This window comes from Acomys minous, assembly GCF_964271855.1.
Source record: "Acomys minous genome assembly, chromosome: 12".
NCBI lineage: Eukaryota > Metazoa > Chordata > Mammalia > Rodentia > Muridae > Acomys > Acomys minous.
In genome coordinates this window covers 64568723-64640811 of record NC_140493.1, presented here as the reverse complement: position 1 = coordinate 64640811, position 72089 = coordinate 64568723, and the positions used below count along the sequence as shown (strand labels likewise).

The 72089-nt window shown below is 43.2% G+C and overlaps 1 pseudogene across 1 annotated transcript; it reads left to right on the top strand.

Annotated features, from left to right (window-relative positions):
- The first annotated feature begins 25822 nt into the window (after positions 1–25822).
- On the top strand, positions 25823–39234 carry LOC311579649 (replication factor C subunit 3-like; annotated as a pseudogene). Its single transcript, XR_014783683.1, has 9 exons — positions 25823–26033; positions 27113–27250; positions 29683–29749; positions 31044–31141; positions 33254–33435; positions 34048–34184; positions 34262–34360; positions 37334–37403; positions 38953–39234. The product of XR_014783683.1 is annotated as a replication factor C subunit 3-like (transcript).
- Positions 39235–72089: the final 32855 nt, after the last annotated feature.

The window sequence follows — 72089 nt, the reverse complement described above, 5'->3', positions numbered from 1 at the left end:
CCAACGCCTTTTAGGTGGTATTAATTGGCTACGACCCTATCTAAAACTTACTACAGGGGATTTAAAACCGCTTTTTGACATTTTACGTGGAGACTCTAACCCCACCTCTCAACGAGCTCTTACCCCAGAGGCTGAGGCTGCCCTAGCTCATGTTGAATCTGCCATTAACAACCAAAATATCTCCTTTTTTGACCCTACTAAACCCTTACAATTCATTGTCCTTCCCACCCCTTTTACGCCCACGGGGGTGTTTTGGCAGGGTGCCCCCCTTTACTGGGTACACCTCCCTTCGGAATCGTCTAAGGTTCTTGCCACCTACCCATCTCTGGTGGCCCAGCTCATAAAGGATGGCCGCTTACAATCGAGAAAAACCTTTGGAAAAGACCCTGACATTTTGATCCTCCCCTATACCCCAGCTCAGATTAATTGGCTATTTATCAATTCTGATATTTGGGCCATTAATTGCATAGATTTTCAAGGCAAAATCGATAACCATTATCCCCCCGATAGGTTGCTTCAATTCCTTTACAAAATGCCTATTATTTTCCCTAAAAGGACGAAATTGTCCCCTATCTCCCAGGCTAGTTTAGTTTTTACGGATGGATCTTCTAATGGTATAGCAGCTTATTCCATTGATGGAGTAACCACTCGTGTGTCTTCCCCTTTTCTTTCGGCACAGCTAGTTGAGTTATATGCTATAATACAGGTATTTACAGCCCTCCCAGACCATTCCTTTAACCTATATACCGACAGCGCCTACATTGCCTGTTCGGTCCCCTTGCTAGAAACAGTGCCTCACATAAAACCTACCACTAATGCTGCCCCATTATTTGCGGCATTACAAAGCCTTATCCATCGGCGCACCAAACCCTTTTTTGTTGGACATATTAGGGCTCATTCTGGACTCCCTGGACCTCTTGCCGAGGGAAACCGGTTAGTCGATGCCGCCACCCAGATGGTCGGGTCTATTCAGGTTCAAGATTATCCCTCTGATCTAATTTCCCAAGCCCAACAGGCCCACGAGCTCCACCATCTTAATGCCCACACCCTTAGGTTGCGGTTCAAAATTACCAGAGAACAGGCTAGACAGATAGTTCGTAATTGTAAGAGTTGTTTGACCTTTCTCCCCGAAGCCCACTTCGGGGTCAACCCTCGAGGACTGGTCCCAGGCGAATTGTGGCAAATGGACGTTACCCATGTTGCCTCTTTTGGAAAACAAAAATATGTCCATGTTACCATTGATACGTATAGTGGCTTTCTTTACGCCTCCCTTCAAACAGGAGAGGCCACTAAAAATGTCATCAACCATGTACTAACTTGCCTCTCCGTCATGGGACAGCCCAGAACTATCAAAACAGACAATGGACCTGGATATACCAGCGCCAGTTTTAAACAATTTTGTGCCCAATTAAACATCAAACATATTACTGGCATTCCCTACAACCCGCAGGGACAGGGAATTGTCGAGCGAGCTCACCAAACGCTTAAAAATATGCTGCTGAAATTACAAGGTACAGGGGGAACACTCTTCCCCACATTGGGCAATAACAAAACCCTTCTGTGCCATGCACTTTTTGTCTTAAATTTCCTTACCCTAGACAAAAATCACAGATCAGCAGCGGATCGCTTATGGCACGCTACAACCTCTCAGACTTATGCTCAAGCCTTATGGAAAGATCCATTTACCTCCCGGTGGCAAGGTCCTGACCCTATCCTTATTTGGGGAAAGGGACATGCCTGTGTCTATGACTCAAAGGAAGGGAACGCCCGTTGGCTGCCTGAGCGCCTAATTAAACAGATCGATTCACCCAGGGAAGAACGCCCTGAGGAAAGGCTTTAATTGTGCCTTGTTACAGAAATATGACTTCACTTAGTCTCTTCCTGCTCCTGGTCTGCCTCGGACGCACAGCCTCGGCTGCCTCATATCAGATGTACAACTATACCTGGGTAATTATGAATGGGGCAGGGGACATTGTTAACTCCTCTTCCTCTATCACTCATCAAACACCGTGGCCTACTTTGGAAGTGGACTTATGTATGCTGGCCTTGGGAGCCAGCGAGGCCTGGGGAACACCCTCCTATTATATGCCCCAAGATAAGCCACTGGATCTTCGGCCTGAGGGTGTCCAAGCAGGATGTGATGGACAAGTGCCCAGGTACTTTTTGGGAGAAAAACCCATTTATGTGTGTCCCGGGGGACACAGAGATCGCTCCCTGGGTCACAAATGCGGCTTCTCTAGTGACTTTTACTGTGCCGCTTGGGGATGTGAGACTACGGGAGATACCTATTGGAAACCTTCATCTTCTTGGGATTATATAACTGTTAAAAGAAAGGATCTCCCAGAGACAGTTGACCCCTCTGGCACACGTGACTGTAGTAATTGGTGCAACCCCCTTGTGATTACCTTCACTGACAAAGGAAAGAAAGCCACATGGGAGAATCGAGGCCTAGAGTGGGGACTTAGGTTATATACAGTTGGATATGATCCTGGCCTTACTTTTAAAATTAAACTACTCAAGACCATTCCCAATTCAAAACCGGTGGCCATTGGCCCAAATCAGGTCCTACAGAACCTGCGGTCTGATCCACGCCACCCAACAGCCACTGGTACACCCCATACCACCCTGTTTCAACCCACCGTACCTCCTGGCCCCTCACCTTCTGTTAATATTATCCTGACCATGGTTAATGAATCCTGGTCTGCCCTGCACGCTGTTCGTCCCAACCTTGCAGAGGATTGTTGGTCATGTTATCATGCTTCCCCACCCTTTTATGAGGGTGTTGCTATCCTTAACAATCTTACTGCTACTAACGACTCCTCCCTGGTTCGCTGGAACCCAGAGGCCAGGGAAGGCATGACCCTGGCCCAAGTCTCAGGCCTGGGGCTCTGCATCAGGGGACCCAGGATGCGTTTACCCTCCGTTATTTCTCCTCTGTGTAATCAGACCCTTGAGGTCAGTGGTGGCTCCACCTACCTGGTAGCCCCAAATGATACATATTTGGCATGTTCCACTGGCCTAACCCCGTTTATCGTGGTACAGCCTTTCCTACAACAATATGATTACTGTGTGCTTGTTCAGCTACTTCCTCGATTAACAGTTTATTCTACAGATGAATTTCTCAACTTCTGGACTCCTCCGCGTACACCATCCAGAGTCAAACGCGAGCCCATTACAGCCGCAACCATCGTGGTTCTACTGGGGCTCGGGGCTGTCGGAGCCGGGACGGGCATTTCATCTTTAGTGATCTCCAATCAAAACTATCACCAGCTTAGTGCAGCCATAGATAAGGATATTGCTGAAATACAGGTTGCTATGGCAGCTTTAAAGGATTCGCTTTCCTCCCTTGCAGAAGTGGTACTGCAGAATAGGAGAGGGCTAGATTTGCTGTTTTTACAACGAGGGGGATTATGTGCAGCACTCAAAGAAGAATGCTGTTTCTATACCGATAAAACTGGGATCATAGAAGATAGCATGAGGAAGGTCAGAGAAAGTCTAGAAAATCGCAAGCGGGAGCGAGATAGAGCTGAATCCTGGTATAAAAACTGGTTTTCTGCTTCCCCTCTTCTGACTACCCTCCTCCCTTCGTTGCTGGGACCTCTTATAGGGTTCTTGTTACTAATATCTTTTGGACCGTGGGCTTTCAGAAAGATTACTGACTTTGTCAAACGCCAAGTAGACTCTGCCATACAGGGACCCACCCATGTGGAAGTTCATTACCACAGGCTCGAACCACCTGACCCCGAGGCAGAAGACTGTGCCGTCCTTGATAATGCGGCTAAAAGTGGCCTCGACTTCAACAAGCTGAGACCTAAGGGCTTGAGTCGATTGTTCGCTTGAGAGGGTGCGAGGCTAAGCACTGCAGGGAACCATGCCAGACACCTCGGTAGGTTCCTGAGGGGCACGCCTGACTGCATATAGGCTGACGCGCATAAAGGATGTTACTATCCTTTTCCTGTCCTCCGCTAACGCGTCTGGGAGGTTGGGGACATGTGTGACCTGAAAAAATGGCCATGCAGTGACCTCTTAACGCAACGCCCATCTTCAGGAGGGTCAGGCCTCTACTCCCCCCCCCCTCTCTCTCTCTCTCTCTGCTTCTATTTAATAAAGAAGGGGCATATGTCCGGAGCCAGCCCAGGGTCATTCAAGGCTAAAAGAATCTACTGGCTGAGTCAAAATTCTGATGCCCCATTCCAAAGCTAAACTTCCTCATTTCAGCCTCTGCATAACTTCCTTATTTCAGCCTCTGCATAACTTCCTCATTTCAGCCTCTGCATAACCTCCTCCTTTCGACCTCTGCAGATGTTGTTTAGCCGGGACTTTCCAAGAGATAGTTAGCTAAAGTAAGATAGGAATTGTTTCAAGATGAATCACAGGATGTTCCCCTGCTGAGATCACCTGGAGACATTCTCAGACCCCCTACTGCCTGGCTCCTGCTTCCACCCCATATAAGCTTTTGCTTTTGATTCAATAAAGAAGACCTTGATAGGAGTTCTACTTGGTCTCGGTCTCCTTCTTTCTCGTCCCATCTTTTCAGGTATGGCTCCCCTCGCGACCCCGTAATTACTGGTCCCGCTGGTCGGGACATTAGTCCATTGATGTCAGGTGCTGATCTGAAAGTTGTTTGCTTTGAGAGAATTAGCATCTTAGTGTTGAATTTATAAAATAATACTCAAAGGATCCTTTGATGGGAAAGCAGACATGTCACTGAGCACATTGTCTTATCTTACAAAATTTATCTTTCTGTTTGATTAAACTATAAAAATCAAGCATTTGTCTTCACATTTTCTAATCTTGCTTCATATAGTTACATGGAAAGACATTGTCTTCTTGTCTGAAAACCAAACAAGACTTTTACTGCAATTCAAATTTACATGTGTGATGGATTTTAAGGAGAGCAGCCAAGTGAGGAACAAAACTATAGTATGAAGTAACGAAATATTCTTATTCATTCTCTAAAGCTTCTCTGTTGACCAATTCACCATCATAGAACTCAAAATGAATTAATTATTTTAATCTCACTTAACGTTTATGCTGGAGGAAAACAAGCCCCAAACAGAGTTTGGTTTTAGAGAAAAAAAACAGTAAGATACAAGATTGGTCTTTAGATTAAATGAATTTTAGCCTTTTTCAGGCACCATAGTCCCAGCTTGTCTTCCTCAGGAGATCTTTATGTGACAGTCTCCTTCAACCAACATCCAGTTGGGTATTTGATAAATGACAGATTTAGCTCTGACACCATGAATTACTAATGCTGAACAATTTTCCATTTCTCCACTTATTTAGCTGCTGCCTTGTGTATCTGACCTGTTTAAGAGTGGGCACATGCAGATGATCCAAGGTGGCAGTGTTGAACACAGCACTGTAGGGTGGAGACTAGGGACCTGGCTGGGAGCTACAGACCAAAAGACCTGGAGACCTTAGGTGAGAGGGGTCAGCACAGTGGGTCTGGCCTCAGGCCATCCAACTGGCCCATGGAGGATGGGTGCTGAGTCCCCAGTCTGGACCCACACCTGCCTATGAACTGCAGCCATGCTCTATATCACAGATTCAGTATCTGAGACTGAACTGTGGGTAGTGAAGCATGGGAGTCCACATCTTCTGGCCTAGGGAGAACCCAGGAGAACGGGTGGATCTGACCTCAGATCACCTCCAGTCCACAGAAAGCCCAGGGGCCGTTGACCACATGGGCATGATATCCAAAGCCCAGTGCAGCCTATTGTGCCATACCTGTTCTTGTTGGACCCTAGAGTCTACTCGGGTGGGGGGTCGTCGTGAGAGACCACTGGAGGACCACAGTGTTGATGCAAAAGCACAAGGTTTATTGCTGACGCGCGTCAGGGGACCTCAGCACTCACTTGGGAGGGAAGCACCATGAGTCACTGTTACAGGCTAAAACTGCAAAGGTTAGGAGGGGCTGTGTGCCCTATGTTAGGATTGGCTCTGGTGGTCGCTACGGGTGCTTGTCTAAATGTTACTGGCTATTGCAGGGGTCATTGATCTTGGGGGCCATTCTTGGCAGGGAGGGGTGTTGGGGAATTTCCAGAGAATTTCCAGATGGTATTTTTCTGAGAATTGTTTATCTTAGTTGAAATTGTTTATCTTGGTTGGCCACCTTGATCTCAGAAACTGAAACTGGCCTTCAATTCTTTCTGGGTCACTTTCCCAAGCTTGTCTGGGTCACGTTCCCAGGCTGTAAGACCCCCAGCACCGTGGTCTTAACGTGGAGACCCCCACCAAGAACCAGCGAGACCAAGGTTTCGGTTGCAACACGCAAGAGGCTTTATTGCAGGGGGTCGGGTACCCGGGCGTCTCAGTCTCTGGAGAGGCTGGCGCGCCGAGCGAGTCTTTCGGGGGCTTTTTATAGGGATTTTAGCGGGAAATGCGGGTACAGAAGCGAGAAGCATAGTTACAGGGCTCTGATTGGTAAATTTAAATGAGGCAAGGTTATGGCCCGGTCATCAGATGGGCTCTAGGAACAGGGGAGTTTACCCGTTCTCTGGGCCAGGTGGCCGACCATAAATATCTTGTTTGACAAGGACAACTGTTTCTGTTATCTCAGCATGCTTTTATCTTTCTCCTCTGGGCCCCAGGCCTCATCTTATCCCGGGAACCTATTATTCTAGTCTTGCCTTGCAAGATAGCGTTACTGCTGCTATGCTTGCTATGGCGGGTGCACAGGGGAGGGGGGTCTTACAGGCTTAGACTGAGAGAGAGAGCCTTACAATCCCCCCTTGAGTTTTTTAACTGGCCTTAATCTTAAGGCGTGTCCCCATTTCTGAGGGCTTGGTACTGTTGAGTTAGGATCAGGGCCTGAGTTATATTGAGACGATCTCGAATAAAGGCAAGAAGCCGGTTAAGGATACAGGGTCCAAAAGTTAAAAGTAAGAAAAGGATCAGACATTGTCCTTTTTGTTTTATTTAACTTTTCCGGTGTTTAATCCTTGGATCCAGCTGTGGTGGGTATTAGCACGTCAAAGCGGATGCTGGTCACTAGGGTCCGGCTGCATCGTTTCTGACGGGGAGACCAATCTGCATCTTGGAATGTAGGTGGAGCATGGCGGCGGCGGCAGCTGGGGGGCAGGTCGGTCTGCCTGAGCGCAGCAGCAGCAGCAGCAACAGCTCAGCACGCCAGCTCAAAACTAGCTCAGCAAATGAATAGGCCCCCTAAAGGACATCTTTCTGAGCCCCCCCACCCCCTCCCCCGGCCACAAGACTGGCTGCAGGGAGCAGGGAGGAACAGAGCTGGAATTTAACCAGAAGGAAGGTCACAGGGGGCCTCGTTAAATGCTTGGGACCAAGGGGCCGGTGGCGGGGAGCATCAGTGGGGCCTTTACGGGGTAGCTCTGAGTCACTCCATTTCCCTATTCCCTGGCACCTTGTATTTAAAGCAAGCTGCTCAAATTTACCCATGGGGCAGCTTTGAGAGCCAGAAAATGAAAACAAACATATACAAATATGTAAAATTATATTTTAAAAATTATATAAATGAGAGTCGATGTCAAGGACCGTTGGATATCCTGTGCAAGCCTTATCAGAGTCAGTAACAGGCTTTAATTTGCCTCTGGCACGCATTTTTATCTTTGTTAGACCCATAGACCTAATAATAGCAGGCTTGAATTACATATCTAAAAGATACTGCAAACCTTCTGAGGTTGTTGGCACATTAGAAGGAAATTAGAGATTTACAAGTCCTGATCGTGTTTCTGATACAGCGAAGCCAAGGAAAGAGGCACTGAGGCTGTATTGATTGTTGTGCCCAGCAGGGCTTTGGTTCTTGAGAGTCTAAAAAAATGGCACTTACACTCATTACTGCTTCTTTTCTGTTTGATCCATATTCTTACCCATCTAAGCTATCAACTTAGAGAATACACGTTTATGCCAAAGAATGCCATACTATGCTACCCACAAACCTCACTAATATGACTTACTTTAAAAGTTGGCTGCCTGAAAACTATGGCGTCTTGTTACAAATACATATGTACTAATTTCTTGACTTTAAAAAAGAAAAGTTCCACTAAAAAAATAATCATGAGCCATTATTTTATATACCTTTTAAAAATTATTTATTTATTGAATATATATGAGTGCTTCTGCTTTCATGCACAACAGAAGAGGGAATCAGATCCCATTACAGATAGTTTGAGCCACCATGTGGTTGTTAGGACTTGAACTCAGGACCTGGGGAAGAGCAACCAGTGCTCTTAACCACTGAGCCTCTTTTTAGTCACCATTTATTTCATATCTACTATGTATTTATTCATTACATGTGTGTGTGGTACGCCTGTGTGTGGTGTGGAGTGTGTGTGTGTGTGGCATATGTATGTGATGTATGTGTGTGTGATATGTGCCTATAGTGTGGTATGGTACTCTGTGTGTGTGTGTGTGTGTGTGTGTGTGTGTGTGTGTGTGTATTATATGTGGTATGCATGTGTGTGGTATGGTGTGGTGCCTTATGTATGTGGTATATATAAGTGAGTGCGGTGTGTTTGTATGGTATGCATGTTTGTGTGTTGTATGTGTTTATGTCCATGCACATGCATGCAGAGGCCAGGGACTACAATTAGCTATTATTCTCAGTCCTTTTGTGAGACCAGGTCTCTCTCTGAGCCTCCATGGTCAACACGCCCCCAGGATTGTCCCATTTCTATTTTACCAGTCCTAGGATTATAGGTCTGTGCCACCTAGACTGGCCTATTATGTGGAGGCTGGGGATATAAACTCAAATCCTCATGCCCGTGCATTTTACCCACTGAGCCATATCACCAGCCCTACGAACCTCTTTTTTAATGCAAATATGTTTAGAACTAATGAACAAATTTGATGCCATCTCTAAAAGACAAGCTGGAACATCCTTAAAAATTCTGTCTGATTCTCCTGTTTTCATTTCTAAAAAAGACACTATGTAACACGCACTCTTGCTTTTAGTCTCTATGGCTATCCACCATGTCTTCCAGAACGTTTGAAAGAGTAGTTGCTGGTAATTTCCACTAAAAATAGATTCTACCATATAACAGGCGTATTGCAGTTAACTGTCGGCAAATATTTCATGTCATCCTTACCGGCACTGCAGCTACGCTACCGTGTCTTTAGAGATAGGAGAGGGGTTGCAATTAGATGGGGAGCATCACAGGCTTTCACACCCAGTCTTGTGGACTGTGTACAGCTTACCTTTGTTCATTCAAATATTGATTTCTTTACTCTACTCTCTGGATCAATCTGGACATTGCATTGTGTTGTTTATTCTAAGTATTTCTTTTGGGATGAAGGAGCCTCAGTTGAGAAAATGCTTCCACCAGATTGGCCTGTGGGGGTGTCTTCCAGTCAACTAATCATTAATCTTGGTTATTGGTTCATGTGGGAGGGTACAGCCTATTGTAGGTGGTTTCACCCATGGGTAGGTGGCTCTGGAGTGTGTAAGAAAGCAGGCTGAATAAGCCACATGGGAGCAAGCCAGTAGGCAGGGTTCCTCTATGGCCTCTGCTTCAGCTCTTGTCCTGAGTCTCCTTAGTGGTGGACTGCAGCTGTAAGATGAAATAGAATCTCTCCTCAACAAGTTGCTTTTGGTCATTTTAATCACAGCAACAGTGAGCAAACTAGGACTGTGTTGTCTATGATTGAGCTATATAGAAAGTTAACATTCATGTTGTTGCTAAGGTCAGAACTTCTCATTAGCTGTTGGGGAAGGTAGTTGTACACTAGTAAGAACTAGCTTGGGCCCTGCTTTGTGGTAGTTACTACATCAGCACTCACACTGGACGTTCTGCCCAGAGCTGATCATCTGATAGGAAGACAGACAGTAGTGCAGGATGGAGCTGGTGTGGTACACATGGAGAACAGAAGATGCTAATCTTCATGCAAGACATATGGCCTGTCACTCATCACCTACTGAGGGGAAAGTGTGGCTAGAAGGTAGGTGTTGAGAAAGGTAGCAATTTCTGTGCTTATCCACTTTATAGTTCAGTAGACTGAGTAACAACATGCACATGGTTTATAAAAGAACTACCAACTTTATTTTCAACATGTTTTCCTCACTTAGTATCTTAGCAATATTCCACCTGACAGAAGTGAGAAGCAGCCATGGGAAATATGTGGAGAGAAGTGCCCAAGGAAATTTCCCAACTGTTAAAATCTTTGTTTAGCTGCAGCAGGCATCTGACTGGCCCTGATTTATTCCAGGTTTCCAGCATTCATTTGCATTGCTGTCTTACCTCACTTTCCTGAACTAAAATAACTCCAGTGATTTTTGTTACAGAACAGCAGGGAATATGCTCCATTTGTGTAACTATTGCCAGCCGCAGGACAGTGACATGGTGCTAAAAAGTCTCTGTAAATAGTTTATTTAGTAGAATTGAGCAAGGAAAGGAAAACAGCTGGAATAGAATGTGGGCTTTGTGACAGACCATGCTGGATGCGATCCTTTTATGTCTTCTCAGAGACCTCTCATCTCATTCCCACACACTGAAGGGCCAATTTACATAATGTTTTGTGTTGCTTCTTCCTTCCTTCCTTCCTTTCTTTCTTTCTTTCTTTCTTTCTTTCTTTCCTTCTTTCTTTTTTAAGGCATGGCTCAGTCACTATGTAGCCCAGCTGGACTCATATTTGTGAACCTCCTATCTGCCTCAGCCTCCCAAATGCTGGGATTGTAGATGTTCACACCAACATCTTAGTGACGCCTTGTGTTGGCAGCCCACAACACAAGGAAGCCAAACATAAGGCATGGGACCTAGTGGGAGGAAGTCCGTACTCTTGAAAGAGATATTTGGACCTTGTCCCCATCTTTTTGCTTCCTGTCTGCCCCATGAAGTGAGAAGTTTCTTTAACTATATTCTCCTTCTTCTTCCAAGACTTTCATTCAGAAGAGATGAGGCCAACCAACCCTGAGCTGTGTCCTCCAAAGCTAGGTGCCAAAACAAACCCCATTTCTTTGTATGTTGTTTAATCCAGGTACTTGTTACAGTGATGGAAAGGTGACTAAAACAATGGCATTGCTTAATGCCCTTAGAGGTCCCAGAACTAAGGCAATCCTGTGATGATTCACCTGAGATCCAAATTCCTGAAGCATGAAATAGAACAGATCAGTCCCACCACATCTTACATTCTTACATTCAAGCATCTCTCCTTTCTCATACTCTCACTTTGCCTGTATTATGTGATGTCTTTGCCTAGATCAAAATTATACTTCTTATTGTCCTTCTCTTCTCTTTCCTTCTATTTCCCTCTTTTCAGTTCCCTGTTAAGCCTTCCCATTGTGTCTTGGAACAGCTGATGTAGGAAGCCAAACCTTTGGCATCCTTACCTAATGTAACACTATTTTTCTGGCTTCTGATCCTTCCAACAGAGCTTAAGACATCATTATACAATTTAGAGCATTAAGCTTCTTTCTCAACTCATCCTACAGATTTATGCTTGTCTTGGTGTGGAGCTATGGGGTACTCAAATCTTCCTGAAAGTGTACCAGCCTGTGGGACAAATCAAACAGGGCTCCCTGGAAGAGGGAGTGAGAATTGAAAGTGGGGGCCAGAGACACAAGAAAAATTGAGTCAAGTCTGGAGATTTCTGATCCAGACTCACTTTAATGCAGATGAGTAGACTTTATATAGCAAGGTCACCAGAAGCTCTATTGTAATCTCACGTCTCCTAGCTCCCAGGGAAGAATACAATCCTCTGAATAGCTCTGTGTAAGAACTTCCTTAGTCCTCTGGGTAGTTCCCTGTAAGAACTTCCTTAATCCTCTGGGTAGTTTCCTGTAAGACCTTCACTATTTCTTTCAAAGGTAAACAATCCAAAGATAGCCTAAAACAAAAGACCTCCTTCAGTAAAGGTCAACAACTTGAAGGTCATAGCATTTCATCTAAGCACAGGATTTCTAACATATCTGAATTTAGCATGGCTCCCCACAAGAAAAAAAAAAGCCTTGATGCTATAGCTCCTGGGAGTATAGACATGGGAGTGTCTAGCTCAGCTGTAGAGATGGATCTCATTTAAGTTTATACTTATCCAAGGGCAATTATATCTAATGTCAACCAATCACGACAGGGCATCATGATCTGGTCATTTGAGTCAAATATGAAACAGCTTTGAAAATAACTCCATTACATGGGTCCCACTTAGAGTACCTCTTAGTATTTTTCAGGAAGGCATAACAAAATAGTTTAGACTGACTGGGCAATGTATAAACAACAACAATTTGTTCCTAACTACTCTGGAGGCTAAGAAATGCAAGATCACGGAGTCAAGAGATTTGCTCTTTAGTGAAGGTTCATTCCTCTTAGTAGATAATGCAGTCTGTGTATCATTGCAAGGCAAGGGCACAACTAAGGTTCTCTAGAGTATGACTGTAAAAGCACTAATCCATTCAGAAGGCATAGAACCCTCATGGCATCACTGACTGGGTTAAATTTCAACACAATGCACATGAGCACCACTTCCTGCTCTCATGTTGCAGTTTGTCCTGGTTTTGTCCATTTTTTCAGATTCATTCCTACTCTGACAAGTGAATTAAGACTGCCAAGTGACAGTGAATCTTGACTCTCCCTTGGCCCAGCCTAACTTCCTTCTTTTAAGTCTACCTCTGATTAGGGGTCCTGATGTTAGAGAGTTAACATCTGGTGACACTGTGTTAGAGGCTGCTTTCTGGAAAACACCAACTCCAACAAGGAGCATGTTCTCTGTTCTCATGCTGCAGAAAGGCGCATATGCCTCACTTCCTGTCCTTACACTGCAGTTTCTTTTGTTTTCCTTTTTCATTTTAGCAACACTGACTACTTTGGGCATAGGGATCTCTATCTCCTGTCTAACCTTCCAAAGCCCCACTCTGAAGAGACACCATGACCATGGCAACTCTTAGAAAGGAAAACATTTACTTGGGGCTGGCTCACAGTCTCAGAGGTTTAGTCCATTACTGTCATTTATTTATTTTTATTGTTACTTATTCAAGCCACTACACTTATATTGACAGTATAGATTTTGGACTCAAGGAAAACAGATGACTTACTTTAAGTCACTAAAAATGCCTAACCCAAAGCCAGCTGCTGTCTGTCTTTGGCTATATTAATATTCTAAGAAGCTCCTTTATAAATCCTTGCCACTCAGATTGTAGGGAACTGTTTGAGCTTTAGGGACCATTTTTTTTAGTACCAAGAAATTCTGCTTTCTAGTTATGTTTTCCTCTTATAATGGTCACAAAGTACCAGGCAATATTTATGTTGCCCTGCATGAAAAGAAATAGATTTTTTTTCAGTCTGCTATTTTTTTCATATGAAATTGGGGAGCTACTAATTATCATCTATATGTTAATGAAATACCTGCTGTGTATTAATACAAATAATTTTCCAGAAGCAAACAAAAAGAATAAGACATGGACTTTGTATAAAATGGGTTTTAATAGGAAGAGCCATTTCTCTTCTTTGCATTTTCATGTTATTTTCTTGGTTGGAGGGGGGTCTGCCTTCTGGGACATAAATTATTCCATATACTGGGTGCAACTGTTTGTTTGTTTTCATGTTCAGATGTCTTGGATATGCTTGGATGTCCTTGAGTAGTAGAGTCTTAGTGCATGCTTGATGATTATGTAATTTCTTCATTACAAGCACATATTGACTAAACATTGTGGGATGGATATTTGACCATTGGAGTTTGGTATACTATGTCATTATCCTAATGTTTTCATGAATGTCATGCCTTTGCTGTCCAAAGATTTATATTCCAGGATGGGTCTCCAGAACAGGACACAGGGGCTTTTTTGGGTCTTGGTATTTGGCTATTCATTGCTCCACTTCAAGAAGTTCATAGAGACTGCTCCAGCATTTTGGGGCTCTGGGTTCTGGCTGCAGTTCCAGATTCTGGCAGCAACTTTGGTGGAATTGCTTGCTGGTCTACTGAAATCCTGCCAACTATACCAGGGGAATCATTTCCAGGAACTGAATCCAGCAAGGTCTACTTCTCATGTTCCCATAAACCTCCTTTCTCTCCTATCTAGGGTAGGTGGGTTGGAAGGGAGGTATAAACATTAAAGAACCCCAAATAAAGTAGGCTTGGAAAAGTTGGATCCTACACCATCTCCAGTTAAATGTTTCATGGTGTCTCTTCACAGCAATAAAACCCTAACTAAGATTGCCACCATGTGGGTGCTGGAACCAAATCCAGGTCCCCTGCTACAGCAGCCAGTGAAGGTTGAGATCATTTGATTGTCATCAATACAAAAATTTTCTTCCTTTTAAGTACCATAGGATTATAGCAGCAGATGAGCAACTGAAAGGCTATAGCTATAGCTTAATGTGGTAACAGAGTTTTTCTGATTTTTAGGTGTGTGTGTGTGTTGTATAAGAAAATGCATTTATCTGTATTTCTACATTTGAAGATTAATCCATTTTAAAATTAATAACAGATGTTCAGAATGATACTCAAAGATAAAACAGAGAGCATCAGGCCAGTTATTCATTTACCTGCTGTCTGGACATCAATCCTCAAGTGGAAAGAAAGTTCTGGAAATAACAGATCCAGGAATATACTCAACTTGATATATTTTAATAATGAGCAATATTAAAGCTAATAGCTACCATACTATGGAGCATAATCAATTTTATTATACATAATGTGATATATAAGAGTTAGAGAAGGAACCTAATAGGATGTATTGATTTCTCTTCTGTTCCATGTGTCACTTCTTTTATGTTTCTGATCATTTTCTTTCAAGATATTCAACTAAGCTCCTTATCCCTCTATATTCCTATTTTAGAATGACTAGAAATCATTGACCCACAGAAGAAAATTTGAATTGCCATATCTTTTACTATTAAGGTTTTGAATTTATCATCAACAATTTATTTTGAAAGTGAAGTTATGTTAATTTACAAGTTTGAAGATACTTCTATTCTTAAACATTTTATTAACATCAATAAGCATCTCAAATTTTGTTAGTTATCATAAAAAATATTCTCATAACTAGGAAATAGTTTTGATGGTATATTATTAGTCTGCTCCCATGTCTTTTAAATAGATGTATAAGATAAAGAAAGATTACCTACTGGTAACTTGTGTTTCTATTTTGAGCAGGGCTTATTATCACGTTATTATCCAAGTACTCAGAGATGGTTAGCTCAAGGCCAACCATCAGCTAATACTAAAGCATGTCTCAAACCAAAACTGAACACAAGCTCAAAATTGAAATAAACAGTTTATTAAAGGAGCATTGAAAACAATAGCCAGCTAAAAGCAATGCTGGCCTGGTACTGATGTCATTACATCTGTCTCTCAAATCCTAGCCATCTTTAAGTAGGATAGGCAATCTGATAGAAAATTGACCCCAAGGTATATAGCATGGTTGGAAAGCACAGGCCTTTTTCTCTTTTATAGTCAAGCTGAGGGACTCTGGCTCACACAAATGGCTTTTCTATACAGATGTGAGTCAGTCATGGGCTCCTTTCCATCTTTTCAACAGAAGGCTTTCATGGTCACAGTGCTTGTCTCTGATGGGGCTCATTACATGACACTCCCTCTCCCTCCAACATAGCAACCTGAACACATAAGCTGACCTTCATGTGAAGCATATTACAAACCCTCATTGGGGAGATGCCCCTCCCACACCCAAAGGAAGGGAGTATCCTGGCTTCTGAGAGTTTGAACACCAGCTATGGCAATCTTCCTTCAGGCAATGATTCTCACTTCATCCTCTATTATCAAACTATAAAAACGAGCATTAAAATATCTAACCTTAATTTTTTCATTTCTCTCTCTCTCTCTCTCTCTCTCTCTCTCTCTCTCTCTCTCTCTCTCTCTCTCTCTCCCTCTGTTTTCCTCTGCCAAGCTGTCTTTCCTGATGTAGTTTATAGGGCTGTAGTTAATGTTCCTATGATGAACAGAAGTAAAGATTTAATTCCCCCTCTCTTCTTCATCTAATAGAGAAAGAAAACTTACAGAGTATGGCCTATGGCAAGTTTGTATGAGCCTGGATTTGTTGGGGGATGGTCTAATGTATTTTGATGGTAATTACTTCTTGCTGTCTCTGTGATCCACCTTTTGATTAATAAAAGGCCATCCCACCTGGGCAGAGAAGAGGAGATAGAGGTGTGGCTAAGATTCCAGAGGGAGAGAGAGGAATCCTGGGAAAAAAAGAGAAGGAAGCCGAGGAGAGAGACACAGAGAGAGGAAAAAGGAAGCCATGGGTTAGATGGAGGAGAAGCACATGGCTGGCATGGATAGAGAATCTGGCCCAGATGAAGAACATGAACAAGTATTTGGGATTACGGATGGGAGGTAGCTTGATAGAAATTATTGGAAGCAGATGGCATGGGATTGAGGCAGGGATCCCATGCCAGCCCCCTTATGGGAAGTAGTTTAGAGGGTTAATGTCTGCCCTGCTTCAGGTTAAAGACTATTTTAAATATTTAAATATTTTAAAATATAACCAGTGTCAGTGTCTTAATTGATTGATAGCCAGGCCTACTGATAATACAGATCATTTAAGAATAATATGGATTGACAGGGGTTTGCTTCATGTCTGGTTGGCTAGACTTAGTGACAGAGTCATGTCTAAAAATGAAAACTGGTAGAAAACTAACATAGTTTTAGATGTTAGAACAAAAGGAAGTAGGCTTGGAGAACAGAGAGATAGCTTGTGCCACACCTGATATCTGTATAAACTTTGTGATCTTTGCAAAGATGTTAAATGATTTAGTAGTGGTAAGGCACAGATATCAGGTTTATCATCAGAAAATGTAAGTTGGTGTTCATTGTATTTAGTTACTTTAAAAAAAATCCCTTAATGGTCCATGTACAGATGTTCAGTCTGCAGGTGTGCAGTGCCCACAGAGGCCTGAAGAGGGCATCAGATACCCTGGAACTGGAACTGGTCATAAGCTGCCATGTGGGTTCTGAGAATGAACCCAGGTCCTTTGAAAGAGGAGCTGGTCTCTTACCCTCCATTCTTTTATGTATTTATGTATTTATTTATTTAACCAATTTACAGCTGGATCCCAGCCCTCTCCCTCCTCTCCTCCCAGTTCCACGCTCACACTCCCTTCTCCTCCCCCTTTCCTTTCTTCTCAGAGAAGGGGAGGCCCCCAGGGGTATCAACTCACCCTGGCAACCAGTGCTCTGGACCACAGAGCCATCTTTCCAGTTTCAGATGATGCTTGTTTTAATATACGAGAACTAGAATCCAAGAATAAGAACATAAGAAAAACCTTAGTAGGCCATTAATACACAACACTTACTACTGTAGGGAAGTAAATCTGTCTTCTTCCAAATCCATCATCCACCCGTATCCATCCTAGAGTTGTGTATTTGTTCTTAAACAAATCACATATTTTAACACAACCATCCCAGTGTACCACAAACAGCCCTTTGTTATGAAACCCACCTAATTCTTCATCATTCTGTGTCTCTCTCACCCCTTACTGTGTGCCTATTTGGACAGATGTTAACAGCTGCCTGTTGGATATCTAAGCTCTCATTTTTTTTCTTATTCTTAGAACTCTATTTTTTTTTTGGTACAACCACCTGCTGAGCCATCTATCTCTCCAGCCCTCATTAAATAGTGTTAAATGAATGGAGGCATTGGGAACTGTTGAATCATCATGACTTCTCATTTTTATTTCCTAAAACAAATACAAAAGGACCCTCAAAATATTGCCCATGTTCCTTGCATATCTCTTATTACCAGGTCTCATAAATTAGAGGATTCTGAGGATGATTGTAAGATAAAACCACAGGACACCCAATTAAAATTTAATTTCATGTAAAACAAATTTCAACTGAAAAATATTTTGCCTGGGACGCACTAAAATATTATCTGAAATTAAAATGAATGGGGCACTGTGTTTTGGACCTACGAAATCGAGTAAACCTTGATGAGCTCCCCCGCCTTCGTTCTCTCCATATTCTTTCAACCTTTTAGAACACAGCACTAAAGCACAGACGCTAGGATAGACCACGACCTATCTGTTCTTACTGAAGCTGTCTGTCATGCTACTGGCCACCACTGACAAAGCATAGCTCATTGTGGCATCTATCTCACTCTCCTCATTTCCAAAAGTCTTTCCATGATCACAACCCCAGTGTCTATAAACGTGGCCCTTCAATGCCTTTGTTTCTAATTTCCTTTGCTTTCTCACTTCAGAAGTTGTTTCCTCATTGCAGTCCAACAATAGAGTATTGTCCGGAGCCAGCCCAGGGTCATTCAAGGCTAAAAGAATCTACTGGCTGAGGCAAAATTCTGATGCCCCATTCCAAAGCATAACTTCCTTATTTCAGCCTCTGCATAACTTCCTTATTTCAGCCTCTGCATAACTTCCTTATTTCAGCCTCTGCATAACTTCCTTATTTCAGCCTCTGCATAACTTCCTCATTTCAGCCTCTGCATAACCTCCTCCTTCCGACCTCTGCATAACCTCCTCCTTTCGACCTCTGCAGATGTTGTTTAGCCGGGTTGGCTCGGGACTTTCCAAGAGATAGTTAGCTAAAATAAGATAGGAATTGTTTCAAGATGAACCACAGGATGTTCCCCTGCTGAGATCACCTGGAGGCATTCTCAGACCCCTCCCCTACTGCTTGGCTCCTGCTTCCACCCCATATAAGCTTTTGCTTTTGATTCAATAAACAGACCTTGATAGGAGTTCTACTTGGTCTCGTCTCCTTCTTTCTCGTCCCATCTTTTCAGGTATGGCTCCCCTCGCGACCCCGTAATTACTGGTCCTGCTGGACGGGAAAGTGGCGCCCAACGTGGGGCCGAGGTACGAGCCCTCTACCACGACAGAGACCCTTCGTGGGAAATAATTCAGAAACACCACGGTCAAGTATCTCGCCGAGGTCAAAAGTACCTCCGATCGTCTCGGGTGCGGGCCTGCTGCTCACAGGACCTCTCCGCACTTAGGTAAGTGTTCATCTCTGTCAATAAGATGGGTTAAAGTCTCTCAAAGGAGGCGTAATTTATTCGCCACCTTAAAATTTTTCTCAGGGAAAGAGGAGTTAGAGTTAAAAAAGCCCTTGTAAGCATTAGCTATTCTTACAGAGATTCAAACAGTCCTCAGGACACAGGGAACTCGGGTATTGCTTTATAATCGTCATGTCAAATTTTATGTCTATGTCTGTAAATTTGTTTAATTTTTTAAAATACTGTTTCATTTTTCTATGTCTTGAAAGAGGGCTAAGCTTTACTCGCTGGCCAATTTTCTAAAACAGTGCAGCACAACATGGCACACACAGCCTATGAGACAGTAAGAGTATTGCCTCTGAGGCAGGAGCAGGCCTGCCCTATCCAGGGCCTGAACCCAGGCACAGTGGCTGCCTGTGGGGCTTGCCTCTTACAGAACAGGCATGGCTGCAAACATGTGACAAGTTGAAAAAGCACAATCTAAGAAATAGAGTTTATTGCCTAAAACTTAGAATTTCCTTGCTTAATTTTTTTGCTTGTAAGTGACTAACAGTTTTTCAAATTGGTCTAGCAAATAGAGTTAATTCCAAATTCCTTAGCTACAAGGTGTTTATAATTTTCTTGTTTATTTGCTTAATGTTTACTTGAAATATTTCTAAAAAATTTTAGGTGCTCAAATAAGAGATATAAACTAGTTTCGTCCTTGGAAACAAACATTTACAGCTGAGAGTTTCCAGCTTAGATCCAACTGACTAAACAAGTCCAGGGGTACTATTTCCTTGGGCCAGATAATTTTACAGACACTGCTCCTAGTTATCTGTGGGCTTGACTCCTACAGAGCAGAGATGGCTACAGACACGTGGCTATTTGGAGAGGCGGAACTAGGAGGCTGATAGAGTTCTAAACTAGGCTAGGTAATGTAGTTAACTACCTAGGACTTAGAATTTTCTTGTTTTCCTGATTAATTTTTGTTTAAGATGTTTAAAAATTTTTTTAATAAATTAGAATAAAATAATTAAACAAGTCATGGTGGCACATGCCTTTAATCCCAGCACTCGGGAGACAGAGACAAGCAGATCTCTGTGACAGGGCATGGTGGTGCACACCTTTAATCCTAACACTTCGAGATTAACAGAGACAGAACTCTTAAATTCCAACCTGATCTCCACAGAGCGTGATCTGCTGATAAGCTAATTTTCTTACAAAGATGTAAGTTTTTAAACTTATATTAGACTTAAGGATTGTTTTTTCACTGTATCCCCTGCACCCCAGGCAGATAAGATCTCTTGGAGAAGTGATGCCCCTGTCTGGGTAGACCAGTGGCCTCTGACACCCCCTAAATTACAGGCTGCCCTAGCTCGCGTTGAGTCTGCCATTAACAACCAAACTATCTCCTTTTTTGACCCTACTAAACTCTTACAATTCATTGTCCTTCCCACCCCTTTTATGCCCATGGGGGTGTTTTGGCAGGGCGCCCCCCTTTACTGGGTACACCTCCCTTCGGAATCGTCTAAGGTTCTTGCCACCTACCCATCTCTGGTGGCCCAACTCATAAAGGCCGCTTACAATCGAGAAAAACCTTTGGAAAAGACCCCGACATTTTGATCCTCCCCTATACCCCAGCTCAGATTAATTGGCTATTTATCAATTCTGATATCTGGGCCATTAATTGCATAGATTTTCAAGGCAAAATCGATAACCATTATCCCCCCGATAGGTTGCTTCAATTCCTTTACAAAATGCCTATTATTTTCCCTAAAAGGACGAAATTGTCCCCTATCTCCCAGGCTAGTTTAGTTTTTACGGATGGATCTTCTAATGGTATAGCAGCTTATTCCATTGATGGAGTAGCCACTCGTGTGTCTTCCCCTTTTCTTTCGGCACAGCTAGTTGAGTTATATGCTATAATACAGGTATTTACAGCCCTCCCAGACCATTCCTTTAACCTATATACCGACAGCGCCTACATTGCCTGTTCGGTCCCCTTGCTAGAAACAGTGCCTCACATAAAACCTACCACTAATGCTGCCCCATTATTTGCGGCATTACAAAGCCTTATCCATCGGCGCACCAAACCCTTTTTTGTTGGACATATTAGGGCTCATTCTGGACTCCCTGGACCTCTTGCCGAGGGAAACCGGTTAGTCGATGCCGCCACCCAGATGGTCGGGTCTATTCAGGTTCAAGATTATCCCTCTGATCTAATTTCCCAAGCCCAACAGGCCCACGAGCTCCACCATCTTAATGCCCACACCCTTAGGTTGCGGTTCAAATTTACCAGAGAACAGGCTAGACAGATAGTTCGTAATTGTAAGAGTTGTTTGACTTTTCTCCCCGAAGCCCACTTCGGGGTCAACCCTCGAGGACTGGTCCCAGGTGAATTGTGGCAAATGGACGTTACCCATGTTGCCTCTTTTGGAAAACAAAAATATGTCCATGTTACCATTGATACATATGGTGGCTTTCTTTACGCCTCCCTTCAAACAGGAGAGGCCACTAAAAATGTCATCAACCATGTACTGATTTGCCTCTCCGTCATGGGACAGCCCAGAACTATCAAAACAGACAATGGACCTGGATATACCAGCGCCAGTTTTAAACAATTTTGTGCCCAATTAAACATCAAACATATTACTGGCATTCCCTACAACCCACAGGGACAGGGAATTGTCGAGCGAGCTCACCAAACGCTTAAAAATATGCTGCTGAAATTACAAGGTACAGGGGGAACACTCTTCCCCACATTGGGCAATAACAAAACCCTTCTGTGCCATGCACTTTTTGTCTTAAATTTCCTTACCCTAGACAAAAATCACAGATCAGCAGCGGATCGCTTATGGCACGCTACAACCTCTCAGACTTATGCTCAAGCCTTATGGAAAGATCCATTTACCTCCCGGTGGCAAGGTCCTGACCCTATCCTTATTTGGGGAAAGGGACATGCCTGTGTCTATGACTCAAAGGAAGGGAATGCACATTGGCTGCCTGAGCGCCTAATTAAACAGATCGATTCACCCAGGGAAGAACGCCCTGAGGAAAGGCTTTAATTGTGCCTTGTTACAGAAATATGACTTCACTTAGTCTCTTCCTGCTCCTGGTCTGCCTCGGACGCACAGCCTCGGCTGCCTCATATCAGATGTACAACTATACCTGGGTAATTATGAATGGGGCAGGGGACATTGTTAACTCCTCTTCCTCTATCACTCATCAAACACCGTGGCCTACTTTGGAAGTGGACTTATGTATGCTGGCCTTGGGAGCCAGCGAGGCCTGGGGAACCACCTCCTATTATATGCCCCAAGATAAGCCACTGGATCTTCGGCCTGAGGGTGTCCAAGCAGGATGTGATGGACAAGTGCCCAGGTACTTTTTGGGAGAAAAACCCATTTATGTGTGTCCCGGGGGACACAGAGATCGCTCCCTTGGTCACAAATGCGGCTTCTCTAGTGACTTTTACTGTGCCGCTTGGGGATGTGAGACTACGGGAGATACCTATTGGAAACCTTCATCTTCTTGGGATTATATAACTGTTAAAAGAAAGGATCTCCCAGAGACAGTTGACCCCTCTGGCACACGTGACTGTAGTAATTGGTGCAACCCCCTTGTGATTACCTTCACTGACAAAGGAAAGAAAGCCACATGGGAGAATCGAGGCCTAGAGTGGGGACTTAGGTTATATACAATTGGATATGATCCTGGCCTTACTTTTAAAATTAAACTACTCAAGACCATTCCCAACTCAAAACTGGTGGCCATTGGCCCAAATCAGGTCTTACAGAACCTGTGGTCTGATTCACGCCACCCAACAGCCACTGGTACACCCCATACCACCCTGTTTCAACCCACCGTACCTCCCGGCCCCTCACCTTCTGTTAATATTATCCTGACCATGGTTAATGAATCCTGGTCTGCCCTGCACGCTGTTCGTCCCGACCTTGCAGATGATTGTTGGTTATGTTGTCATGCTTCCCCACCCTTTTATGAGGGTGTTGCTATCCTTGACAATCTTACTGCTACTAACGACTCCTCCCTGGTTCGCTGGAACCCAGAGGCCAGGGAAGGCATGACCCTGGCCCAAGTCTCAGGCCTGGGGCTCTGCATCAGGGGACCCAGGATGCGTTTACCCTCCGTTATTTCTCCTCTGTGTAATCAGACCCTTGAGGTCAGTGGTGGCTCCACCTACCTGGTAGCCCCAAATGATACATATTTGGCATGTTCCACTGGCCTAACCCCATTTATCGTGGTACAGCCTTTCCTACAACAATATGATTACTGTGTGCTTGTTCAGCTACTTCCTCGATTAACAGTTTATTCTACAGATGAATTTCTCAACTTCTGGACTCCTCCGGGTACACCATCCAGAGTCAAACGCGAGCCCATTACAGCCGCAACCATCGCGGTTCTACTGGAGCTCGGGGCTGTCGGAGCCAGGACGGGCATTTCATCTTTAGTGATCTCCAATCAAAACTATCACCAACTTAGTGCAGCCATAGATAAGGATATTGCTGAAATACAGGTTGCTATGGCAGCTTTAAAAGATTCGCTTTCCTCCCTTGCAGAAGTGGTACTGCAGAATAGGAAAGGGCTAGATTTGTTGTTTTTACAACAAGGGGGATTATGTGCAGCACTCAAAGAAGAATGCTGTTTCTATACCGATAAAACTGGGATCGTAGAAGATAGCATGAGGAAGGTCAGAGAAAGTCTAGAAAATTGCAAGCGGGAGCGAGATAGAGCTGAATCCTGGTATAAAAATTGGTTTTCTGCTTCCCCTCTTCTGACTACCCTCCTTCCTTCGTTGCTGGGACCTCTTATAGGGTTCTTGTTACTAATATCTTTTGGACCGTGGGCTTTCAGAAAGATTACTGACTTTGTCAAACGCCAAATAGACTCTGCCATACAGGGACCCACCCATGTGGAAGTTCATTACCACAGGCTCGAACCACCTGACCCCGAGGCAGAAGACTGTGCAGTCCTTGATAATGCGGCTAAAAGTGGCCTCGACTTCAACAAGCTGAGACCTAAAGGCTTGAGTCGATTGTTCACTTGAGAGGGTGCGAGGCTAAGCACTGCAGGGAACCATGCCAGACACCTCGGTAGGTTCCTGAGGAGCACGCCTGACTGCATACAGGCTGACACGCATAAAGGATGTTACTATCCTTTTCCTGTCCTCCGCAAACGCGTCTGGGAGGTTGGGGACATGTGTGACCTGAAAAAATGGCCATGCAGTGACCTCTTAACGCAACGCCCATCTTCAGGAGGGTCAGGCCTCTACTCCCCCCCCCCCCCCGTCTCTCTGCTTCTATTTAATAAAGAAGGGGCAGAGTATGAGGAAGGTTTTCTTGGGCAGCTAGAAACGTGTCCCTGAATACAGGACAGGGCTGTGGGAAGGAGCTGCTTAGAAAGTACATTAGTTTCTCACCATTGTAAATGCAGATGTCCCCAGATTTGTTTCAGAAGTTTCTTGAACTCAGGAACTAGATCTTATAGTTCTGGTGTTATTGATTTCTCTCAGTGATATTTTATCTACCCAATAGCTCGCTGAACATGATGGTTCACAGGTGAAGACAATCAATTCTTGTATAGCACATTGATAGAAGGCTACTAAATATATCTGGAAATCAATTCCACTTATGAAAGGATTTCTAATCTTAAGACAGGAGTCTGAGTAAGGACGCAAAACAAAAGCACATGTTGAATAAGAAATCAGGGGGGCAGGAAAGATGGCTCAGTGGTTAAGAGCCTTTGCAGTTATTAAAGACAGCTTGCATCCACTCCCTAGCAATTCTTAACCAACTGTAATCCCTATTCTAGGGCATCCAGTGTCCTCTTCTATCTTCCATGGACCATGCTCGAACATTTATATCTTAAACAAATGCAACCAGCATTACAACTAGAAAAGCACATTTTGAGAGGTGCAGCTGAGGGGCATTGTGATGGTGTGGCCTTGAGATGCAGAATATTTTCTCAAGTGTTTCACACGTTTCCTTTTGAGCAAAAGGCTTTCAGATGTTCTCTATAGAAAATAGCATGCTAATCCTGTGTCTTCTCCCCTACTGCTCTTCTGTAGTCTTTCTTGCTTCCTTTTATTTATTTTGTTTTCAATCCATTACGAACTTTGTGTAGTGGAGATAAAAAGTAAAATAAAATGAAGTTTAAAACTGTTCTTCCCTCCACTATTTTTTTTCTATAAATTCTACTGAGTGCCTGCAATCGATTTACAGTGAGAAGAACACAGGTCTAGAGGTAGTGGCTCAGTGGTTAAAAGTTTTCGCAGCTCCTCTAGAGGAGTTCAGTTCCCAGCACTGACATGGCAGCTCACACCTGTCTGTAACCCTCATTGCATGGGAATCTGGTATCTTCTGACCTCTGAGGGCACCAAGAACTGACACAAATAATCATTGACATTTATTTATTTACTTATGTACATATTCATTCATTGATTCATTTATTTAAAAAAAAAAAAAAACAGCTCTACAGCCGGGCGCGGTGGCGCACGGCTTTAATCCCAGCACTCGGGAAGCAGAGGCAGGCAGATCACTGTGAGTTCGAGCTCCTGGTCTACAAAGCGAGTCCAGGACAGCCAAGAATACATAGAGAGACCCTGTCTCGAAAAACCAAAACCAAAACCAAACCAAACCAAAACAAAACAAAAACCAACCAACCAAACAAAAAAACCCCAGCTCTGCAAATACAGATGAATTTCTGTAGCACAAATTTGGATGAAGTTATAAATGGAGGAAAGAAATAGAGGAAACTTCCCTCTTCTAAGCACTCAGATTGGACGCCCTGCGTCTTTAACTCCGTCTGATATTTTCTAAAACGTCATAGAGCGTGAGGATAAAGAGACAGGACTGCAGCAAGAACTCAGCGACTGCTGGTATCATAGTAGCAGGAACTACGCACTACGCGGGCGGAGGGGGGGGAGGGGGGACCATTTTAGGTCCCATTAGGAATCCGTAAAGTCCCTGTCCGGAAGTCGAGCGCTGCCGGACGTGACGTTTTACGGGTTGGCGCCCGCGGGAAAACTGGTCGCTGGCTAAGGCGGTCTCACCGTTGGGACTCGGAAGCGGCCATGAGCCTCTGGGTGGATAAATACCGGCCGAGCTCCCTCACCCGGCTGGACTGTCACAAGGAGCAGGCGGCACAGCTGCGCAACCTGGTGAGCAGAGCGGGAGGGAGGCGGCCGCCACGCTCAGCAGCTTCCCGCAAAGCAAAGGGGAAGGGAGTGAGACGGGGGCCCCCCAGTGCTGGTGAGGGAGTCCCCAGAGTGCAGAGTGTGTGTTGCGGGGTCCCCGTAAGCCTGGCGTGGCTACCTGAGAGAGGGCGTTATAATGGCGCCCACTGAGCTGGCGTGGGCTGTAGGAGTCGGCGCAGGGGCGGGCGAGTGTGTTACAGCCGGGGGCCGTGATGGAGGGACTGTGCTCTGGGACTCTGTTGCTAGTAACTAAACTCTTCATAATCATAGTGAAGTGCTTTCCAAAGAGGAGAAATTTGAACAAATGCCTCTATCCTCTCAATATATGAGTTTTTTTTTTTTTTAAGAATCGAGAGTGAAGTGGAGGATATGTTTTTGTTTTTAATCCATGCAAATAATTTAAAGTAGAGCATTATACTTCGTTTATATGCATACCAGTTTTTCTTACAGTAACGTTAATTTTCCTAGCGGCAGGATGGATGCATCTTTTACTGGATTTCTGTGGCTACTCGTACAGAGTTGGGGCTATATTTTTAGAGCAGGCTTTAAAATACTATTCCTACCTGTTAGTAAGCCTGCTTTTAAACACTGTCTTCTTAACAGATCAAGCCCCCGTGCCTATATTGCTCTTTAGTTTGATAGCACTCTCTTACTGCTGCCGTTTCCATAGCTTTGCATTCCTGGCCTTAGGTGAAGTTCTCTTGTGCTTCCCAAGTGGCCTTGCAAGGAAATTGGTGCACCTGCTTCTTAGGAAGAGGACCATTTTGGGGGACCCGGGTAGGAGGAGCATCTATTGCAGTTACAGAGATTGATAGGGAGTTCCTATGTTTAAGCATATAGTGTTGGGCCTTGCATGCTCTGTGTTGTGCATGTAAGTTGGGTTAAATTAATGCCCAGAAAATAGTAAACATTCCAGAGTTTGGCAAATTTTCTATTGGAGTTGGATGGTAAACAAAATGCTTTGGTACTTTAAAAGTAATTTGTTTAACCCTGTGTCACCTCAGTTTGACTAGGGTAAAATGAGTTGTTCTTTTTTTTCTTAGGTGCAGTGTGGAGACTTTCCTCACCTCTTAGTCTATGGACCATCAGGTGCTGGAAAAAAGATGAGAATTATGTGTATTCTACGAGAACTGTATGGTGTTGGGGTGGAAAAATTGAGAATTGAGCATCAAAGTATCACAGTAAGCATCTCATGTCGAGGCTTGGCAGATGTTTCTGGCAGGGATTTTCAGTCCTGGTCATGTACATACCTCACCCCCACCAAGGCTGCCTAGTGTGTGACTTAAGAATGTGTGTGTGTGTGTGTGTGTGTGTGTGTGTGTGTGTGTGTGTGTATGCGTGAGTGTGTGGGGGTATGCACACTCGAGAGCTCATGAACACTCGCATACCATGTGTGTATGTGATGAGTAGGATAACGGCTGTGAATTCTCTCTTTTCCATTTTGTTTAAGACAGTTTCTTTGCCATCTCCTGCAGCAGGGTGGCTGACCCAGAATCTCCTGTCTCTGCCTCCCACCTCCCTGTGAAGGTACCCTGGGATTTTCACTAGCGCTTATAGCTTTTATGTAGCGTCTGGGGATTTGAACTCAAGTCATCATGCATGCATAGCAGGTGCATTCTACTCAGACACACACACACACACATACACACACACACACACACACACACACACACACACACACACACACACCCGCCGTCCCTGACATGCCCTTCTCTTAAGTGCTCCTCAGCTCAGCAAAATTGGCAGTTCATTACAAATAGTAGTTTGTAACTTGCCTTGATTATACTTGTTTATCTTTTACTTTGGTAAGTTGTATTTGTTTTGAAGTTACTAAGAGAATATGCCACACCTTTTTAAAGTCCTCCCGGCCTCTAATAGAGTGTCTTATGGTATTGTGTATTGAAAAAGGAAAAGTGCTTAGTGTGAATGGAATGCTCTTAATAGAATCTTCAAGAGGGTAATGTTGAGTTATCTCAGAGAAACCTTGTCTTACAAGACAAAAGAAATGAGCAAATAGAAACACGAAGTATCTTCTCATTTGGGAGACTTATTATTTAAAAGTTATTTTCCCTCATATTACAATATAAATTTCAGTTAAATTCCCAATGTTTAAAAACTGTATGATGCCATCCTAAATTCCCTATGGAGAATACATTTCTGAAATGAGTTAAAGTTGTAAATAAGATACTTAAATTGTATTTGTTCCCTTATCTCATCTGTGGAATCAGATTGTGTACCACAAACTAGCTTAAGGGAGGGTGGATTTATTTGAAGGGAGAGAGAGGAGGGAGGGAGGGAGAGAGACAGACAGACAGACTATTGAGATATATTGATTTTGAGAAATAGAAATAGCAAGTTTTCTGATAAAATACACTTCACCAACTTGAGTCCTGAGTTTGAAGTAATTTCAGAAGGTTTAGTCTGTGGTCAGTGGACTGTGTCTTTAAGTCCATCGTGCAGCAGAAAAGTTATAGGGGTGGGGTGTAAGTGTATGAAGGAGGAACTTCCTCTGTCAGTGGAGGGGTAGCAGAGCTAGAGGCAGGAAGGAACTAGGCACATTTATGCCCAACGATCCACTCCAGTACCACAGTCTACCTCTTGTAGGCAGGCCCTACTCCCTTACATTTCCAGAACATCCCAAACACAGCACCGTCTGAGCACTTAAGTCTGTAGGGACATGGCACATTCAAACTGACATGGGACTTCTTTTACAAGATGGCAAATCAGAGTTTGACTGTAAAACAGTAAGGTAATAATTTGACCTGTGAAAGCAAATAGTCCACAAACATGCAGGGTGTATTTCAAATTAGTGGAAAGAATGAGGCAGCATAGCTGGTCATCTACTGGAGGAAAGTAAAGATGAATGCTGTGTCATACAGCTATGATATAAAGACTTATGATGAAATACTGTCTTAGAATGACATGTCTTAGACTCTGTGAGCTCCCCATGGGCAGGGAAGCCATGGAGAACATGGAAACTACAGAAAAGATGTGGCTGTTTAGTGCATGTGACTTTACGTCTGTAAGACAGGGGATAAGCCGAATTGGCAGAGAGTGATTGGCATAAAGTATTCTATTAAACAGCAGGAAGATAACTTGGTCAAAACCAACAAGTAATCACAGTGCAGTGTGAGTGGCCAGTGACGAGTAACTGGAGCTTTGGAGTGGCCCAGCAGTGTGAGTCTGTTCTGTATTAGAAAACAGCAAGATCAGAATCCAGTCAGTGAAACTGAATAGCCAGACATGTTAGATTCTTTCAGCTGATGGGGCTGTAGTCAGGGGACATAGATATACAGAGTGTCAACAGAGTGAAAATCCATATGGGTAATTAGCTGTAGACTGTGCATGTTATGAGTTGATATACAGTCATGGCCTCCAGCAGTTTTCCGAAAAGGATTGCAAAGACATAGTAGGAAAAGCAAAATAGGTATGTGTGAAATTCCCTCTTTTTATATTTTTTTCCATGAAACACTGATCCTATTACTGTATTTTTTCTTTATTTCTCTGTTAATATGGAAGACTGCAGATAGTTGACAGTGGTGATTTGCTGATACATAAAAAAGGGAAGACAGCCGATCAGTAAATGTTGAGGAGATTCTTGTTTCATTCACAGACTCCATCTAAAAAAAAATTGAAATCAGCACCATTGCCAGTAACTACCACCTTGAAGTTAATCCCAGGTAAATTCCTACTAAATATTTTTTATAAAAGTAGCTAGAAATTAACAATGTTAGCAGAAAAGGAGTTTTGCAGTCTCTGTCCTCCAGATTATAGTTTTATTTTTTAATAATATTGTTCATGTAGAAGCACAGGATATAAGCAGATTAAAGTAAAGCAGCTTGCTTGACACAGCCTGGTGCTTGGTCTACTGTGCTCTTAGTGCATTCAAGTCTATGCCATCAATAGAGCTTACTCTTTTCCCATAATTCTTGCATGAATTCTGTTAGTGATCTTGATTTATTCGGTGCTGATGAGCATGCGCAAAGCTGTCTAAAAAGTTGATCCTGTTTGGAATGAGCATGGCTGCAGGCTGCACTAGTTTGTGTTTCAGTGTCCCAGTTAGAGTGGTGTGATGGCCACCAAGCATTGCTGGGATGTCCTGCTGGGGACGGGTGCACACCGGGGACGAACGTTGCAGATCAGAGCTGGGAAAATGGTCAGGGTTTTGTGTGGCCTAGGCATTCTTGGAGGAGTACAGATCAGAGGCCCTTAGGGCAGGGGCCACCATGGACCATGTTGCTGAGGTGAGTGCTTGTGTAAAGGAAGGGGTGTAGTGGAGAGCGCGGAAGGAGGAGTTGAAAGATCTTGCTTATGTGGATTTGGCGGCAGGACCCTTGTGTACTGTATATGAACCTCAGAGTAACCCTGAGAGGGTTCATCAAGGGAAAGATTGCGACTAGATCAAATTATAAAACTAAACATGTTTGCTCTATAGGCAACTTGGGAATTATTCTAACTTCTTGGCTGGGAAAATGGTTGCCAGCATCCAGCTGTTATGATCCAGCTGTGGCAAGCGGAGGAAACCTTAAGGGCTGTGTAGGTAACAAAGTAATTGACAAGTAGGATGTAATTAGGTCTTCACTTTCTGTACTGAGTAGTGTATCAAGATATTTGTTAAACTGTTAGTTTTGTTGTTCAAGTAATAATAAACTACTGTGAGAGCACACAGAATATTTTTAGTAGTAATACATTTTAAACTTGTTAATGAGCCTAAAACATCTCAATTTTAAAGGTTTATGAGTATAATTAGATATTACTAGTTTCAACAACAGCAAAAAAGATGTCACCACAAGGCCTTCAATTGTAGCCAAGTATGATGGTAAACTCTGGAGGCTGATGTCAACATGTCTCCCAAAACAAAGCAAAAGAAGGCAAACTTCTCACATTTCTCATGTAATAACAGATTAAGAATGAGGGTATATTTTACTTGGTGAGTATTTGCATCCATATAACCAACATTCTGCTGTTGTGTAGTGATGCAGGGAACAGTGACCGGGTGGTTATTCAGGAGATGCTGAAGACAGTGGCACAGTCACAACAGCTTGAAACAAGCTCACAAAGAGACTTCAAAGGTAGGTGGTGAGGAGACTTTCTGTGAGGCTGTGGAGTGACAGGGCTCTTTTCTTATTGGAGCTAGAAATGAATACATGCTGGGCATCCATGTGTATGTCCTTAATTACAGCACTAGGGAGGCAAAGGAGTTCAAGGCCAGCCTCGTTTACAGAGTGACCTAGCTGCAGGATAGCCAGGGCTGCATAGAGAGATCTGTCTCAAAAGAAAAGAAAAATGAATATGAGCCCTGGTTTCTGCTTATGGTGTTTAGTCTTATGGTATTCAGTCTTCTGTCTGTGGTGCCTGATTGACATTTCAGAGCAAGGTAATGGGAGCCCACCTCATTTAAAATAAAAAGCAATGCCATTTCAAAATAACACTCTATGACCAAAGTTTCCTGTTGTCAATTGTGAACAAAGAAAATAAAACTAGCTGCAATTGCATTTCCTAGACAGCCACTATTGACAGTGACTTTTGCCTGCCAGTATTTTTTATATACATGATATTCTTACACATAAGAATTTCTGATGACAAAATGGCAGCATTTGATGTCAAATTCTTCTTCTGGGGGACAGTATACATTTGTATTTCTCCAAAACCTTTATCTACTCTCCATGTTATTATTTTTTACCTTTGTCATTTTGGAGAAAATAGCATTTTTGTTTTTATATTTTCTTCTGTTATGTATTTATTATTTGAATTATTTATAGTTATTCTTAGCCCATTTCTTTTGTGTATACATGTTTGTGGTGTGTGGGGCCGTGATGTGATGATGTACAATGCACATGTGTGCAAGTGCACGTGCATGGCGGCAGTTGACACTTCCTGTCTTCCTAGCTCATTCTTCACCTTATGTTTGAGGTGAGGTCTCGCTGAGTCTAGAGCTCACTGATTTTGGCTCTGCTGACAGGGCTGTGAGTTCCTGGGATACCCCTGTCCCTGCTTCCCCAGCTCTGTACGTGGGCACTGGGCCTGAACTCAGGTACTTGTACTTCCAAAGTTTTCCATTAAGTTTATGGCTATATGAAAATAATGGTTTTCTTGGAACTTTGAATTCAATTGGTTCTTTTCTTTTGACCATTTTTTTAAAAAAATAAATGTGAATTTAAATTTTTAAAAAAAGGCTTTCTTGTAGTGTTTGAAAGTAGGAGGCCAGAGAGGGATTGGGTCTCAGGTGGGCCCCATATTTTATTTTCAGGAAGCAGTGAAGCACATAACCCTGTGCTGCGGTCTCTACCTCTTTGTTTTTCCTGCCACTCTGCATCCTTGTTCTTGTCTCATTGTTGCTCTGTTCAGCCACTTCCATTGCCGGGCTCTGTGTGGAGCGTCATTGTAGCATTTTCAGAACCAACCACTTGCCCAGGCTTTACTGTGTCGGGTCCTGTGTTCCCATCCGCAGGTTGGGCCCTGTGCAACCTGCTCCTCCCGCTTACAACTTCTGCTTTGCTATTGGCTGTGATCCCCAGTGTGTCCTGTGGGTACTTTGGGGCGTCACATCCTAATAGCTAGGGCAAGTGTTGTGGATCCCTTCTTTCTCTCCCATTTGAGCACGATGCCGCTTTGTTGTCACTGTTTGTTCCTATCAGCTTCAATGTGGCTGTAGTATGACTTAAATGCTGAGGCGGCTGTGACTGTGAGCTCGTTTAAGTGGAACCTGTTGCCGCTGCTATCCTTTGGAAGCAGCTTGTTTTTGCAAGTTAGATTTATCCGCTGCCTATGCATTGTTTCTGAGCCACTTAAGACTGACCGGTCCTAGGATGCATCCAAATCCTCCTGTTGGCTACACCCAATGGCTATGACTCTTGTAATGGAGATTTGCAAAGTCTTAGTGAATTTTTTAGAATTTACAGTGCAGTGCAGCACATTCGGGTCTTGCAACTTTGTTACCAGTGGTAATGGCTGTAGTGACATTCCTAATTTAACTTCACTGTGACCCTGTAGTGACATTCCTAATTTAACTTCACTGTGACCAATGTTTCTTAGTCTTTTTTATTATAAAAAATTAAAAAATACTCTTCTAAATCTAATTTGTCCCTTTCAAAGGTAAAAGTGGACTGTCAGTCATCTATTTAGGATTAAGGCCTTGTCTCTCAAGCCTTAATGTGAAGCTGGTTTCTTTCTTTTTTACTCAGTGGTATTACTGACAGAAGTGGATAAACTCACAAAGGATGCTCAGCATGCCTTGCGCAGAACCATGGAGAAGTACATGTCCACCTGCAGGCTGATCTTGTGCTGTAATTCTACGTCCAAGATGATACCCCCGATCCGCAGTAAGTGCCTGGCAGTTCGTGTGCCTGCTCCCAGTATCGAAGATGTAAGTCAGGTTAAGCTTTTCAGAAATACTTGCTCCAGTTTTGCTTTCTGAAATACAGTGACACTTATTGGTCATTGAAGGGCAGCTACAGGTAGAGCCGTAGGCCAGCCATTAGTAGGTGCGGAGTGATAGTGATGTGTTTAATGGTGAATGCAAATACAGAACATGCTCTCTTTCACTAGTCTTTTACTCTTAACAGATGAGCAATCACCAAGCTATGTGACGTCTCCGGAAGTATTTAGTATCTTCTACCTCAAGCTGATTTACTTAGTTATAGGGGGAAATGTGAGCATCAAGGAAGGAGATGACATGAGAATCCTGGTCCCTCTGGGGGAGTCAGTACACTATTTCCCTTTTCATTTTAACAGCTGTTAGTCACATGCACCTGTTTCTCACAGTAGACAGCTTTCCCACTGACAATAGAGAGTGGAAGATTGTGTGCGTCAGCTCCATGTGTCACTTTCCTGCTCATAGTAGATACTGAGAGATCGCACACAGCAGCAACATATGGTGCCCTGTGGGAGGCAGAGCAGCACTGACAGGGCTACATATCAGTGTTAGCAGGAGTTAAACATCCTCATTGTGATTTTCCTCCATTAATGTGTCTCACAGATTTGCAGTGTATTATCTACTGTCTGCAAGAAGGAAGATCTGGCCCTTCCCTCGAAATTGGCTCATAGACTGGCCGAGAAGTTCTGCAGAAACCTCAGAAAAGCCTTACTTATGTGTGAAGCTTGCAGAGTGCAGCAGTGAGTGGGGCTGTTACCACAGGGAGTGTTCTGGGACATGGGAGTGTCTTGTTCATTGATTTCTTTTTGTTTCACAGATACCCTTTTACTGAAGACCAAAAAATCCCCGAGACAGACTGGGAGGTGTATCTGAAGGAGACTGCCAATGCTATTGTCAGTCAGCAGACGCCACAAAGGTAAAACAGTGTGAGGGAGGCAGAGATACCATGACATTTACAAGTATAAGCTAATCTTGAGCCTTATTTGAAAGGAAAAAAACCCAGCACTTAAGATCTAAAATATAGTAGCCAAAGTACTTAGTGTGGTTTTCCGTGATCTGTCAACATATAAAATTGAACCATACTTAATAAATTTTGGACTGTTTTCTTTTTTGTTCCAGAATGTTCAGTAGCTTAGTTTTAGTCCACAGCATGGATTCCCTAGTGTGGTTAGATTGAATGAACAATCGTAATTGCTGTACTTGCTTTGAAATTGACGCAGAATGTGCTAGAAAGACACTGTGCTTCCAGCTCTCATCCTAATTTAACCAAACATCCTAGGCAGGTGCCTTCACCTTAGGTTCCCAGCCTTTTTATTTGCTGTTCTGCAAGGGTACTTGTGCTTTGTTACAGAGAACAAAGAGTTTGTGTGATACAGCTCTGGAACTAGGAAACACGCCATGTCCAAGGATAGAGTCTGGGAAGAGAAGTAAAGCACTTAGAAAACTTCATTTTGTCATGAATTCTAAAGTTGTTCTTGCTGGGTCCGCCTGTGGGTCTGTTGCTCACAGTGTACAGTACTGAGCATGCCTCCATTGCTAGTTTGCCTTATGGCAGCTTGACTAAGACAGTCTCTTTATCTGAACAACTTGGTCAGGTTTGAAGTTCCCTTGTTACCTCAGTATAGCATTTCTTCAGGCTGGTGGGAGCACAGCCTCATCCTTGGGCCTTAGGGGTAGTTGATCATTTTAAGTGCAGAATGGACCTGAGTGCCGGCACCAGAGAGAACCTGACTGTCCTGCTTGAGATGAAAGTCTTGGTGAGAGCAGCGAGCACTTCTCTTGTTGGTTGTGTCTGATGAGTTAGGGTTTTACAGGCCTCTTACCAGCATCACTCAGTGGAGCTGGGTAGTGAGATATCCTGGGTACTCCTGTGCAGTGGAGCTGGGCAGTGAGGCATCCTGGGTACCCTGTGCAGTGGAGCCGGGCAGTGAGGCATCCTGGGTACTCCTGTGCAGTGGAGCCGGGCAGTGAGGCATCCTGGGTACTCCTGTACAGTGGAGCTGGGCAGTGAGGCATCCTGGGTACTCCTGTGCATTGAAGCTGGGCAGTGAGGTATCCTGGGTACTCCTGTGCAGTGGAGCCAGGCAGTGAGGCATCCTGGGTACTCCTGTGCAGTGCAGCCGGGCAGTGAGGCATCCTGGGTACTCCTGTGCAGTGGAGCCGGGCAGTGAGGCATCCTGGGTACTCCTGTGCAGTGGAGCCGGGCAGTGAGGCAGTGAGGCATCCTGGGTATTCCTGTACAGTGGAGCTGGGCAGTGAGGCATCCTGGGTACTCCTGTGCATTGAAGCTGGGCAGTGAGGTATCCTGGGTACTCCTGTGCAATGGAGCCGGGAAGTGAGGCATCCTGGGTACTCCTGTGCAGTGGAGCCGGGCAGTGAGGCATCCTGGGTACTCCTGTGCAGTGGAGCCGGGCAGTGAGGCATCCTGGGTACTCCTGTGCATTGAAGCCGGGCAGTGAGGCATCCTGGGTACTCCTGTGCAGTGGAGCCGGGCAGTGAGGCAGTGAGGCATCCTGGGTACTCCTGTACAGTGGAGCTGGGCAGTGAGGCATCCTGGGTACTCCTGTGCATTGAAGCTGGGCAGTGAGGTATCCTGGGTACTCCTGTGCAATGGAGCCGGGAAGTGAGGCATCCTGGGTACTCCTGTGCAGTGGAGCCGGGCAGTGAGGCATCCTGGGTACTCCTGTGCAGTGGAGCCGGGCAGTGAGGCATCCTGGGTACTCCTGTGCATTGAAGCCGGGCAGTGAGGCATCCTGGGTACTCCTGTACTATACTCTGCCTGTGGGATGGAAAGGAGCTTGAATGTCTACTTTTAAGAAAACTTTTAAATCCCTATCTTGATTGACATGGAGTGGAATCGGCAGTAGCTTACTGAGAACTGTGGGTAGTTGTTTTCACTTTTGGTCAGAACCTTGGGGGAATATTGTTGTTTATTCTTGTTCTGACATGCAATGTGCGCATTTCCTTCACCCACTCCTGAAAGTGTCGTCAGGAAGGTTTGAGTTAAGGGTTCACAGGTTTGGCCCCCTTGTTGGCTTAGCTTGGCTGTGCTTCCCTGGGAGCTCTGGCCTGTCCCTTCTATACTAGGCAGCTTGTGTCCCTGCTGTGTTGTTTATATACTTTTTGCTCATATCCCCTCATCACTTGGGTGATTGATGGTGGCTGTCTAGTCTTCACAGCCACTCTGGATACTTAAGGCGTACAATTCAGTTGTGTGTAGAGAAGATGCATTAACATAGCGCTTGGTGTATCAGTAAAGTGAGTGTTTTCAGGTCCTGATGTGAATGAGCTTTACATTTCAAGGTCGTTTTTCTTCTTAAAGTTATTATCTCTCTCTCTGAATATGTGTGTATACAGCCATGACTGTGTCAGTATCTGGAGGTCAGAGAATGACTTCCGGGAGTCCATTGTCTCCCTCCACCATGGGTTCTAAGGGATCAAACTCAGGTCCTCAGGTTTGTACAAGACACAGATTATTCACCAAACTTGTCAGGCCCTGGAATCTTGATTTCTCTCTAGTAGTCTTGTGAGTGATATAATAGCCCTTATTATAAATACCTATTGTTAAAAAGGTATGAAAAAAAAAACCTTTTTAAAAAATGAGTTGGTCCATGACCATGGTGGTGTATCCTAGGAGGCTGAGGGTGGAAGATTGCTCCTGATTCAAAGCCAGCATGAGCTACACAGTGAGGTCCAGGCCACTTGGGCCACAGAATGAGACTGTCTGAAAAGACAAACTAAAGTAGGTGGGGCTTGGGCTGTCTCTCCTTCATACAGCACAAGCCATCAAGGTGATATAGCAAGTAAGAAAATGGACCTGTACTGGCTGGTGTGTTAAAATTGCTTCTTACTTTTTATCACAAAGTAGCAATTTCTTTGTTTTATATAGGCTCCTTGAAGTCCGTGGGAGGCTCTATGAGCTTCTAACTCATTGTATTCCTCCTGAGATAATAATGAAGGTAAGTAGCCCTGTTTTACGTCCTGAACTTTTATAACTGTAAGCTGGACACTGGCTGCATGATCACAAAACTTTTGAAATGCTGAGATATATCATTATTGCTAGCATTTCAGTGATCCTGTGTATTAGGGGAGCACTGAAGAAGGAAGGGAGGACCCCAGTGTGACAGTATGTGATAGAGAGTGATAAGGGGGACAAGTGAAGAAGATTTCAGAGTGTTGTGAGTCTTTAGAGGAAGGAAAGGAGGATAATAATAATGGAAGTGAGCTATGCACAGCATGGACAGCTGCTCAGGGAAAGGCCCTCCTCAGCTGACACGTGGAGGAATGAGACTGAAGACAGGTACAGTCTAGGCCTTATAGGATTGGCCTACTGGCCACTTGGCTAAGTTAACTGATTTTGGATATTGGGGCATTTGTGGGATTTTGTTTGTTTCTGTCAAAATTGCACAGTAATGTGAACAAAATTAAATGATACTGAAAAGGCAGAGAAAAATGTGCTCTCTTACATACAGGAGTTAATGCTGTGAATAGATTTCTGTTCTTTTCACCTAGTAACAAGTGCTGTGTGTGCGTGCGTGCATGGGTGTTACTAGTGTATAGTCTGTTCATTCTATTGAGTTTTCATTCAACAGTATAGGATAAATGATACCTCATTGTATGACCATGTCAATTTCTTGAAGATGAGCTTTATTGGTGAAAATTTGGATTGTCTATAGATTATTATTATTTTTATAATGAATGTGGCAGTAACTACCTTTGTGCTTAGATCCTTGCACTCCTATGCAACTGCGTATAGCTGCTCTCAAGTTATGTTAGGTTTCTTCCTGGTAAACACGTTATAAGTTGAACATGTTATGTCTCAGAATGGCATAGCCAGATACTGTGGCCACACCTCTAGCTCCAGCCACTGGGATGAAGGATAAGGATATTTTGAGCACATCAACCTGGGCAACAGTGAGACTTGGTCTCTTAGCACCACTTACTTGCCCATCAGCAGCACAGGTTAGTGATGATATGCTGTAGGGTATTGACTGTTGTCATCAGGATTATGTGGTACTGGCATTGCTCCCTGCTTGGCACCAGGGTCTCAAGAGAATATTATAGTACATATTTCTAGTATGGAAAAAGAGTATGTGTGCATTTATAATTTATATATGTATATATATTCTTAAATACATATGAACAACCTGCTCAGTCTGCATACTGTCACTTGTATTAATATACAGTTTCTGCTGCATGTACTTTATTTTGCATTATCAGTAAAGCCAAAACCTCATGCTGTGGCAAGGGGCTTTCTGTGTTTGACAATGGAAGACCTTGAATAAGTACCAGGTTTTGTTACACATGTTGGTTTTAGGTTTTTTGGCTTTGATTCACACAAATGAAGTAACATCTTTCTCTTATACATATATACATATGCTTGTATATATTCACCTGCATATACATATAAAAACTATATTAAAGCTTTACATTTTGTGAATGAGAGGCATAAGCATGTTTGGCTATTTTCCTCATGATTGCGCTTTATGTCACCCTCACTTCCTGTAGGGCCTACTTTCAGAACTCTTACATAACTGTGATGGGCAGCTGAAAGGGGAAGTGGCACAGATGGCAGCCTATTATGAGCATCGACTACAGCTGGGCAGCAAAGCCATTTACCATTTGGAAGCATTTGTGGCCAAGTTTATGGCACTTTATAAGAAGTTCATGGAGGATGGACTGGAAGGCATGATGTTCTGACTCAGCCAACAGGTCTTCCAAACACCTCAGAGATTGGGTTTATGTACATTTATGCTGGGCTGTCGGTACAATAAACTAGCTTTACTTATGGATTGTTATTGTTGTTTTAATTCTCTCCTAAGTATAAATCTCATTTTTAAAATTTTTATGTGTATGAATGTTTGCATTGTGATTATGTGTGCTTGTGTACCATGTGAATGCCTGGTGCCTCAAGAGGCCAAAGAGGGTCTTGAATCCCCTGGAACTGGAGTTATAGATCGTGTGACTACCATGTACATACTGAGAACCAAACCAGTACTTTTTATCCCCTGAGCCATCTCTATAGCCCCTGAACTATAAAAGACATCCATGATCTTGTTCTTAGTGTTGTGGTATATTGGTCGAAAGGTGATCCTGTAACAAAAATGGGTGTTAGTCTAGAAGGTGGACACTGAAATTTCCGGATCCCTGTGATACTTGACAGTGAATTACACAGAGACTGTTGTACAGAGTTCACATAACTCACAGGACCTCTTTAGAGCATGTTTCCTTGGCTGCATGAAGCTTAGGGAGGTTATGAGCTGCCAGTCTTTCTCTCCTGGAAGCCTTTCTTAGGTTAGTCTCTGAATTTCCAGCTTCCAACCAGACATTGCAGAAAATACTCAATTCTTCTAGACTGTTTTCTATTCCTTAAGTCTTGTAAAGAGTTTTGGTCATAAGAATAATGTAACACTTTGGACCAAAGATTTATCCTACTAGTCCTGCTCTGGAGGATGAGCACTCTCCACAGCCATCTTGCCCTTGCCCTTGGTGCCATGGTGAACAGATAGGAAGGTGGCCCAGACACTAAAAAGCCTGCATGCTGAATATCAGGAGCTTGGCTTCTTTGAATTGTCAGGAAAGTTATAGTGGGATCTCTTCAGGGACAGGGCTCCTAGGTATCCCAGGACATAGTAAAAAGCAATTGATTGATCCTTGTTGACTATGATAATTTTTCAACACAGGAACCTCTCTCACCTTAAGGTGAATAAGACTATTCTGGAGCCAAATACAAGAGACTATCGCCCTGAAACATGGATTTGGGTCGTTCCAAATTCCACATTCCAATGTGGAAGCAGTAGTATTTATAGTATACTGCTATTCAGTATAGTATATACTGTATATTCAGTATAGTAAGTGCTATTCAGTTAGATGTTAGAAAAGTGGGTTGTGGCAATGCGTAGAAAACTCAAGCTATTGGCCACAGATGCTTTCAAGTGGAAATCTTAACATTGGGCCTGGTAGAAACTTGTGTTCTAATGAACACATTCCTAAAGGTATTCATTAGTCATAGGACATTAGGGCCAACAAAAGAGGTGGGCAAGGAATGGCTAGTAGGGGCTAAAAATAGCCCAAGATACAATTGTTATTCGGTTGTGGGCATTCCAACATCTTCACATAACTACAGTTCTGTGGGAAGGATTGTAAGCTTTGTCACAGGTGAAAGCAGTCTTGGTGGAGTTTGTCCTTGGACTTTGATACTCCCCGAGATTAACCGTGAGGTAGGGTGGAGCCATCCTGGGCTTGGAATTCAGGAAGCAGACCTGGGGACTCCACTCGGATTATTGTGTTTCTAATCGTCTAATCGACCCTGATGGGAGGAGACCCTTGCACCTGAGAGACAGCAGAGAGGACAAGAGGAGGGAGCAGGTTTGGAGGGAGCAGCTCAAGTGCTCATGGATTAGCAAAAGGATCAATGAACAGGCCGGACCAGCACGCAGGTCAGAGAAACCTAGTGACCCATCCCATGGAACAGATAGCAGAAGGTTCACTCTTGTTTCCCTTTAACTTTTTTCTCCCTCTTGTGTAAGATAGTTGGGTTGTATAATAAAGTTTAACCGTTAAGAAACAGAGCCAACACAGTTCTAATTGGTCAGTCAGACTTTGTACACATAGCTTCCTCCTCGGAATTCTCATTCACGTGATGAGGTAGGTGGTCAGGTTCAGGGTGTGCCACACTGTCAAAACAGATCCTACCACCAAATTCCACAGATAAGTTGAATAAAAGAACAGATGAAGATGACAGGTGATTGATAACCAGCAAACACTCCAGTGTTATTGCTGCTTTTAGAAACTTGAAGGCTATGATTTTAGTAATATTCCCCATCCCATTCCCCCAAAATAAATAATAGAAAAAGCCACAGTGAATACAAATCCAAATGTTACTTGCTGGGTGATGCAGATGACCCTACTGCAGTAGTGAGGAGTACATAGAAGAAGGGGCAGCAGAAGGTAGTCAAGATACAGCTTAGAGCTCTGGTTTGCCCTGGACAGCCAGTAGGTCTTAGTTCTATACAAAGTGATGTGAAGCCACAGCTGTGAAGACCAGTGGATCCTCAAAGGTGAGACAGATCATTTGGGGTTAATCTCATGGTTGAGCTACTCTTAAATTGGGCACTTGTATTTCATAAAGAAGAAATTTTCAGGCTTTATGTTTCAAGAAATGGCCATCATTAATGAAATGATTGAAATGTCTATCATTAATAAAAATATCAAAGAAAATGCAGGAGGAATGCATATGGATGCAGTGGTACATGTCTGTACACACAGAAATCCAATTAAAGCATGAAACCAGAAGCTATAATGTACACAAAGGAACTGTAAGTTAAAAAACAAAACAAAACAACAACAACCCTGATACAACATTATGAGACAAAGAACGTACAAATGGCCATCTATCGCTGGGCATGGGGCCTACCTTGAAGCATGATTTGTTGCTCCGATGAGACTCCCTTGGAGAAAGCTAAGGCCTTATTTTTAAGTGTTTATCTCCTTTGGCTCTTAACACTCTGCCACAGAATTCCCTGACCCCTTAAGGGAAGCATTATTGACTGGTTGTCGGTCTCTGTATTTGTTCCCATCTGCTACCGGAGGAGTTTTCTCTGATGATGGCTGAACAAGGCACGGATCTGTGAATATAGCAGAATAAGTCATATTGCTATGTTCCTTCAGCAGAACTGTAGTATTTAGATTTCTCTTTATCCCTGACCTATCTAGTTTCGAGTTCTTGGCCACCCAAACTGTATTGGATATAAGTTCCTTCTCATGGAGTGGGGCCTTAAATCCAATCAGATATTAGTTGGTCACTTAACACAACTTTTGTGCCACCACTCCACCAGCAAATCTTGTAGACAAAACACCATTGTAGAGTAAAGGGAGTGTGGCTGGCTTGGTGTTTGGTTTTCTTTTCTAGGAGCATGCAGAGTAGCTTTTAGTATCATAAACAGTAGTCCATAGGGGTAGACACCAGCTCAGATTCTCTATGTTCAGTGAGTTGCTTAGGTGTTGTCCTCAGCAGCAGGGTCTTACCAACAGGTTGTGTAGCCTGAGTTGTTTGGTGGTTTCTATGGCACCCTTTGGTGAAACCTCGATTAGGTTTAATTCATTTTCAGTACAGGAAGATTCATTTGATGATGAAAGATATCCAGTTGGGGCTTTTTCTCTCACCCATTATTTGTTGGTTTCCTTTAGACGATCTTCAGATTTGTATACATTTTCTTAAGCTTCTACTGTATTAGGTTTACATACAGCCTCTCAAATAATATTTGGTTTTAGCTGTCTTTCCCCTTAGTCCCTTCCCAACTTCCCTGTCCCCTGTTTGACCCTCCCATTAAAGTCTCTCTCCCACTCCATTCATCTATCTATAACTATTCTATTTTCCCTAGGGAGATCTGTCTTGCTCTCCAGTCCCTTTGTCTATACCTAATCCCTGTTGTTGCACAGATTATAGCTTGGTCATCAATGATTTAATGGCAAACATCTACATACAACTGAATGCGTACCATATTTATCTTTCTGGGTCCGAGGTTCCTCACTCAGGATGACTTTCCCTCTAGCAACATTCATTTATCTATGAATTTCATTTATTTTTAACAGCTGAGTAATGATCCATTGTGTAAAATGTACAACATTTCCTTTATCCACTCATCCATTAATGGACATCTAGGTTGTTTCCAGTTTTTGGCTGTTTTGAGTTGAACAACAAATATGGTTGAGTAATTGTATAGTTTTAAAATAAATACAAAAAGAAAGAAATGAACCTGCAACTAAACCTTAAAAAATGTTTTATTTATTTTTATCATTCTTTTTCCTACTGATTTGTATATAGATGAACCTTTTGTAGAAGGATTTTTTTTTACATTTTTCTTATTTTGTGTTGATTCTTTTAAATTTTTGTATTAAAAACCAAATCAGGTCAATTCTATTGATTTGTGTTTTGAATGGAATTGTATTAATTCATTTGGAGAAATTGATATTTTCATTGTTTTGTTGCAAAATAGGATGTGTTTTCAATACATTCAATCATTTACTCTTAAAAACATGGTTTCCTAATGTTGCAGAACAGGGTAACCTGGAGAAGGCAATGTGAATCCTAGCATATACAAATATGAAGATCGTCATAGGAAATAGAAAAACAGTGTAACTCTTTTCTCATCTGGGCTACATGAAACAAACTGAGAATGCTTAAGAGAAACCCAAAATATACAAACATAGTAGTAGATTCAATGTAAATGTCCTAGAAAGTGCCAGGGCTCATGGTCTAGCAATTTTGGGACATGTGATTTTTCCCTAAACCAACTAACCCTCTTCCATTCTCTGGAGTGCTTTTGCTTTTTAAATTAAATACTTCTATATCTATTTCTAACCTGGTGTCTATTCCAACTCATTGTCTTGGGACATGAGAACCTGGACATGGGTGCCTTACAAGCTCAAGTCCATGCCTTTGACAGTGATCCACTTTTAAAAGCTAGCGCATTGTACATATTTCAAGGTTCATACATGATAAAGTATTCCACTTTTAAAAAATTATCTATTTACTTGCCATAAAATAGACATGTTGATTAATGGTCTAGAACTGAAGATTCAGATATAAGCCCACAAACCTATGGACACATGATGTTTGATAAAGAAGTCACACATACACTGGAAAAACAATAAAATATTTTCAACAAATGGCACAAGTTAAACAATGTCTTCACAGAGAAGAATGCAAGTTGATAAATAGAAATTTATCAACATGCAAAAATTTCAACTCCAAATGGAATAAGAACCTCAACATAGGACCAGATATTTTGAGTCTGAGAAAAGAGAATGTAAGAATAGGCACAAGAAAGGAGTTCCTGGACATGTTCAGATAGGATGGCATGAAGACCAACAATTAATAATTATGACTGTACGATGCTAAAAAGCCTTGGAAAGGCATTATCATCATTCAAGCACAGCTGCCGCCTCCCGGAGGGGAAGAAATCATTACAAATTATATGTGACATAGGGACAATATCTAGATTTTATAAAGAACTTTAAAAAAAGGTGAACACCAAGAAGTTAAATAACCTACAACTAATAATATACTAAAAAGTATAATCATTAATGACAAACTAAACATTTGATCCACAGATAAGTGTACCCCTTACTTCTCAAGGAAACTTTTCTTTGTAACAGATGGAAACTAGTAAGGAAAACAAGAACATAAAAAATGCAGAGTTATGAGTTATGCAGCCCAGTCTCAGCAGATACATGTATAAAATACTCCTGCATTAAGGCTCAAAGAACACTGAGGAAGATTGTTAAGAGGGCCAAGAAGAGACTTGATACCCTAGCATCATATTCAGGGGGAGGAGGTCCCTGTCAGTCACAGTCATAGGGAAGGGGAATGGGGTGAAAGCGGGAGGGAGGGAGGAATGGAAGGATGCATGGGATGGGATAGCAATTGAGATGTAATATGAATGATTTTATTTTTCAATAAAAAGATAATAATAATTCAAAAGAAAAAAGAGGATCAGGGAGCTGGCCATAAGGTTGTGTCTTATAGTAATGTCAGAAGCAGAATCCATAACATCATAGCAACATGACTGCCAAAAAACATGAGCTGAAAAAGGACAGTACCAATAGACATGCCAAATTGGATGGGGAAAGCCCAAGAGCCCTCAATCCTACAAAGAGAACTACATGCAACTAAGGAATGCTGAGAGTTGGAGAAATAAGTCTTTCCCAAGTAAGAACACATCAATTTGGTTATCCAATACCAAATCTTCAGCCCTGTAAACATACATGTGAGTAACATTATATGGATTGAGTAGTTTATATTCATGGTTATGTCTATATATACATGTATACATATAACAGCAATTAATAAATAGGTCATGGATTTGAAAAGAGCAAGGAAATATATATAGGAAGATTGGGAGGGAGAAAAGGAAAGGGAGAAATGACATAATTATAATCTTGGGAAAGAGGAAAAGAGAACAAGCAACCCAATTAAAAATAGGGTATAGAACTAAATATTCTCAAGTAAAACACAAATGGGTGAGAAATGCTTATAAAAATGTGGACATTCTTAGCCATCAGGGAGTCTCAAAGTAAAACTGCTTTGAGGTGTTATCTTAACACACTCAGATGGCCAAGATCAATAAAGCAAATGACAACACATACTGGCAAGGCTGTAAGGAAAGAGGGACATTTATCCATTGCTGATGAGGGTCAAAACTTGTATAGCAACTATGAAAAATCGTGTGGGGGGTTCCTCAAAAGGCTGAAAATCAATCTACCCCAAGATCCAGCTATTCCACTCTTGGGTTTATACCCAAAGGATTCTGCATCTTTTTTTTTTCCTTTATTAATTTATTCTTGTTACATCTCAATGGTTATCTCATCCCTTGTATCCTCCCATTCTTCCCTCCTTCCTCTTTTCCCCTTATTCCCCTCCCCTATGACTGTTCCTGAGGGGGATTACCTCCCCCTGTATATGCTCATAGGGTATCAAGTCTCTTCTTGGTAACCTGCTGTCCTTCCTCTGAGTGCCACCAGGTCTCCCCCTCCAGGGGACATGGTCAAAGGTCACATACCAGAGTATGTGAGAAAGTAACATCCCACTCTCCACTCTACTGTGGAGAATGTTCTGTCCATTGGCTAGATCTGGGTAGGAGTTTAAGGTTTACTGCCTGTATTGTCCTTGGCTGGTGCCTTAGTTTGAGCGGGACCCCTGGGCCCAAATCTGCCTATCATAATGTTCTACTTGTAGGTTTCTAGGACCCTCTGGATCCTTCTACTTTGCCATTCTCCCATGCTTCTCTCATCTAGAGTCCCACTAGAATGTCCTCCCCTCTGTCTCAGTTTCTTGGTAAGTGAAGGCTTCGTGGGACATGCTCCTTGGGCTAATATGCAGATATAAGTGAGTATATACCATTTGAGTCTTTCTGCTTCTGGGTTAACTCACTCATTATGATCATTTCTAGCTCAATCCATTTATTCACAAATTTCGGGAATGCTTGTTTTTAATAGCTGAGTAGTATTCCATAGTGTATATGTACCACAGTTTCTTTATGCATTCTTCTACTGATGGACACTTAGGCTGTTTCCATGTTCTGGCGATTATGAATAAGGCTGCTATGAACATGGTGGAGCAAATTTTCTTGTTGTGTGCTGGAGCATCTTCTGGGTATATTCCAAGGAGTGGAATAGCTGGGTCTTGAGGAAGCCCTGTTCCCATTTTTCTGAGATAGCACCAGATAGATTTCCAAAGTGGCTGTACTAGTTTGCATTCCCACCAGCAATGAAGGAGTGTTTCTCTCTCCCCACATCCTAGCCAGCATGTGGTGTTGCTTGAATTTTTGATCTTAGCCATTCTGATGGGTGTAAGATAGAATCTCAGAGTTGTTTTGATTTGAATTTCCCTGATGACTAAGGAGGTTGAGCATTTCTTTAAGTGTTTCTCAGCCATTTGATATTCCTCTGAAGGACAAAACTTTAAATGGTTACAGGTAAAACTGAGCATGAATGAATAACGGGGTCTTGTTCTTAGTCACAGACAGCTAAAAGTAATTGAGAAAACTCAGGTTATTATGACTTTTATGTGTTAGGAGGACAAAGCAGTTTGTCAGTTCTTCTTTGCCCCCATAAGATGAGTGTATGCCTGGAATGATTTGGGATTCATTCTAGGGGCCATTTGTTGAAGCTCCTTGGGCCTGCATTCCTTGGTGGATCAGGTATGGCTGGCTGTGCTCATTTGAAATTCTTGGCTTCTTATTTCTTCTCAGACCCATCCATTCCTGAGAGCATTCTTGTCAAGTGTGGACCTATACACACAGTTTTGGTACCAGAGGATGCTGTCATATTCCATTGCCCTGGTGTGTATCCTGAAATAGAAACAGTGAATATGTGAGTTTCAGGTCTGGAAGGTACAAGAGCAAAATGCTCGGTAGTTCAAAACTAAAAACTAGCTGTTACAGAGTGTCTTACACATTTTAATTAATATCAGCTGTTCATAAAATATATCATGATATCATTGGCGAGTTTCGAAGAAAAACCCTCAAGAACTAATCTCAAGTTCCAGAGGTTGAAGAAATTCCATATCAAGCATGGTATATGAGTGCCATCTCTTTTCATTCCCAAGCCGTATCATTCTGAATTCCTCAGCAGAGCTAGTGTTGGGAAAGCAATGAATCATTCTGATTTCTTTTGTAATAAATGTGTGTACCATGGATGTTGTCTCACATGAATGAGAAGTCCCAGGTTTTAGCATTTTTTTCCTTGTTCCTCATCATGATTGATCTAATCAGACCTAATTTTTTTGCTTGGTTCATCTTCCTACTCATTACTATTGTTGGGCTCTTCTGTCCACATAGGTCATTGTGGAAGAAAGGTTGAGAGAGAGAGAGAGAGAGACAGACAGATGACTAGAAATATGGGGGAAAGAGGAAGAAAAAGATGAGGAGGAGTAACAAGGAGAGAAGAAGGAGGGGGAAAGAGAGAGAGAGAGAGAGAGAGAGAGAGAGAGAGAGAGAGAGAGAGAGAGAGAGAGAGAAGTAAAGAGCAAAACAGAAAAAAGAGGGGGCAATTAGGAATAGGACAAGATGGACAAGGTCTAAGAGGAGGACAAAGATGACAGTGATGACAGGAATAGGAGGAGAAGGTCCACAGGCACTAGAAGAGGGAGAAAGTGTGTTGAGATTGCATCCAGTTAGTGTCCCATCTCTTCATGTGTTCCTTCCCTGCTCCTACATCATAAATATTACTTCTGGTAGTTTCTGAAGCCTGTGATAATTTGAGAGCCAGCAGCTTTGGCCACAGCCACAACAGGGTGTCTCAGGCATTCTCGGGAGCCACAAGACAGATGAAATTATAAGCTTCTGTATAATGTTTGTATGAGACCTTTGTATCTAACAAATGATTTTCCTATTGCAGGAGAAAAAAAGAGATTGGAGGAGAAGAGGGAAGTGAAGATATAGAGTAAGAGATAAAAATTGGAGGCATCTAAGAAAGGAAAGGAGACAGGAAGAATGGAAAATGAAAGAAGGGGAAAAAGGAGAAAAAGGTGGAGAAGTGAGAGGGAGGTGACTTGATGGAATATCTACTTGACTTTGAGGTCTGCCTTTTCTCATTTCAGAATTAGAATTTGCACATGGACACCTACTGGATTAAAAGAGATTTTCTTCTGCCCCAAGAAGGGATTCCATTCCTATAAACAGGAAATTATTCTACATGTATACCATAGTACAAGAGACCAAGGCCATGATCTCAGGCAGGATATAGAGCTGATAAGGTTTCTCATCTTTTCAGACCCATGTGGAAGTTCAGCCTTATCATGCACCTTCCCAAAAATCCATAATAACCACATATCTAGGAAGCAAGAGGGCAGAGGACATAAGCTTCCTCATATTTTGAAACCCATAATGTACTGTATTTGAAGGTGCTAATCCTTTCTGTGCCCTTTACCTGATATCTGGATATACTAATATTATGTAATTTTCGGGGATCTTGAGAGAATAATGGAATTAGGACTGGGGTGTAACTTAGGGTCCGAGGGTGAGCTCAGCATGCTAGAGGCTCTGGATTCCATCCCTAGTAACATGGGGAAAAGAAGTAACAGACAAGGATGGAACCAGAAGCTTATTCAGTGCTTATTATGTGTTATTTTGCTCTTTATCAATACCAATTACCAAGCTTCAGTCAATCATCTGAATGCAAAGGGAAAAGCCATGTAAGTTAGGTCAATTAAGCAACTTTTATTCTGGAATTCAGCCAAAAAGTAGGGTTTTCACCTGCCTAGGGATATAGTTTCTTCTCCCAGGTTGTGTTCACTAAAAACACCCTTAGTATGATTAGATAGATCTTGGTATATCAGATCATCCACAGAGCAATGATATTTTGTCACTTCACATTATCCTGGTCTCTTCCACTGATTTTGCACTCAGAGGAAATGCAGCAACATTGTGAAAGGACAAGAACTTGTCGCATAAAGTATATAAGACCCAGAGATGCAGCCACCAAGATCCAAGGAAGTTCAAGATCCTGGGATCATATACTAATTCCAAGAGAAAGGGAGGGAGGGAGGGAGGCAGAGAGAGAGAGAGAGAGAGAGAGAGAGAGAGAGAGAGAGAGAGAGAGAGAGAGAAGAGAAGAGAAGAGAGAGAATTTGCTACCTCTTTTCTCCTTGTATGTGTTTTTTAGATATCATTTAAAAATAGCTGTGGGAAGAGCAGGGACTGCCTCTGACATGAACTCTGGTGCCTCGCATCTGCCCATTTCCTCTTGGGGGGAGGCCTGGTGGCAGTCTGAGGAAGGGGAAGCAGGCTATCTGGATGAGACCTGATAGGCTGTAGTCATATGGTAGGGAAGGAGGTCCCCTTTTGTCAGAGGTCTAGATGTGGGGAATAGAGTGAAAGGGGGGGGGTGATCAGATACAAGTGAGGGGATAACAATTGGGATGTAATCTGAATAAATTATTTTTAAAAATAAAAATTTAATTTTAAAAAGAGAATAAGGAAAGTAGCAATGTGGTATACCTCAGGGTCAGAGCTTGAGCTCAGCTTGAGGCCTTGGATTCCATTCCTAGTAGTGGAGGTGTGTGTGTGGGGGGGTGGGGGGCAGGGTAGAGAGAAACAAAGGATGAAATCCAGTAGCTTATTCAATGCTTATTACCTGCTACTTTGTTCTTTAATATCAGTTCCCAAGTTTCATTCAGTAGTGTGAATACAAAGGTAAAAGTAATGTAAGGTCATAAAAAATATATATATGCCTTAAAAATCACATCACAATATCACCTATAGGCTGAGAATTATTGGCCTCTCTCTGTGCATGTTTTGTGTGTGTGTGTGTGTGTGAGAGAGAGAGAGAGAGAGAGAGAGAGAGAGAGAGAGAGAGAGAGAGAGAGAGAGAGAGAGAGAGAGAGAATGTGTGCTAGATGCTCTTTGGAATCAGGATAAATTACAGGAATCAGTTCTCTTATTCCACTATGCGGAGTGATTAAGCTCTGTCAGGATTGGTTGCAAGGGCCTTATCCTGTGGGGTCAAGTGGTCTGCCCCATTTTCTCTGTTTTAACATCCTGCTGTGCTTAATCAGAGTTATTTGCATGCCCTTGCCTGTGGCGTTCCTGGGCAAGTTTTCATTCTCTGCATCCCTCCATAAAATGGCTCTTCCTTCCCTTGTAAAAGTTAACTATCAATAGCTCCTCTGGAGGGGTGGAGCAGAACCTCTATCTCAAGCATGCTGGAATACTGAAAGGGTGCCACCTTGTGAAATTTTAGTGGAAGTAACCACAGCTTCAGAGTTTTAAGTGTGTAATGCCTTGTCAAGTCCAGAGAGGAGGTTTTCACAACACTCCTTCCCAGCCTCTACCTCTTGTATTATTTCTGTGTCATTTTACACCATGCCACCTGAGTGGTGAGGTCTGGTGTGTGACTGTGTGATACAGATACCTCATTGTGGCCAGACACTCAACACTTATTCTCAACCTTTTGATGAGTCTATGCTTTAGTAGCTCCTCATACAAAAGAAGCTTCTCTGACAATAGGGAAAGCAGCACTATCTATGGACATGAACCTGGGCTTCATGAAGTGAGGCAGTAATATAACACAGCTTTCATCCTGTTTGGAATACATAGTGAGACCCTGTGTGAAACAAAGCCAATGCTAGCAAGGAGGGGAGACATCTCCTGGGATGCTGTTGCTTCTCCACCAAGTTAAAAACCCTCTCAGGTGATTTCCATAACACTGGTGTCCATGGAGCTGTTTACTCTCCTTGCTGCTGCTGGCATTTTCCTGTTATCATAGCAAGTGGCATTAGTAGTCACTGAGAGGTAAGGTCTGTTGACAATTCTGAATGGACACATAGTCATACCTTTTTCTTTTTGACACAGGATATTTGTAACAGGTGAGCTCTCCATACATATTTTTAGTGATTATCCTGCATCAGCTTCCCTGAGCTTTGAATGGCATTGATATTGATGTTTTGTTTAGGCCAGAGCTGTCAATTTAGGATGCTCAAGTTCTGATGTAGCAAGAAGCCACAAATCATCACTGTAGGTGTTAGAAACTTTAAGACACTGAGTATGTGGCTGAAGGTGCAGGTGACCATAAAGGACTCCTTCTTGCTCACAATGCAGGGTCAGTGCTCTGGCCTTCTGGCCAATTCCTTCAATGACTGACATATTTAGAGGGAGCATAGGGATGACGTTCCCCACAGAGTGATTGGAATCATCTAAAATGAAAAAGGTTCTAAGATGACTGGGGGAAATGACATGCTTTCCACTCACTCTTGGGTACCTGGCCCCTGTCTGTCCTATGGGAACACCATGAATCTACTGCTATCTGTGACATGGGTAGCTTGGTAGGATTAGTAGGCTATAACCCAGGTAACCATATTGGTTATGAAGTTGTCATTCCAGGGCCCTCTGTCTTCTCATCCAGAGGTTTCTGAAAGTGAGAACATGTTTGGAGAATTGTTGGGTCCCACACATTATAATTTAATTAGAGCCGAAGAAAAGGAATAAACCATAGATCCTAGTTATCATGAAGTGGAAACAAGGCCTGGTCTTGGGGACAAGGGGTGGTTTCTACAGACAAATAAGGACTACTAAGAGAATTGGTCATAACATTACCAAAAAACCTGTTTAAATGTGTGTATACATGTAAATTCATACCCACAAGAGGTTTCTGCATTTATGCCTTCTATATAAAGGTAAAAGTCTTCATGAGTGTGATTATATATTTGTGTGAGCATTCTTACACATGTGCTTGGGTATGCATGCCTATGTGTTAACATTGGTGTGTCCTTTGTGTATGAATGTCCATGGGCATGGGATCATGTGTGTCTGTGTGTGTACATATGCATCCATATTTATAAATTTACATGTGCCTGTCTTCAGGACCTTTTGGAGTTCTCTTCATCCTGATTTACATGAGTTCAGGAATTGACCTCAGATCTTCATGCTTGTACAGCAAGGGTCTCTACATACTTACCAGATTCCTGACCCTAGACTGGTATTATAGCCATTTGGACAACAGCTAGCAGATTAGAAGAAAGTGTCCAGTATTCTGTCCCTTGACCAGTCTCCCCATCATTCTCCATACTCTAATTCTCTCCTGCATTCTCTAGCCATTCCTGACATTCAGTCCCAGGCAGTTCCTTCTCTGCCTCTCTGCCTGCATCACACACCTAGAGTGACCTTTCTGTAGAGTCCTACTAAGAGCCAATCATCACCAGCTCTACTGCTTCCCTGGGACTCTTACCACAGCTTCACTGGAGTCAGTGCCCAAGAGAGGAGTGTGCAGGCTGGGATGTACTTGGGAGATGGAAAGGCCCATGCTTTTTAAGAGACAGATGCTTTTGTGGATTTCCTTAGAATGAGGCTGTGAGCTGCAGTGTCTACTTCTCAGATCATTCTCCTTTGTGTCCAAAAAGCCATACCTCGTGTCATTTTGGAGGTGCACACAACTAGGAGAGAGCCATCTACTCTACATTGTCCTCTGGCCTGCACAGGCATACTGCAGCTTTGGAGTGCCCCACCCTGAAGTAAAGTTGATATTAACAAGCTCTATGCTTTAATAAATAGCCCTGCCCTGAATATTTGTAATTTACTCCCCATCTAAGCTCCATCCAAGCTGTTTCATTTCCCAACCACACTACAACCTGTGCTGCTTTCAATGCTGGCATAAGCCACACTTACAAGCTTCAGGGAACCAGCATTGAGCATTGGCATTAAGGAGCATGTGTCCTGGAGGTGATCTAAGAATGTTATTCAAGATTCCTAGACTGTGAGTCATGAAACAGGAAGGATAACATTTGCCTCACATATAGAAGATAGTCACAAAGTGTACCAATAATCGATGAGCTTCCCTCCCAGACAACTTTGACTCCCTCTCCTTTTTCTCCAGCCTCCTACCAGTCCCTCCCCTTGACTCTCATTTTCTATGCTTGGTGGTGGTGGGGGAGTGGGGACAGAAAGCTCAAGTAATTCTTCTGGTACCTTCTCCAGCACCTTACACACATCCTTGCTCAAGGAATTAAGTGCAACCAAGCCTTCTGGCGTTGCTCCTCATCCCAGGGTGTGGAAGTTGCTGAACTCACTTGTCCAGCTGCTCAAGAGAGACAGCTTGTCTTACAGGTCTCCTGGCCACCTCATGCCCAGCTTGTCTGAACCAGAGCTCCTGGGGCCCACGCCTGCTACAACCTAAAGTGATAGCTCTCCACTGTAGGAGTCTTAGCCTTCTGGGGGACATTTGGCAAGGCATGAGATATTGTGGGTGTCACAGCTATGGGGAGGGATTCTTACTGGCATCTGGTAATTAAAAGGTCTGAGATGTTGACAAACATCCCACAATGCATCCTGAGGAGCCAACCTACCCCAGGTATCAATAGTGTCATGGCTGAAAACCTTGACTTAGAGGTGACCTTACATTAGGAGGAGTCTGGTCATGGCAAAGCTCTGCTTACAGCCATCCATGGTTCCCCTGTTCTTCCTCTTTATGGTTGGGGAAAAGGCCATTCACGTCTCACACTCTAGTTGCCATGCCCACCCTCTTCCTGTTCCCACCAGCTGTTCTGCTTTGCCACCTGCTATCCCTCTAGCATGCTTCATGTGCCCTAAATACCACCTGCCTGTACAGCTCTTCTGTGGTCACCCCTAAGTTCACCTCCTGCCCGTCTCTGCTCAAAGGTGGCCTTCCCAGGGGAGAACTCCTGTAACACCTACAATTTGCCAAGCTACAATTTGCCCAGAACTTTCTATCCTCCCTTGATTATGGCTCTGACACTCAGGACCCCAGTTCACCAATTATGTTAGATTACTGTCCTGCTGAAATGTAAGCTCTGCAGGAAAGGTTTTTTTGTTGTTGTTGTTTTGTTTTTTGGTCTTGTTCCTTGATTTTCTCCACCTGGGTTCTCACAATGTATTTGCTAAATTCTTCTGGTATCTTCTCCAGTGAATGAATGAATGAATGCATGAATGAGTGAGTGAATGAGTGAATGAAAATCATACTGTTCTGAAGCTGCTGCTCTGACCCGTGTCATTGCTTTATGAAGTCATGCTTGTCTGATACCTGAATCATGTGAGTGCAGCTGCCCTCAGTGTCCAGAAGAGGGCACTGGATGCCCTGGAGCTGGAGTGACAGGTGGCTGTGAGCCGCTGGACATGGGTAGTGGGAACCGAACTCAGGTCCTTTCCCTTATTATCCCCGACCCCTGTTTCTTCCTAAGCTCAGACAACCGCTTGATCTGTTTCTGACTGTGAGGTTTGCCAGTTCTGAGCAGATGCTAACACCTCAGTCACAAGGGAGGGAGTTTCAATATCCCAGGGCCCAGGATACACGTGCAGCAGATAACAGCAACTTCCCTCAGGTGTGGCTAGGTTCTGCAGCTTCCTCAGGCAAAGCTTTGCTATGACTACAGTGCAGCTGCCCATGAGAGCCCTCACCTCCTGTCTGTGCTCCGCTGGCTACCTGAGTGCTTCCTAAAGCAAATCTTTCCAAGGTACCCACAGGTCTGGTAAGCCTCCCCAACACTGTCCGTGACTTCTACCCACTCATCAAGCTGGGGCCCATACACTAACCTCTTAGAGCCAGTCTCCATGCCTTGTGGTAGGCCACTCCTTCCTCTTCCTACCGCCTGACTGGCTTTCCTCTTTGGTCTGGTGCAGGCCTCTCTCCAGCCCCCATTGCCCTCATCTGGGCATGCCTCCTGGCTTGAACTGGTTCAAAAATTCACCTTTGAATCTGCAAAACCTGCACGTGCCTGGGTTTTAGTAGGTTGCCCTTGCTAGGGGGAGGTGACAAATGAAGGGATGAAGGAGGCTGAGTGCCTACCGATTAGGTAGGGGAAGGCCCATTGAGGCAATCTTGCCAAAGGTGGGGCAGGCACTCCCTTGACTGTGAGTCCCACTTATTTTCATGCCACCTCCCTGCATTTTCCCCAGGCTCAGGCATGTGTCTGTCCCTTCTCTAGACATGAGCACAAGTGCCAAGCAAGTATTTCATGGTCAGGGTAGGACAGTTCTTGAAGTTCAAGGTAAAGCCTCAACCAGAAGATACAGGCCACAGATCTACATTCTGAGGGCCAGCGTTCAGTAGAAGGTTCCCCATCCCTTCTTTCACCTCTAGTCTCTAGGCTGGAAAGGTGATGCCCTCCTCTTGGCTCAGCAGCTAAGAACACTGGCTGTACTCCCAGAAGGCCTGGATTCAGCTCTTAGAATCCACATGACTGCTTACAACCATCTCTAACTCAAGGTCCAGGAGATCCAATGCCCTTTACTGGCATCTGTGTGTGTATGTGCATGTGGTACAGCCATACAAGCAGGCAAGATACCCATACACATAAAATAAAATGTCTGTGGTGTGTGTGATGTGTGTGGTGTGTGTGTGATACTCCCCTTCTCAAGGTTTGCTTTGTGGTGAAGGGAGGTGGGGTGGGGTGGTGGTGGAGGAAGGTGGGGGCTGGGGCTGGGATGACTCAGAAGGCTGAGTCAGCTTTACTGGCCTTATCTCAGCACTACCCTTTATGATAGTTGTATCTAAGGTCCTGAATGATAGGAAAAGCCATGTTTGGGAAATCAAAATTTGGTGAAAACAAAAATAGAACCCCAGGCTGAGAAATAATAGTTTTTATATGTTGAATTCCCCCCATCTTTGGGTTTCACATAAACATGGTAGTGGGAGACAGTATGAAAAAAAGAAACCTCCCAGATCTGAAAATCCATTCCCACTGTCCCCTTGGTGAGGCTCGTCATGGGCTGCCATGTCCCTGCTGAGGCCTCGGTGCTCATCTGTACAAGGGGATGTTTGATACCTTTCCAATCCACCCAGCAGACTCTTGCCACAGCCCGTTCAGTGTGGCCAGGTGAGAAGGGCCAAGAAGACACCAAGTGACTTAAGTCCAGCTGGGAGACAACAGACGAACAGGCAAATGACCCCACCAGGGCAGTAAAGGATGCTCTGGTTTTTTTTAAGACAAGGTTTCTCTGTGTAGCCTTGACTGTCCTGGACTCACTTTGTAGACCAGGCTGGCCTCAAATTCACAGTGATCCACCTGCCTCTGCCTCCCAAGTGCTGGGATTAAAGGCACGCGCCGCCACTCTTTCTCTGTGTGCTCTTAAAGATGGGAACTGGGGCTAGAGAGGAGAGTAAATTTGCCCCTCGGTTGGGGCAACTTTCCAAGCCAATATTCAAAGTTCAGTGACAACTGTCTCAGCAGAGGGTCCCAAGCAGAAAAGGCTCCAGGAAAGTGAGGATGGAACCAGGCAATGGGGGGCATTCAGAGGCTGGAGGATGGGTTGAATACTAGAACAGTGGTCCAGGTCCAGGAACAGGGACAGGCAGTGATGTGCTTAGAAACCCTGTCCCTCTTCTATCTCAGATCATGCCAAATGCCTACTGAAGGGTAAAGTCGCTGGGTGTGGAGCCCATGATCCCAGTACTGGCTGGAAAGGCTAAAGTAGGAAGGCTGTGAATGTAACTCCATCCTGTGGATATGGTGACAGACCTTCTCAAAACAAACAAACAAACAAACAAACAAACAAAACAACAATAAAGCAGGGGGCCAGAGAGGGGGCTCAGTAGTAAAGAACACTTGTTGTTCTTGCAGAGGACCTGGGTTTGGTTCCCAGCACACTCATCAAATAGCTCCCAATGCCTATAATTTCAGTTTTAGGGGATCCAACACCCTCTTTGGGCCTCCTCAGGTAGCTGTACACAGGTGTACATACAAGCAGGCAAATACATACATAAATAAAATAAACATGCAAATAAATGTTTTTAAAAATATGTTATTTATTTTTATTTGATGTGCATTGGTGTTTTGCCTGCATGTGTGTCTGTGTGAGGGTGTCAGATCCTGGAGTTATAGACAGTTGTGAGCTGCCATGTGGGTGCTGGGAATTGAACCCCGGGTCCTCTCGAAGAGCAGTCAGTGCTCTTAACCACTGAGCCATCTCTTCAGGCCCAATAAATGTTTTTAAATGATTAAAAAAAAAACCAACAACAAACCAAACACTTCCAAAAGCTCTCCTCATAAAACCCCAGCAAACCAGAGTCATGTGTGAGTCATCCTGAGGTTAGAAAACACAGTGCCACAGTAGGAAGCTTCTTAAACTACCGTGTGTCCAAGCAATGGGCTGCAGCCTAGTCAGCAAAGCCACACTTTAGCCAAATCACCAGTGCTCACCACCTGCCAAGCCAAATGCCCCACTGTAAATAATCTTTAGTGAAACCCCAGTTCTGGAGCTTAATGACCCACAGTGTATCCAGGATCACATGCACACGCACATGGGTTTGGACTGTGAGTTCACATATATAATGTAGACTCACATACATACACATGTCTTCATGTCCTCAAAAAGCCTGTAATGACATGCATCCAGATGGTGGTAGTGATGGCCTTGGCATGGTGACATTTTTTACCCACAGCCTTCTGCTTTTGTCTTTTCCACAACAAAGATTCATTACTTTTGAAATGTAGAAGGCAACAGACAGATGTCATTTAGAAATTAGTTTATAACAGCTTGCAATATAAAAATAACATACAGTTTTACGTAAGGAAATGAAGGCAAGCCGTGGGGAGCGGAACCCACAAAGACTGGGGATACACTGGGCTGAACTGTCTGGCTTTCTCCCAAGACTCTATCACAAGAGTTTGTGAACTCCTGGGCAGTGCAGAGGAACTCTCCTGGCTCTGGGGAGGAAAATGCCTGGGTGTGAGAAGGAATCGCACATGAGGTGAGAATGAGATTAGTACTAACTATATTGTTTTTTCTCTTTAATTATTTTTGTTAATGAAATTCCTATCTATCTCTCTATCTATCTATCTATCTATCTATCTATCTATCTATCTATCTATCTCTATCCATCCATCCAAGGAGTCTCACTATGTAACCTTGGCTATCCTGGAACTTGTTTTGTAGCATAGACTGGCTTTGAATTCAGAGCTCTGTCTACCTCTGCCTCTGAGTGCTAGGGTTAATGGCCCACACCCAGCCTGATTTTATTTTATTAACTCAGGCTTACTGTGTTATCATCATAGAATATGCTGATTTTCGAGAACAAAGACTATACAGCAGCTAGGGGTCCATAAATTCTTCAGAAGATTCTGCAACACATCAACCCGCCCTTGTAGCATATTCTGAAGTCTTAGATGTTGTTGGAAGTAGAGACAATAATACAACCAATATAAAACTTCTCAAGGTGCCAGGTATGGTGGTGCACACCTTTAATCCCAGCACTCTAGGGGGCAGAGGCAGGCAGATAGATCTCTGTGAATTCGAGGCTAGCCTGGTCTACATAGTGAGTCCAGGACAGCCAGGGCTTTTACACAGAGAAACCCTGTTTCGAAGGGGGAAAAAAATCTCAAAGCAATGGCATGTATACCTCAGACCACTCAGTTCAGAATCAGTTTAAAGTTGTCCCAGGTGATTTCAATGCAAAGCTGGGCCCCAGCCATTGTTTCTAATGAGAGCAACCTGATACCCAGCCCCCTCCCCACTCGCACCCTAAATTACTTTTTCTCTGTCTCCCCCTGCTGGCCATTAAACCAAACTGCAGGAGTTCTGTGTTATTTGTGTATCTAAGACAATATTACCTGTACTTTTAAAAAAGACAACACTACTTTTACTTAAAAAAAAAAAGCTTACTAAATGGGGTGGGAGGTAATGGAACATGCCTTTAATCTCAGCACTCAGGGAGGCAGAGGCAGGTGGATCACTCTGAATTCAAGATCATCATGGTCTACAGAGTGAGTTCCAGGACAGCCAGGGCTGCACAGAGAAACCCTGTCTTGAAAAACAAAAACAAACAAACGACATTTCTAAATGGATTAAAAAAAAAGAACCAAAGAGTTAAAAATCTTAAGTAATAATATTATGTAAAAGTGATACCATTTCCTAAAATGAGGTTGCCTAAGAGTCTTAAATACACTAGGATAAAGCATGTAGTATAATTAAGTATGAGTCAGACTCCTTCTGTTGGATATCAGCAATTCATTGTCAATGAACTGTTTTCATTTATTCAAAGTATACTTAGTCTTATTTTTCCTGACATATTGTTGAATATGGGTACCTAGTGATGAGGGAACGTGGGGAATACAGGTCTTGGTGCTGGAGAGATGGCTTAGTGGTTAAAAGCACTTGCTGCTCTTTCAGAGGACCCAGTTTTAGCTCCCAGCCCCTATAATGGCAGCTCATAACCTCTTGTAGTTGCTGGTTCAGGTAGGATCTGACCCCTTCTTCTGGCCTCTACAGGCACTGCACATACCATGCACAGGCATACATGGATTCCAATCACCCACACACATGAAAAGTAAGATGGAAAAAAATTAATTCTGGGTGGCTGGGGAAATGTCTTGGTGAATAAGAACACTTACTATGCAATCTTGATGACCTGAGTTCAGATCCCAGTGCCTACATAAAAAGCTGGGTATAGTCAAGTGCATGTAAACATACACACACACACACACACACACACACACACACACACACACACACACACACAACAAACCACACACCATTATACAGACATGCGACACACACACACACACACACACACACACACACACACACACACACACACACATACACATCACCACCATCACCACATTTCTCCTTTTGTGTCTTTTATATCTTCAGTAACGTTTTTATTTCTATCATAAAATATGTGCAGGGACTTTCATTGTACTTATTCCAAGTATTCTATTATTCATGTTGCCATTGTGAATGTTAACATAAGAAACCAAATTGATTATTGCTGATATATTGAAAGGCTACTGATTTTGGCATATTTACTTTTTAGCTGGTTGCCTTATAGGCTCTTTATCTGTTCTGTTATTTTTCTGAGTCCATTTTCTTGGTTTTCTGCACATGTTGTATCTCAGACTGGCTTTATACAAGAAATGATCATTTAGATTCTTTTAAAAACATTTAAAAATATTGTTTTTGTTTTAGTCACATTGGCAATTAATTAGTTGGCAGTAGTGAGTCAGGCTTGCTTGGTGTGACATTTTAAAGAAAGGTCACTATTAAATACACACATTTTATTATGTTAATGAGCTACTTTTAAATTTTTATTATTTATTTATTTATTTATTTTTGAGACTGGGTCTCACATGGAATCCTGAATGGCCTGGAACTATATAGAACAGGCTGGCTTTGAACTCAGAGAGATCCTCTTGCCTCTGCCTCCTAAGTGCTGGGATTAAAGGCAGGCACCACTACACTCAGCTAATGAAATACTTTTTAAGTTCTTCCTGTCTTTACATATTTTAAAAATAGATTCCAACTAACAAACTTTAAATTATGTGCATATATGTGTGTGTGAGTGTGGGATTGTGTACAAGAGTGAGTGTGCACAAGAATGAGTGCCCACAGAGCCAGGACAGAGTATTGGCTTCACCTCCTGGAGCTGGCTTCACAGGAGGCTGTAACTGTCTGATGTGTGTGTGGATAAGTGAACTTATGTCCTCTACAAGATCATAAAGCTCTCTTGACCCCTAAGGCATCTCCCTAATCCCTCTTCTCTATTTTTGAAGAGGAATGTTGAGTGCAAAAGGACACTGTGTTTGACTGGGTTTTTTTTGTTGTTGTTTGGTTTGGTTTTTTGAGACAGAGAAACCTTTCTCTATGTAGCCTTGGCTGTCCTGGACCCGCTTTGTAGACCAGGCTGGCCTCAAACTCACAGCGATCTGCCTGCCTCTGCCTCCTGAGTGTTGAGACTAAAGGCGTGTACCACCATGCCTAGCTGTATTTTACTGCTTTATCATCCACAGAGATGGTTTCTCCTACTTGACACAAAATGATAATATTTACTGCTAGAACTTGACTGCATTCCCATGGTATCAACTCATTGCCATAGCTTAGGTTAGACCAAGGGGTCTCATGAATCTTCCCCAGACATGTGTCCCACCACTGCCTTCTTCTCCTTACCTTTCCCATGGGCAACTGTCACTGGTAGCCATGCTGTGATCCTAGGCTTTGTGAACAAAGATGGTGCCTGGCTTTTGCTGCTGTGAAGAGACACCATGACCATAGCAACTCTTATAAAGGAAAACATTTCGTTGGGACTAGCTAGCAGTTTCGGAGGTTTAGTCCATTGTCGTCATTGTACGGAAAATGGTGGCATGCAGACTGACATGGTGCTGGAGGAGCAGAGATTTCTACATCTTGATCCTCAGGCAGCAGGAGGCTGTGTGGCAAACAGGGCATTGCCTGAGCATATGTAAGACTTCAAAGCCCGCCTCAACAGTAATTCACTTCTTCCAACAATGCTACACTTACACAAGCAAGGCAACACCTCCTAACAGTGCTGCTCACTATGGGCAAGCATTCAAACATAGAATCTGTGGGGGTCATACCTATTTAAACCACTACAGATGGCAAATGCATATGTATTCATTATGGGAGACTCAGGCCCATTAGCCCTAATGTCATGTCCTTGTTTACTGGAGCTGAAGTTCCCCTTAGGTAGGAGGGAGGGCTGGAGGACCTGAGGACTGAAGTGAGGAAAGGGTGAGAGAGAGAGGAGGGCTGGAGGGCTGGAGGCAGGAGGACAGGAAGACTGGAGGACAGGAAGTCTAGAGGACAGGAGGACTGGAGGGCTGGAACTGGAGAGCTGGAGTGTTGGAGGGATGGAAGGCTGGAGGATGGGAGGACAGGAGGGCTAGAGGACTGGAGGGATGGAGGACTGGAGGACTGGAGGACTTGAGGACTGGAGGACTGGAGGACTGGAGGACTGGAGGACTGCATGACAGGAAGACAGAAGGGCTGTAGGGATGGAGGACTAGAGGACTGGAGGACTGCATGGCAGGAAGACAGGAGGGCTGGAGGACCAGAGGATGGGAGGACTGCAGGGCTATAGGATGGGAGGACTGCAGGGCTGGATGTCTGGGGGGTTGGAGGATTAGAGGACTGGAGGACAGGAGTACTGGAGGACTGGAGGACTGGAAGAGTGGAGGACTGCAGGTCTGGAAGACTGGAGGAGTGGAGGACTGCAGGGCTGGAGGATGGGAGGAGTGGAGGACTGCAGGGCTGGAGGACTGTAGGACTGCAGGAGTCGGGACTGGATGGCTGGACAACTGGAGGAACGGAGTAGTGCAAGGCTGGGGAACTGCAGGGCTGGAGAACAGCAGGGCTGGTGGGCTGGAGGACTGGAGGACTGGAGGACTGAGGACTGGTGGCCTGGAGGACTGAAGGACTGGGGAATGGGAGGACTGAAGGACTGCAGCACTGGTATTGGAGGGCTGGAGGACTGGAGCGCTGGAGTGCTGGAGAACTGAGAACTGCAGGGCTAGAGGACTGGTGGGCTGGAGGACTGGTGGGTTGCAGGACTGGTGGGTTGGAGGACTAGATGACTAGAAACCTGGAGGACTAGAGGAATGCAGGGCTGGAGGATTAGTTGACTGCCGATGTGTAGGGATGGAGGAATGGAGGACTGCAGGACTTGAGGACTGCAGGACTGGAGTACTGGAGAGCTGGAGGACTGGAGGGCTGGAGAAGAGGAGGACTGGAGGACTGGAGACCTGGAGGACTGTAGGACTGTAGGAGTGGAGGACTGCTGGGATGGAGGGCTGGAGGACAGGGCTGGAGGGCTGGATGTCTGGAAGACTAGAGGACTAGAGGAGTGCAGGGCTGGAGGAGAGAAGGATTGATGGACTGCAGGACAGTGAGACTGAAGAATTGGAAGACTGGAGGAATGGAGGGCTGTGGGACTGGAGGGCTGTAGGACTACAGGGCTGGAGAATTGGGGGCATGGAGGGATGGCGGGCTGGAGGACTTGAGGAATGGAGGACTTGGGTGCTGAGCTACTGTAGGATTATAGGGCTGTAGTGCTTCATGGCTTTACAGCTGTAGTGTCGTTGGACTGGAAGGGTGGAGAACTAGAGGACTGCAGGGCTCGGGACTGGATGGCTGGACAATTGGAGTACTGGAGTAGTGCAGGCTGGGTGTCTGCAGGGCTGGAGGACCGGCGACGTGAGGGACTGGAGGACTGGAGGACTGGAGGACTGCAGGGCTTGGGACTTGACAGCTGGGCAATTGGAGTACTGAAGGACTGGTGTAGTGTAGGGCTAGGTGTCTGGGGGGCTGGAGGACTGGCGACCTGAGGGGCTGGAGGACTGGGGATGGCAGGACAGGGGACAGGAGCACTGGAGGACTGGAGGACTGTAGGACTGTGGCACTGGTGGATTGGAATGCTGAAGGAATGGTGGGCTTGAGAGCTGGAGGACTGAAGACTGCAGGGCTGGATTACTGGAGAAATGGAGGACTGCAGGACTTGAGGACTGGAGAACTAGAGGTCTGGAGAGCTGGAGGATTGGAGGGCTGGAGAACAGGGGTACTGGAGGACTGTAGCCCTGGAGGACTAAAGGACTGGAAGAGTCAAGGACTGCTGGGCTGGACGGCTGGAGGACTGTAGGATTAAATGGCAAGAGGGATGGAGGCCTAGAAGACTGAAAGACTAGAGGATTGGAGGGGTGGTGGAATGCAGGCATGGAGTAGAGGAGGACTGGCAGACGGCAGGGCTGTGCAACTGGAGTGCTGGGGACTGGAGAACTGGAAGACTGGAGGAGTGGAGCAATGTAGGTCTGGAGGGCTGGAGGACTACAGGAGTAGATGATTGGGGGCATGTGTGGCGGTGTTTAGTGAAATCAGTGTTTCTCTCACTTTTCTGTGAGCAGGGAACCTTAGTTTTAGTCATAGTAGCTTACATAAGTGTTTGCTTAGTGTGTTCAGTTTTCCATGGAAATGGTGACTTTTTTTCAGAAACAAGCAATACCATGCTTTCTTCATGCTACAAACACATGAGTAGAAGTAGAGTGCTTTCAAAACTGATAGTTTTATGACATTTTCTAGCCAAAGAAACATGTTGCAAACTTCTGAAATGCATTTGTTCAATTTCATTAGAACCGGGTTTTTGCTTCTAGGGTCATGCCTTAGAGTGCACTATTTTTGCCTATCAATGCAGTTGTACAAGTTCTGAGTATGTGACTGTGTTTAGTGAAAACAGCCTTTCTCTCACTTTTCTGTGAGCAGGGAAATACAGTTTTAGTCATAGTAGCTCACTCAAGTGTTTGTTCAGTGTGTTCAGTTTTCCTTAGAAACTTTGGTTTTTAATTCAGAAACAAGCGTTACCATGCTGTTTCCTCCTGCAACAAACACATGTGTAGAGTTAGAGTGCTTTCAAAAATGACAGTTTTGTGAGTTTTTCTAACCAAGGAAAAAATTTGCAAACTTCTGTGATGCATTTGTTCAATTTCATTAGAAGTGGGGTTTTTTGCTTAAAGATTCATGCCTTACAGTGCACTACTTTTGCCTAGGAATGCAGTTGCACAGGTTCTGAGTATGTAACTGTGTTTAGTGAAATCAGCATTTCCTTCACTTTTTGGTGATGAGGGAACTTCAGTTTTAGTTACAGTAGCTCACACAAGTGTTTGTTCAGTGTTTTCAATCTTCCTTAGAAACAGTGAGTTTTCTCTCAGAAACATGGGTTACCATGCTGTTTGTTCCTGCAGCAACACATGTGTAGAAGTAGAGTGCTTTCAAAAATGACAGTTTTATGATGTTTTCTAACCAAGGAAACAAGTTGCAAACTTCTAAGATGCATTTGTTCAATTTTTTAAGAGGCAGATGTTTTGCCTAACCAGGCATGCCTTATAGGGCAGTACATTTACCTATCAACGCAGTTGTACAGGTTCTGAGTATGTGACTGTGTTTAGTAAAATCAGCATTTCGCTCGCTTTTATGTGACCAGGGAAGCTTAGTTTTAGTTACTGTAGCTCACACAAGTGTTTGTTCTATGTGTTCAGTTTTTCATAGAAACAGTGACCTTTCTTTCAGAAACATGTGTTACTCTGCAATTTCTTCCTTCAACAAACAGATGTGTAGAGGAGTCTTTTGAAAAACAACAGTTTTATGATATTTTCTAACCACAGAAACAAGTTGCAACTTATGAGAAGCATTTGTTCAATGTCTTTTTTTTAAACTTTTTTTCTCCTTTATTAATTTATTCTTGTTACATCTCAATGGTTATCCCATACCTTGTATCCTCCCATTCTTCCCTCCCTCCCATTTTCCCCTTATTCCCCTCCCCTATGACTGTTCCTGAGGGGGATTACCTCCCCCTGTATATGTTCATAGGGTATCAAGTCTCTTCTTGGTAACCTGCTGTCCTTTCTCTGAGTGCCACCAGGTCTCCCCCTCCAGGGGACATGGTCAAAGGTGAGAAAGTAATATCCCACTCTTCACTCTACTGTGGAGAGTGTTCTGTCCATTGGCTAGATCTGAGTAGGGGTTTAAGGTTTATGGCCTGTATTGTCCTTGGCTGGTACCTTAATTTGAGCAGGACCTCTGTGCCCAAATCTGCCTATCATAATGTTCTACTTGTAGGCTTCTAGGACCCTCTGGATCCTTCTACTTTGCCATTCTCCCATGCTTCTCTCATCTAGAGTCCCAATAGAATGTCCTCCCCTCTGTCTCAGTTTCCTGGTAAGTGAAGGCTTTCATGGGACATGCCCCTTGGGCTAATATGCAGATATAAGTGAGTATATATACCATTTGAGTCTTTCTGCTTCTGGGTTATGATCATTTCCAGCTCAATCCATTTATCCACAAATTTCGGGAATTCCTTGTTTTTAATAGCTGAGTAGTATTCCATAGTGTAGATGTACCACAGTTTCTTTATGCATTCTTCTACTGATGGACACTTAGGCTGTTTCCATGTTCTGGCGATTATGAATAAGGCTGCTATGAACATGGTTGAGCAAATTTTCTTGTTGTGTGCTGGAGCATCTTCTGGGTATATTCCAAGGAGTGGAATAGCTGGGTCTTGAGGAAGCCCTATTCCCATTTTTCTGAGATAGCACCAGATAGATTTCCAAAGTGGCTGTACTAGTTTGCATTCCCACCAGCAATGAAGGAGTGTTTCTCTTTCTCCACATCCTCGCCAGCATGTGGTGTCGCTTGAATTTTTGATCTTAGCCATTCTGATGGGTGTAAGATGGACTCTCAGAGTTATTTTGATTTGCATTTCTCTGATGATTAAGGAGGTTGAGCATTTCTTTAAGTGTTTCTCAGCCATTTGATATTCTTCTGTTGAGAATTCTCTGTTTAGTTCTGAGCCCCATTTCTCAATTGGGTTATTTGGTTTGGTGGTGTTTAATTTCTTGAGTTCTTCATATATTTTGGATATTAGACCTTTGTCAGATGTAGGGTTGGTGAAGATCTTTTCCCAGTCTGTAGGCTGTCGCTTTGTTCTCTTGACAGTGTCTCCTGCCTTACAGAAGCTTCTCATCCTCATGAGGTCCCATTTATTAATTGTTGACATTAATGTCTGGGCTGTTGGTGTTCTGTTCAGGAAGTTGTCTCCTGTGCCAATATGTTCCAGGCTCTTCCCCACTTTTTCTTCTAAGTGACTTAGGGTCTCTGTTTTTATGTTGAGGTCTTTAATCCACTTGGATTTGAGTTTTGTACAAGGTGACAAATATGGGTCCAGTTGCATTTTTTTACACATAGACATCCTGTTAGACCAGCACCATTTGTTGAAGATGCTATCCTTTTTCCATCGAATGGATTTGGCTTCTTTGTCAAAAATCAAGTGACCATATGTGTATGGATTCATATCTGGGTCTTCGATTCGATTCCACTGATCAACCAGCCTGTTGCTGTGCCAGTACCATGCTGTTTTAATTACTATTGCTCTATAGTACAGTTTGAGATCAGGTATGGAGACTCCTCGGGAGCACCTTTTATTGTACAAGATTGTTTTAGCTATTCTGGGTTTTTTGTTTTTCCATATGAAGTTCAGAATTGAACTTTCAATGTCTTTAAATAATTGTGTAGGTATTTTGATAGGGATTGCATTGAATCTGTAGATTTCTTTTGGTAGGATGGCCATTTTTATTATGTTAATTCTCCTGATCCATGAGCAAGGAAGATCATTCCATCTTCGCATGTCATCTTCAATCTCTTTCTTCAGAGTTTTGAAAATTTTTTCAAACAAGTCCTTCACTTGCTTAGTTAGAGTAACTCCTAAATATTTTATATTGCTTGTGGCTAATGTGAAGGGTGTGGCTCTCCTAATTTCTTCTTCTGCAAGCTTGTCATTTGTGTTTAGGAAGGCTACAGACTTTTTTGGGTTAATTTTGTTTTTTAATATTTCTTTTTTTATTAATTTATTCATATTACATCTCAGTTGTTAGCCCATCCCTTGTATCCTCCCATTCTTCCCTTCTTCCCTCTTCCCCCCTACTCTCCTCCCCTATGTCTGTGACTGAGGGACGCCTCCTCCCTCTGTATACATTCATAGGGTATCAAGTCTCTCCTTGGTGACCTATTATCCTTCCTCTGAGTGCCACCAGGCGTCTCCATCCAAGGGACATGGTCAAATATGGGGCACCAGAGTTTGTGTGAAAGTCAGATCTCCTTTTCCACTTAACGGTGGAGAATGTCCTCTCCATCGGCTAGTCTGGGTAGGGGTTCAAAGTTTACTGCCTGTATTTTCCTTGGCTGTTGCAATAGTTTGCTGAGGATCCCAGGGCCCAGACCCACCTGTAGTTTTCCAGGACCCACTGAATCCTTCTATTTCCTCATTCTCCCAGGCTTCTCACACCTAAAGTCTCAATAGGGTGTCCTCCCCTCTGACCCACTTTCCTGGTAGGTACAGTTTTTCCTGGGGACGTACACCTTGGACTAGTATCTCAATATAAGTGAGTATATACCATTTAGCTCTTTTTGCTTCTGGGTAAACTCACTCATTATGATAATTTCTAGTTCAATCCATTTGTCCACAAATTTCAGAAATTCCTTGTTTTTAATAGCTGAGTAGTATTCCATAGTGTAGATGTACCACAGTTTCTTTATCTATTTTTCTACTGAGGGACACATAGGCTGTTTCCATGTTCTGGCGATTATGAATAAGGCAGCTATGAACATGGTTAAGCATATGTCCCTGTTGTGTGGTAGTACATCTTTTGGGTATATTCCAAGGAGTGGAATAGCTGGGTCTTGAGGAAGCCGTATTCCCAGTTTTCTGAGAAAGTGTCAGATAGATTTCCAAAGTGGTTGTACTAGTTTGCATTCCCACCAGCAATGAAGGAGTGTTTCTCTTTCTCCACATCCTCGCCAGCATGTGGTGTTGCTTGAATTTTTGATCTTAGCCATTCTGATGGGTGTAAGATGGACTCTCAGAGTTATTTTGATTTGCATTTCTCTGATGATTAAGGAGGTTGAGCATTTCTTTAAGTGTTTCTCAGCCATTTGATATTCTTCTGTTGAGAATTCTCTGTTTAGTTCTGAGCCCCATTTCTCAATTGGGTTATTTGGTTTGGTGGTGTTTAATTTCTTGAGTTCTTTATATATTTTGGATATTAGACCTTTGTCAGATGTAGGGTTGGTGAAGATCTTTTCCCAGTCTGTAGGCTGTCGCTTTGGTCTCTTGACAGTGTCTCCTGCCTTACAGAAGCTTCTCATCCTCATGAGGTCCCATTTATTAATTGTTGACGTTAATGTCTGGGCTGTTGGTGTTCTGTTCAGGAAGTTGTCTCCTGTGCCTATGAGTTCCAGACTCTTCCCCACTTTTTCCTCTAACTGGGTTAATGTCTCTGTTTTTATGTTGAGGTCTTTAATCCACTTGGACTTGAGTTTTGTGCATGGTGACAAATAGGGGTCTAATTGCATTTTTCTACATGTAGACATCCAGTTAGACCAGCAGCATTTTTTGAAGATGCTGTCGTTTTTCCATTGAATGGATTTGGCTTCTTTGTCAAAAATCAAGTGACCAAATGTGTGTGGATTCATCTCTGGGTCTTCAGTTCGATTCCATTGATCCACTAGTCTATGGCTGTGCCAGTACCATGCTGTTTTAATTACTGTTGCTCTATAGTACAACTTGAGATCAGGTATGGATATTCCTCCAGAGGATCTTTTATTGTATAGAATTGTTTTTGCTATTCTGGGCTTTTTGTGTCTCCATTTGAAGTTGAGAATTGTTCTTTCAATATCTTCAAAATATTTTGTGGGTATTCTGATAGGGATTGCATTGAATTTGTAAATTGTTTTTGGTAAGATGGCCATTTTTACTCTGTTGATTCTCCTGATTCACGAACAAGGTAGATCCTGCCATCTTCTGAAGTCATTTTCAATCTCTTTCTTCAGAGATTTAAAGTTTTTTTCAAATAAGTCCTTCACTTGCTTAGTTAAGGTTATTCCCAGATATTTTATATTTCTTGTGGCTATCGTGAAGGGAGTAATTTTCCTAATGTCTTCCTCTGCCTGCTCGTCATTTGTATATAGGAAAGCTACTGACTTTTTTGAGTTTATTTTGTATCCTGCCAATTTGCTGAAGGTGTTTATCAGCTGCAAGAGTTCTCTGGGGGAATTTTGGGGGTCACTTATGTAGACTATCATATCATCTGCAAATAGGGATAATTTGACTTCCTCCTTTCCCATTTGGATACCCTTGATCTCCTTTTGTTGTCTTATTGCTCTGGCTAGAACTTCGAATACTATATTGAAGAGATATGGAGAGAGTGGGCAGCCTTGCCTTGTTCCTGATTTTAGAGGAATTTCCTTGAATATTTCACCATTTACTTTGATTTTGGCTATTGGCTTGCTGTATACAGCCTTTATTATGTTGAGGAAAGTGCCTTGTATTCCCGATCTCTCTAAAACTTTAAACATGAATGGGTGTTGGATTTTATCAAATGTTTTCTCTGCATCTAAAGAGATGATCATGTGGTTTTTTATTTTCAGTTTGTTTATATGGTGGATTACATTGATGGATTTCCATATATTAAACCATCCCTGCATGCCTGGAATGAAGCCTACTTGGTCATGATGAATGATATCTTTGATATGTTTTTGTATTCATTTTGCAAGTATTTTATTTAGTATTTTTGCATTGATGTTCATAAGAGAAATTGGTCTGAAATTCTCTTTCTTTGTTGAGTCTTTGTTAGGTTTAGGTATCAATGAGACTATGGCCTCATAGAATGAATTTGGTAATGTTCCATCCATTTCTATCTTTTGGAGTAGCTTGCAGAGTATCAGTATTAGCTCGCCCTTGAAGGTCTGGTAGAATTCTTCACTGAAACCATCTGGCCCTGGGCTTCTTTTGGTTGGGAGACTATCCATGATTACTTCAATTTCTGTAGGAGAAATGGAACTATTTAGCTTGTTTATCCATTCTTCACTCAAATTTGGCAAGTGAAATTGATCAAGAAAATCGTCCATTTCCCTTAGGTTTTCAAATTTTGTGGCATACATACCTTCGAAGTAGGATCTTATGATTCTTTGTATTTCTTCAGTGTCTGTTGTTATGTCTCCCTTTTCATTTCTGATTTTGTTGATTTGGACACTGTCTCTCTTCTTTTTAGTTAGATTGGCTAATGGTTTGTCTATCTTGTTGATTTCCTCAAACAATCAGCTCTTGGCTTTGTTGATTCTTTGGACTGTTTTCTTAATTTCTAATTTATTAATTTCAGCCCTGAGTTTGTTTATTTCCAGACATCTACTCCTCTTGGGTGTTTTTGCTTCCTTTTTTTCTAGGGATTCCAGTGGTGTTGCTTATGTGGGATGTTTCCAATTTCTTTTTAAAGGCACTTAGTGCTATGAATTTTCCTCAGCACTGATTTCAATGTATCCTACAAATTGGGTATGTTGTTCCTTCATTTTAATTTAATTTCAGGAAGTTCATAATTTCTTTTTTTATTTCTTCCATGACTCAGGTGTCATTAAGTAGAGAGTTGTTTAATTTCCATGTATGTGTAGGCTTTTAGTTATTTCTGTTGTTGTTGACGTGCAGCCTAAGACCATGGGTATCTGATATGATACAAGGTATTATTTCAATCTTCTATTATAAGTTGAGGCTTGCTTTGTGACCTACTATGTGATCAATTTTGGAGAAGGTTCCATGTTGTGCAGAGAAGGAACTTTCCTTTTCATTTGGGTGAAAGGTTCTGTAGATATCTGTTAGGGACATTTGATTCATGGCATTGGTTAACTATGTTATTTCTTGGCTTAGTTTCTGTTTCACTGACCTATCCTTCAATGAGAGTGGGGTGTTGAAGTCTCCCACTATTATTATGTGGGGATTGTTGTGTGGTTTAAGCTTCATTAATAGATCTTTTACAAATGTGGGTGCCCTTGTATTGGGAGCAAAAATGTTCAGAATTGTGATGCCATCTTGGTTGACTTTACCTTTGATGAGTATGAAGTGTCAGTCCTCATCCCTTTTGATTAATTTTGGTTAAAAGTCTATTTTGTTCGATATTAGAATGGGTATGCCTGCTTGCTTCTTGTGAGCATTTGCTTGGAATATTTTCCCAGCTTTTTACCCTGAGGTAATGTCTGTCTTTATGGGTGAGATGTATTTCTTGAATGCAGAAGAATGTTGGATCTTGTTTATGCATCCATTTAGTTAGTCTGTGTCTTTTTATTGGATAATTGAGACCATTGATGTTGAGAGATATTAAAGACCAGTCAATGTTAAGAGTCTTTATTTTGATGTTTGTTCCAGTAGAGCATTCATGTAGTTGTGTTTTTGCCACAGTCTTGTTATCTATTTCCTGTATAGTTTTGGTTGTAGCTTGTCCCTTTGGGATGGAGTTTTCCTCCTAGTACCTTCCGTAAAGCTGGATTTGTGGATAGTACTGTTTGAATTTGTTTTTGTCATGAAATATTTTA